Source organism: Ceratotherium simum, chromosome 5 (genome assembly GCF_057802395.1).
Source record: "Ceratotherium simum simum isolate JZ-2026a chromosome 5, ASM5780239v1, whole genome shotgun sequence".
Classification (NCBI taxonomy): domain Eukaryota; kingdom Metazoa; phylum Chordata; class Mammalia; order Perissodactyla; family Rhinocerotidae; genus Ceratotherium; species Ceratotherium simum.
Genome location: NC_141904.1, coordinates 4,262,725 through 4,334,562, shown reverse-complemented (window position 1 = coordinate 4,334,562; position 71,838 = coordinate 4,262,725). Strand labels below are relative to the sequence as shown.

General features: G+C 45.9%; 1 protein-coding gene across 1 annotated transcript; it reads right to left on the bottom strand.

Annotated features, from left to right (window-relative positions):
• Nucleotides 1–34,115: 34,115 nt before the first annotated feature.
• MINDY4B (MINDY family member 4B) lies at nt 34,116–68,544 on the bottom strand. Its single transcript, XM_087431706.1, has 12 exons — nt 68,438–68,544; nt 68,175–68,202; nt 66,368–66,535; nt 58,813–58,932; nt 58,013–58,104; nt 55,373–55,538; nt 54,760–54,825; nt 50,637–50,707; nt 48,996–49,068; nt 47,964–48,125; nt 37,286–37,466; nt 34,116–34,258 (listed from the first exon to the last, which is right to left on the bottom strand). Exons 1-12 carry the CDS (start codon nt 68,542–68,544, stop codon nt 34,116–34,118), a joined length of 1,377 nt encoding a protein of 458 aa, XP_087287832.1.
• Between the last annotated feature and the right edge of the window lie 3,294 nt (nt 68,545–71,838).

Genomic DNA, 71,838 nt, shown 5'->3' with positions numbered 1-71,838 from the left:
CTGGCGTTGCTAATTGATCCTGGCGCTCCTCCTTGCTGAGTGCGCATGTGGCCGCACGGTGTTCAACACCGCACTCCACGCAGCCACGACTGGTTGATTGGGGCTGGCATGGGGGACAGACCCGATTTGGCGTATTAGCGTAACTAGACATCGTCTTTTTTTTCTTTTTAAGTGGTTGCTTTGCCTTGTCAGTTTATATTGAGATAACAACCATTTACACCTCTCAGGCCTCCGTCGCTTGTCTGTCTCCATATTTCCCTAAGCCTGAGCTTGGCGCAGCCTGGAGGGAGCCAGCCAGAGGAACCAGGACCTAGCCTTTAGTGTGAAAACTTGAACCTCTGCTGCTCTGCCATTTTAGTTTGAAACATTCTTTAGGGCTCATTTCCCTACTCCTAGCCTCTTAAATACTTTATATTTTTGTGGTATCATTTACTTTTTATGAAAGGAATATAATGCCCTAGAATTCCAGATAGGAGGGGTGTGGCTCCCTTTGAGAAAAATTATCAGAACAGGAGACATGTGGCAGGTCCTGGGGGAGGGTAGTCACTTACCAGGCTCTGTGGCTTTTGGAAGAAGGCAGTGCGTGTGCAGTGTAGCTCGGAGGAGGAGGAAAGCGCAGAGCCCTTGGTGTTGGGGAACTACGTGCAGAAGGACTCTGGTGAAACTCCTACCAGCTGCTCAGAGGTGGCTCCTTGGCAATCGATGCCTCGAGAGGGCTTCTAGAGACTGGTCCTGCTGCCCTGTGCACTGTCACTCCCCATGTCTTGCCTCCTCCCCAGACCTGCAGCACTGCCTTCTATTTGCTTTCATCCCATCAGAGACCCACTTGGGTTTCTTCTGGATATGACCCCATACTATTCTGCCCTAAGGTCAGAACACACAGGCCCAATTTTATTCAGGTTACAGTTTATTTTATGGTGGTATCTTTTACATATTTGAGCCATCTTCTTCAATCTGTTTGTGCCTTAATAGTTGTGCTTCTCTTGAAGGGCAGCAGAATATGCCATCCCAGAATATGCCACTTTGGCGTAAGGATTATTTTGAGCTGAAGGCCATCGAGAAGAAGCAGTTACAAGAAAAGCTCTCTGCCCTCCCCTTATTTGCCTAAAAGCAGGACATAAATTTGTAAAGGTGTCCCCCCTTCCCTCTCTACCAGGAAGGACAGAAGTTAATCACCAGAGACAACTCCACACCCTGGTCAGCCCAGAGAAGGCACCAGAGGAATCCACATAACGAATCTTGCTAACTAGCCCTTATCTTCCATTAGTAAATGTACCCAGACGTTTAATTCCTTACCTTCCCACAATTTGCTGTCCTAGAAGCTCAAAGTCCCTTTCTTTGTCTTGTCACTTCTCTACAAATTTATCGTTCTTTTGTTAAGATGCTATATAAGTCCAAGTTCTAACCACTCTTTTGAGTTACTCATCACTGAGTGTGCCCCCATGTGTACGTGCAATGCACGTGTTCATCAACTTCTCTTTGTTTTTCTCTTCGTAATGTCTTTTGTCAGAGTTGTTGGCGGGGCCTAGCTAGAGAACCTAGGAAGATAGAGGAAAAAAGTTACGTTTTTCCTCCCCTGCACTCTTCGTATTTTATGCGACCTTCTTTTATCTCACTTTGACATTTTTCTTAGCTTGTATTTATTTCATCTCATTTTCTCTCATTACTTTTATTTTTGTTTTTCCCCTCCATTTTATTATAGTTTTTTCTCTTTTTATGATTTTAAATCATCTTTTAGATTTCTCTTATTTACCTCTTTTTTTATTGTCAAGTTCAACTCTCTTGGCTTACTCCGTGGCAAGCAGGAAGGGGTGGGACTGAGGCATCATGACCCTGAAGAATCCTTGAACTCCTCTTGTCAGTCTCAAGATTTTCTCCATCAGCCCCGTTTAAATTTTGATCTGAGGATTCAGGAAACTCACTAACTCCTTCCCAACCCCAGTGATGGAGATTGGTGTAAATGCATGTCAGATTCTGGACTGGAGTTTCCCTCTCAGATCCAGCCTTCTGCTGTCTCTTTTGGTGGAATTACCTGAGGTATTTGGAAGAAGGCTGCAGTCCCAGGTGGGAGCTCAAGTCGTAAATAAGGAAACAGAAGGAAGGAGTTGGAGCTGTGGAACTGCTGGCTCACTGGGGCAAGAAGTCAGCTGAGAGGTCACGTCTGGGCCCAGGGCACATTCCAGCCATGTCGGGCATGAGCTCTACGGCCCTATGAGCAGCTCCAGGTCCCACGAGACAGTGTACCCGGAGCTGCAGGCTGTGTCCTGCTCAGACATGGGTTGGCCCCTGACTGGGCCGGGGTTAGCCCGTGGGTGAAGGAGCCAACAGAGGGAGAGACCCTATCCCTCCCTGCTCAGAGGAGCGCATTTCCAGGGTCTGAGTCTGCTTGGCCTTTTCAGCCTTGTCACAGGCAGTGGCTATCTGATGCATGATAAGAAGGGAACATGGCTACTTGCAAGCTAGGAGAAATGCCTGGAGGTAAGAAGCTGATCTCTTGTAGGGACTTAACAAGACTACAAGTAGGGGAAAAAAATCCTTCCTTGGCAATGTGCTACTTTCATTGAAAAAATTTTGAAAAGGTTTTTTTTGCTCTCTGTGATCTTGACTGACATTTCCAACTTGGTCAGTCAGCAACGGCTCTCTCCTTTCCCACCATTGATGATAGACATTTTTGCTATCTTCTACTTTTTAATCTTGGCAAGAAGGAATGTTGGCCAAAAGACTAGCTTATTATTCAGCTTTTTATGCCAAATATTTATAAAAAATGATGTGCTCCAAATTAAATGCAAAACCTCACCGTGCTTCTTTGTCTCCATAAGGATGGCTAAATTTCAATTGCTCTGTGCTTAGAGCCACTAACAATAAAACTTGCAGGAACTCCCTTGGTCTTTGCCTTTAAGAGATTTGGAGTATATTGTAAATAACTTGGGCCACCGTAGACCAAAGAGAATGAAACTGGACCCACTTCTGGGCTGCTGGCTGTTTCCCACCACCAGCAGATTTCTCTCTCAGGGATTCACTTGGGCCTCACCTAAAGCCAGTTGGCCTCCATTTCTTCTGTCACTGCTGTCAGCTTATGGAGCTAGAAAGATGTATTTAAGGCAGTGGCTCTTGGTCATTTTTGGGGTAACACATTTCTTGAGGATTTGATGAAAGCTAGCCTTTCCTCAGAAAAGTTCACAAAATGTACGAACACTCCAAATGCTGCCTACAGTTTCAGGCTCTTCCCTGACTCTTGAAGCACATCCTGTGATCTTAGGTTAAGAATCATTAATAAAGGATGAGACTATGGGCATAATGTTAATTTTCTTTGGTATTTTATCAGTCGGGGTTAACCAGAGAGACAGAAGAAGAGCAGATATATATTCAGACGTTTATTGCACAGAGTTGGCTTATGTGATCGTGGGGGCTGGCTATGTGTGATCGTGTCCCTCCAAAATTCATATGTTGGAACCCCCAAGGTGATGGTGTTTGGAAGTGGGGCCTCTGGGAGGTGATTAGGTCACGATGGTGTAACCCTCATGAGTGGGGTTAGTGCCCTTAAAAAAGAGACCCCGGAGAGCTCCCTTATCTCTTCTACCATGTGAGGACCAGGGAGAAGACTGTCTATGAACCAGGAAGCAGGCTCTCACCAGACACCAAATCTATTGGCGCCTTGATCTTGGACTTCCCAGGCTACAGAACTGTGAGAAATAAATCTTTGTTAAGTCATCCTGTCTATGGCATTTGTTTAATAGCAGCTGAACTAAGACAGCGAGTCTGAAATCCACAGGGCAGGCTGTCAGGAAGGGCATGGGGTGAAGCTGACGTCTACAGTGGAATCTCTTCTTCGAGGAAGCCTGAGCTCTCTTCTTAAGGCCTTTCAACTGATTGAATTGAGCCCACCAGATTATCCAGAATGGTCTCCCTTACTTAAAATCAACTGACTATGGATTTTAATCATATCGACAAATTATTGTCACGGTAGCACCTGGATTACTGTTTGAATAACTGGGGACTGTAGCCCAGCCAACTGGACACATACTACTGCCCATCACGAGGATGAAGGTACTATGGTTATGTAGAAAACATCATTGTTCCTAGAAGACACATGTCGAAATATTTAAGGTGAAATATCATGATGTCTGCAACTTAAGCTCACTTAGTTTACAAAATATATGTATGGAGAGAGCAAATATGGCAAAAGGTTAATAATTGTGCACTGTAGATGGAGGGTATATGAGGGTTCACTGTATTATTCTTTCAATTTTTCTGTATGTTTGAAATTTTTATAGTAAAATTTGTGAACAACAGTAGCCCCGATCTGGCTGGCACAGTGTCCGCTGGCCCGTAGCGTACATTTGGTAAGTGATGCATGAACTAAATTGGATAAAGGGCAATATTTCACTCACATCCAAAGAAGTCAGCAGATAATGCCTGTGGCTGGGGCTGTAGTAATAAGAGACTTCCCCTGCTCGCCCTTGATCCTTGTCCAGATAATTCCATTGAGAAGTAACTAATAGCTAAGGCATTTCCTGAGGTGAGTGGACGTTGCATGACACAGCAGAAGAAATACTACAATAGGAGCCAGGAGTTCTGTGCTTGAGTTAAAACTGCAAGCTGTATAATTTGGGGCAAACTGCTTACCTACTCTGAACCTATTTCCTCATCTGAAAATAATTATCCCTGCTTTTTTCAGGATTGTTCTGAGGAAGAAATTCAATAATGACTGTAAAAATGCCCTGTAAACAGTGAGCTGCCGAGTGGTTCTACCATTCACTAATGTGTGTAGGATCTAGACCTACACCCGTTCACACTGAACATTTCTGACTTGGGAAGGGTCTTATGATAGATGGCGCATCATAGTTTAATTGGCAGCATTTTTTTCTTTCTTAGTGGTGTTTAAAATCATAGTGGCACTGGGGCCGGCCCCGTGGCTTGGTGGTTGGGTGCACACGCTCCAGATCCCGGGCGCGCACTGATGCACCACTTGTCCCGCCATACTGAGGCAGCATCCCACATACAGCAACGAGCAGGATGTGCAACTATGACATACAGCTGTCTACTGGGGCTTTGGGGAGAAAAAGGGAAAAAATGGAGGAGGATTGGCAATAAATGTTAGCTCAGGGCCGGTCTTCCTCACACACACAAAAAAAATCATAGTGGCACCTTAGGTTTGATGAAATACTGTGGCTGGTCTTAAGCAATGACTTAAACCCTTTACACCATGTCTTTTTCCTCTTTGTTTTGGGGATAAAAGTACTTTATATGGTTGTTATGAAGATTAAATAAGATCACATATGTGAAGCGCTTATTAAGTGTCCAGTCAACAGCAGTACAACATAGTGTGATTGTACAATTATAAATTATTGCTACTTAGTATAGCACTTATGCAGCCTCTAAAGGTCCCGCCCGTAGAGTCCCACTTTGCCACCCCATTATTGAAGAAGAGAAGAAATACAACCCTATCAAGTTTACTTTGGAAAGAATGACCCCAAATTAAATCTAGATGTTTGCTTTGTGTGTTAGGGCTGAAGAGATCCTAGATCTGAATGCAGGACGTCAGGGGAGCGAGCTCTGTTTTCACTTTTGGTTCCTGCTGTCTGGATGCTGGCATTGTTTTCACAGTCACTCTTCAGGGGAGTCTCTTAGACTCGGCCCTGGGTTGTGCAATCTCTGTGCACACAGGGTTTCTGAGCATGTTGGGATGGGCCCTCCCCTGGGCGAGCTGCACTGCAGGCTCACCTCAGTAGCCTCCAGGTTCCTCCGCACTGCTCGCTGCACTCTGAGACCTCTGGTGTCCAGGAGCCAGGGTTGGTAAACACAGTACCTGCAGGGTGAGGGTTTAATTTGCACGATCCCTCCTGCGGAGGGAAGCATGTGAATCCTGCCGGCCGTTGTGGCCTGTGTTAACTGCTTCCACCAAAAGGCACAAATCAAATTCCGCTGCAAAGGCTCCAGCCTTTCCTTCTCAACCCGTGCCCCTTACACAGTTCCAGGGCAGAGAGGGCAGGAAAAGCATCCAGCAGGAAAGCAAAGCCGGAAGGAGATGGTTGTCCCAGGGCGGCTGTCAAGAGCCACGGATCCACCTGTGGTAGTGGGGTCTTCTTTTCTCCGTAAAAGTCTGGGGACAGGTCAGTGGAACCCTAGAAAAGGGGTCTAGGATGCCAGCTTTTCTTCCTGATTAGTCCTTCCCCGGTGCTCTCAGTCACTTGGCTTTCTACTGTTTTGTGCCCCCCCCCCCCCCACCGGCTCCCTACCCTTCACCCCCACCCCCTCCTCTTTCCTATTTCCTCTCTCAGAAACTGAATGTTTCTTATTCAGGTTATTTTTTAGGTCTCTTACTCATCACCCTTCTAACACTATCTCTAAGATTTTAAAACTTTTCCTCTTGAAATAATTTCACCCACAAAAATGTTGCAAAAAATAGTACAAAAAAATCCCATATACCTTTCATACAGATCCTCCAATAGTAGCATCTTAATAACCAAATTTTTTAAAAAGTAAAAAATTTTGAGAGAATGCATTTATCTCGATCAAAATGAAAAGGGTCTAAGATCACAGACTGAGAGGCCTCATGCCTACCCGTCCTCACCCATTCTGCCTCACCGCCCCTCCACTTTGCAGGCAACTGTAAAAGGTGCTTTGGTAGTCTGTCAGTGTTTTTATTGGCAAATATTAGAAAATATGCATCTTTCTCCTTCCTTAAACAAATGGCAACGTTATGTACACTGTTCTACAACTGACTTTTCTCACCTAATGTTATGTCCCTGAGGTGTTGGCATATCATCCTCATTCCTTTTATCAGCCATGTAATTTTCCATTACGTGAATGTCTTAGTCCATTCGGGCTACTGTAACAAAATATCACAGACTGAATAGCTTATAAGCAACAGAAATTTATTTGTCTCAGTTCTGGAGGCTGGAAGTCTGAGGTCAGGGTGCTGGCATGGTCGGAGGAGGGCCGGTTTCTGGGTCACAGGCTTATATCCTCACATGGCGGAAGGGGAAGGGAGCTCTCTGGGCCTCTTGTATAAGGGCACCAATTCCATTCAGGAGGGCTCCACCCTCGTGACCTTAGCACCTCCCAAAGGCCCCACCTCCTAACACCATCACAGTGGGCATTAGGATTCCAACATGTGAATTTGGGGGAGCATGTTCAGACCATGGCAGTGGGTGCATCTCAATTTATTTAACCAGTTCCCTAATGATGGAAGCTACTGTTTGGCAGTTTTTATTACTTGCTGTCAAACACATCCTAAGTGATACCCCAGTCAGTAAAGGGCAGGGGTCAGGGGAAGCCCCGGGAAACCTTTCAGTGGGAGCAGGAGTTTCACCAAGCACATGCGTTGCGTAGCTTTGGGTCATTCTTGGTTCTAATTGCTGGATTTAATTGCTGTGGGCTGGACGTGAGGTGAAGCAAGGCACTGGAAGCACAAAAGGAAACCAGGCCTTATTGTCGACACTTTGGAACCTGATTACAAAGGCATGAATTAACAAGGTGCTCTGTAACAGGCACTTTGATATTTCCTCATGAAGAAGAGTCCTACCTTCCTATGAAGGGCTCCCAGGTATGGAGTGAGGGCAGTGGGATCCAACCCCGTGGAGCAATAGATTTCTGCTTCAGGATCAGAACCCCAAAGTCACAGACGCTGTGTGGGACTTTTCCTTGGCCTGGGAATTGGTGGCCAGGGCCAAAACTTAGACAAAGGAGCCTTGTATTCCCCCACATTCTATAAAGAAAGATGCTAAGGAGCCTCTGAAAATTGGAGCCAATCACCAGCCCACCCCAGCCATCGCCCCAGTGCTCCTCCCCATCTTTAGAGGCTGGCAAGGGTAGGAGAGAGGGCAGGAGGTGGGGGCTCATGGAGAAAGTGGAGTGTTGGAGTGTGAGCTATCAGTTTATGGGGCTAGGAGGGTGTGGTGGCCATTCCTACGCAACTCCAGAGTCAGGTGAAGGGATCCCAGGGGGTCACTTGTAAAGATGGGGGTCCTACAGGAAGAGTGGATGGTCATTGTATTCTTTTTCTGTTACTGCTATAACAAATTACTACAAATTTAGTAGCTTGAAACAACACAAGTTTACAAATGTACAGCTTTGGAAGTCTGAAATCAATCTCAGTGAGCTAAAGTCATGGTGCTGGCAGGGCCACGTTCCTTCTCTCACCCTGATTCTGTCATGTTATGGTCTTCTCCTAACTTCGACCATCCCTCCTTTCATTAGGACCCATGTGATGACATTGGGCCGAACTGGATAATCCAGGAGAATCTCCCTATCTCAAGATTCTTAATTTAACTACACCGGCAAAGTCTCTCTTACTGTGTAAGGTAATATATTCACAGGTTCCAAGGGTTAGGACATGGACGTCTTGGGAGGCCATTATTCAGCCAATCGCAGTCATAGTTCCTTGACTGGACATTGACTTTGGCACGACTTGAACTGCCCTCCACCTCCCTGAGCAGGGAAGAGAGAATTGGAGAAGGGTGGTAGAATTGAGGAGGGATGGCCATGGTGCCGACACCACTGACTGGTTAGACGTGAACATTCCTGGGGGTCTAGAGAGCTGCCCGCTAGCTCTGGGCAGGACTGCTGGGGCAGGAGCCGAGGGAATGGATGAAGTGGGCCCGGAGCTGGATCTCCCATCAGGGAACTCCACATGGGAGCAGGAGAGAGAGCAGACCACCACCTCTCACCCCTCAGCCTCTGCAGCCACAGCCTGGCTGGTTATTTGGAAGGGATGAGCTTTGCATCAAGCATGAGCTGGGAGGCATAAATGCGTGGACTTTTAATAACTGCTGATAACTAGGAAGCTAGATCTGCTCAAGATGTCAGGCTACCCAGCAGGGAGAGAGGAGTCAACATTTGACAGTTGGGCTCAGGGATGAACAAACGCCACAACTATTTCATGTTTGTGGTTTGAGCAAGGGCAGGCTCCTCAACAAACTGGTCGCATTTCTCCATGTCAGGGCGGGGCCTCCAAGAGGAGGATGAAGAGTCTTAAGAAGAGTAAGTCATCACAGCTCTCTTTCCTGATTGCCACTTGCAACGCGTAAGAATTAGGATTTTCCCTCTGGAGCCACACTGCCCCTAGTCACGTGTGGTTATCTGCGTAGTTGAATAGTGTGGAGCCACTTCTGACTAAGTTAGAGAAAAGTTTTCCCAGTCGAGCAGTGCTTGGCTAACACTTCCTAAACGTTTGCTTTTCTAGAGGGAACCTCAACGGAGCCTCAAACTTGTCTGGAAGGAGGCATTTGAAGATTCTCTATCCCCCAGCTTTCTTCCTGACCCCTTATTCCATTCCTGCAACCCTGAGTTCCCGCCTTCCGTGAATTCCATGGGGGGCTGTGGAGCAGGACGGTTGGGAAGCAGGTTTCAGGGGCAGACAGTCCTAGTTTATCACCACCAGGTGCGTGACCTTGAGCAGGTGTCTTAACCTTTTGTGCCGACATACCTCACGTGGGGGGCAAAGCACAAAGGGCTCTCGGCAGACGTGGGGCACTCTTCCATATTTGGGGTACCGGGGACCACATTCCGTGAACTGCTGCAACCTCGCTACTGAGTTTCAATGAAAAGAGGTCTCAGGCTGAATTCTGCATGTGGATGTTTCTAGCCAGTAGGTACAAACACGCGTGCTCCCTGTTCAGAAGCTTCCAGGAATCCAGCTCTTGAGGCCTGCTAGTGCTCCCTGCATACAGGTTGCCTCTGAGACAAAGGCAAGTATATTCTAGTGGCAAGATTCCGTGAACCATTTTGTTGGAGTCGGGCAACAAAGAACCCTCTGGAATCAGCAGTGGACACAGGACCTTTTACAAGGCTTAAATAGCCTTGGGGGTCATCAATAAAAGTTAAGTTTCTTACGTGCCTTTCATGTCAGTGTGTTCTTTAAATTGCTTTAGCCATCCATATATGTTGAGCAAACTGTTAATTTTACCAATGGAAACTCATTGTTAACCTCCCTTATGCTGATAAAAAACTTCAAGTGCTGGTTCGACATAAAAATAGCTGAGGAGATTACAGTGGCCGCCTCTGGCTTGGGGCCTTTGATTAAACGCCCGGCAAACCACCCCTGGAGTGTCTGTTGCTGATTAGGGCGGGCCTGTGGCGGGGTGTGGCCTCATCTAACTGATCCACGCGTTTAGAGACACTGTGTATGTTGAAACGTTGTAAACCAAACTGCAGATGACAGATACCTCTCATGCCTGTTTCCTCTCATGTACTTACCCACCTGATGGCTGTCACCAGACTATTGAATCATGAGACAGCCGAGTATAGTGTCGGCTCAGGAAGCGTTAGCTGATGTTGTTGTTATTTTTTGCTTAGATACACCCAAGGAAACTCTTTTGAAAAACTGTGTTCCCATTGAACACTTCGATGTTGACATCTAAAATTTTTCGTTACAGATTTATATAATAGCAAAGGATATAATTTCTGGCATGTGGTGATTATTATTTTTAATTAAAACCAATGTATTGATCTTTTAAATATATCCATTGGAATCAAAATACCACAATTTGATGCCCGCTATCCTTATTTTAAAAGCATGTGAACAAACTTTTCTTTCATGTAAAAGCTCTTCTGTAATATTTAAAGTAGGACATTTCTTTACTTTTTCTCCTTGAACTTGTATTTCCATTCCACTTACCCTACAAACTTTTATTCTAAGATAATATATTGTTATGCTTGAAAGTCTTTCATTGATTTCCCTATTGTATTTTCTGCAACACATATATATGTAAATAAAAGTTTTATAGTTCATTTTATTTCCTGTTACCTTAAGGCTCTAAATGTTAAAAACATTTAGATTACGTTATCATTATAGTTATTTTTTTGTGTACAGTTGATCAAAATAATATAAATGTGTTATAATTTTTGATAAACGTACTGAAGAAAAATTAAACTTGTATTAGAAATAAACTTAATACTATGGGTTTTTCAATTAATTCATGCATCTGGATAAATATTGTTTATTTTTAGAATGAGACAAGGCTTAGCATTGATTACTTACCCATTTTTATTTCTATTGGTATAAGAAATGGGAACATTTCTTCCTGTATAAGGAGATGGGAGTGCAGGGGTCTTGCTATGACAATGGCACTCAATTCTTGGAACTCTGCACATTTCAAGGGATATTATAGCAACCACTGAGAAATAGCTTGTAAGCTAGATTAGGAAAGCACCGATGTGACTGTTTAAATCATGTGGACCTGGTAGAATTGATTTAACTACCCCACCTGGCCAGGAACCATGACTAGCTGAGGTGTTTGCTGAGAGCAACGGGAATATGAAAGGTAAGAACTACAAGTACCTGCCCCATTGCAAAAATGTAATGCTTGTGGGTATTTCTTCCTTGTTTTGATGCACGTCAACCAGATATTTTTGTTTTTCCTCCCTTCTTATCCTTTCATCATCTAACATAGAATGTGTCAGTAGTATTTAACTTTATATCTTAGTATGTAAGTTACAGGGTAGCAGAGGGAGAGTGGATTAGCAAGAGAGAATGAACACCATCCAAAACCCCTCCTTGGTGGATTAGTGTGGGGCTTGTTGTTGTATCATCAGTATGACTTTTCTTTTGTCTTTATGTGGAGATTAAGTGTGGTTTAAGGATGTGTCCGGGTGCCAGGTTGACAAGGGGTAACTGCTGTGGCTTTGAAATGTGTCAAGTTGTTAGTGCCATCAAGTGGATTCCAACTCCTAGCGTACGGGAGGCATGGCATAGCTCCCAGCATCACAGCAACACGCAGCGCCACAGTACAACACCCGACAGATGGGTGGGGTGGTTCCCTGAGCAGCTGCAGCAGTGAGAGCGCTGCATATTAAGCCCTAGACCACCAGGGCTGGCTGTGTGCCAAGTTGACTAGGCTGAAACACATTGCCTAGAATTCCCTTTCCTATATGTTTCCGGTTAGGGCACACCACAGGGAGATTCCCGGGGCACCTGGAGGGTGGAAGTACAGCTGCCATTTTGTAGCTCAGGCGGATTGTCATTTGTCTGGGGGCTCATCCTGTTGGCAAGAGGCAGCAGCTGGGTCTCCTTTAGCATTTCTGACTCCTGGGCAGGGATGTGTGTTTAGTGACACGAGGAGAGGCTCTGGCAGAGCAGGACACCATTAAGGTCAGAGACAACAAGATCTGACGTCGGTTTCAGTCTGCCTTTGTGGGTTCCAGGATGTTCTCGCTCTCCCCGGCTTTACGGTCCAGCATCAGCCAGGAAGACAGCCTTGCTGTGATGGTTGATTTTATGTGTCACCCTAACTGGGCTAAGGGGTGCCCAGAGAGCTGGGAAAACGTTATATCCGGGTGTGTCTGTCAGGGTGTTTCTGGAAGAGATTAACGTTGGACTTGGTGAAGTGGATAAAGCAGATGGCCTTCCCCCGTGTGGGTGGGTATCATCCTGCCCGCTGAGGGCCTGAAGAGAACAGAAAGGTGGAGGAAGGGAGAATGCCCTTTCTCTGTTGAGCTGAGACATCTGTTGTTTGCCCTCAGAATGCGGCGCTCCTGGGTCTCGGACGTTAGGACTTAGGTGGGGACTGACACCACTAGCCCCTTCTAGGCCTTCGGACTCAGGCTGAGTTACACCAGTGGCTTTCCTGGCTTGCCAGCTTGCGGACGGCAGATCATGGGACTGACTTCTTGGCCTCCATAACTGCATGAGCCAATTCCTACAACAGATCTCCTCTCTCTCCATACATATTTTTTCCAATGTACCTTGAAAATCTGACAAATCTGGGAAGTATTCTTGTTACATTTAAAAGAATCAGCATCACTAACCTCCACTGTTTTGGCTACACAAAGGTGCTTTTCTTTCCAGCTAATGACAGGTTCTAGGCATGAGTATTGAGAACAGCAGAAAATATTTGCTTGTGTGTAAATACACGAAAAAAAGTTATTTTTAGCATTCAGAATTTCTAACTGATGTTCTCGTTGCTTTGCTGTGATGAAATTCTGCCTCGGATGATTCATCCTTTGAAAATAGACTGAAAAAAAAATGGACAAGAAATATGAACAAACAGTCCACAGAAAAAGAGTTGCAAATCACTTATAGTCAAAAGGAAAAATGTTTAGTTTCATCCAAAATAAGAGAAATGCAAGGTAAAACTACACTGAGAGAAGCAAAACTTGCGGAGAAGTGAGAGGGAGCCCGGGGTGTGAGATGGGCTAGCAGGCAATGGAGACAGATGTGTGAGATTTGGAGCTGGGGTTCAGGGAAGAGGGGGGAACACTGGCTTCAAGGTGGTGGTGATGAATGGAGAGACACCGGCTCATGAGTGAGTGATGTGGGAGAGTCAACAGCCCCCCTTGAGACGGCGAAAAACAAAACTGAAGACAAGAAAAAAATAATAATAAAAACCACTCTGCCAAGATGCAAAACTGACAGAAAAAAATCAAAAGTTTGACGATTCTGTTGACAAGACGGTAGGGAAACAGAAACTCTTTTACATCGCTGGTGGAAATGCAAAATGGTACCACCTCTGTGGAGGGGATTTGAGAAAATCTAGCAATATTACGTACCCATTTACCTCCTATCCCAGCAATCCTACTTCTAGAAATCCGTTTTAAAGATTCACTAACAAAATACAAAATGATGTATATATACAAAAACTCTTCTCATTGCAGCACTAAACTATAAGTGTAAATGGAAAGAATGCAAATGTGGATAAATAAGGACGAGTTGAATAACTATGGTGTCCACTCACAATGGAATACTATGCAGCTGTAAAAAGGAAGGGAATTCTGCGGGACAAATAGTCCTTCTTTTAATAAATAAGTGTCAGGAATAAAAAAGGAGAAATGAAAACTGTTATAGGTTTAAACAGGTTTAACACAGTCAAATACAATGCATGGACTTTGTTTGGATCCTAATTCCAACAAACCAACTGGAAAAAAGACATTTTTGAGATAATTAGGAAAATTTAAATAAATATTTTAATATGGAGTATTAGACGATACTAAGGAATCATTATTTTTAAGTGTGAAAATGACGTGGTTATATTTACAGAAAGGTATAGGAGATGTATCTGTTGAGATATGTACAGAAATAGTCCTAGGTAAGATCATACATAAGGTACGGTATTTGCTTCAAAATACTCCTTCCCCACTAACAGTAAAGTGTGTGTGTGTTTGTGTGTATGTGTGCGTATGTGTGTGTAGGGAAATAAATGAAACAAGGGTGGGACGAAGCTGATTATTGTTGAAGCTGGGTCATGGGTACTTGGTTTATTACACTATTCTATTTTTTATATGCTTGAAATTTCCATAATAGAAAGTTAAATGTTTTAAAATTAAAACAAAGAGATAGAGGCTTGTTAAATAAAAATTGTTATTCCCACCCTCACTCTACCATATGTTTTAATTCCCAACATCCCAACACAAGCCAAATACTCAGTTACATTTCAGAATTACAGTTGTGTGTAACAGACTCCCTACCCATCGGCTTTCCCTGTTCTGAATTTAGGGCACTAACACCAGCTGCCCATTCTAAGGTTGAGCATCTCCTGTGTAAGAGAAAGATGGGAGGAGTTATGGGCTCCTGATTAATTCATTAAAGAAGACACCTCTTTTATATCCATAGAGGTTTTTATATGCTGGGCCATACAACGGTAAGACCTGGGAGGGGTGAGGGGTAGTGTGGAGGGGGCTGTTGTGAATCAGCACCCTTCCCACGTGGATCGGTTTGGCAGGCACAGAAGCAAGCATATGGTCTGGAAGTCAGGGGCCTTAAACGACCCACGGCTGCTCTGGTGGCTCTGGGAGGATCTCTGTCTGTCTGCAGAGGTCCCCACACTCCCCGGGGGGCTGCTGACCTACGACTGGGCATCGGTTCTCCGCGTCTCCTCATGTCTTGCTTCTTGGCCGCTGGCAGGGTGGTCTCTGGCCAGGTCACAGCACAGCGTGGCAGTTTGTGCCCTGTCCGAAGGCGCCAGGGCGCGAGAGTCAGGAGGAAGTCCAGCCTGGGCTCCTCAGGCCTGCAGCCCACAAGGAAGGGGCCTTCATGTAACTCATCTGCCGGGGGTGGGGGTTTTCTGTAGTCTACACAGAGGCCCCATTTGCACTGGCCGAGGCCCGGGACCTGGTGTCCGTACCTGACGTTCTTCTTCCAATCCATCACCCTGCCAGTGTCAGGGCTCCAGGCCTCTGCTGGCAGGAGCCAGACTCATCTGCAGTTGGGGCTCTGGTGCCTTTGTGTTGACTGCGGAAGTGGCGGAGGGAGGGGGTCTTTCTCACACAGTCTACTCAGTCCTGGTCAGAGGCCATAAATCGAGGAAACCCAGAATGCAATCTAGTCTTCCTCCCATTCTCCCTTTTCTCCTTTAAACTCTTACACCCTCATGGCAAACTTAGATGCTTTCCGCATCTCAAAAATTACACATGGGTCCATTTCACGATTTAGATATACAAAGTTTGTTACAGAAATATTTTTAGAAATAGTATTTTGCTGATTATAAAAATAAGTGCATTGTAAAAAAAAAAAACCTACAAATTTTGTGAATAAAGACAATTCTACCATTCAGAATAAGTGTTTTTAATGCTTCGTGTTTTCTAACTATCTCCTTTTTATGCATAGACCTCTCTGTAGCTATATTTGACAATATTGGGAATAACCTGTATCGACAGTTTTAGAACTTGCTTTTGTCATTAAGTCTTTGAACACATTTTTGGTCTTGTTTTTAATACTTGAAGAGTGTAATAGTTAAGGCCCTGTGCTGGGCTGTGGGGTATACAATGTGTGTGTATATGTGTGTGTGAGTTTGTGTTTGCATGGTTATATTTTCCAGCTTGTTCCCAAAAGTAGAGAGACAATAGATGTTATCTCTGCCCTCTCAGACTTTCCAATCTAGTAGAAGAAATAATACATGTACATAATTAATTTTAGTTCATGGCAGCATATAATAAATCATGAATTCCTCAGAGATCCTTGACGATGGGATGAATCTACATAGGCATATTCTGGGCGTTTTCCTGGTCTAGTAGCTGACATTGAAGAACTATAACAACAATCTTGAAGCTTCCCCCAGCCTTCGAGTGAACAATTCCTGCTTTGCAAATGCAGAAATTATTGAGAGGTTTGGTAAGCTCATGACAAAGGGTGTTGGAATCAACCGGATTTGTCTCATTTTCATTGTTCCCTCCTCTGAGAGGTGACACTGCCGGTGCTCTGTTGTGTCAGAGGCAATGAGAGTCCTGGGTAGCTGGGCCTCTGTCTCCGGAATGTTTTGAGGGTAAGGAATAGATGAGATGTTCAAAGAGTGAGATAAGGTTTGCTCCTGTCTTCTTGGTGTGCCCTGGTAAAACACTAACTTAGAATAATTAGAGCTAAGGAAGGGAGAAGCCATAATGGGACGTTAGCCATGCATGTGGCACAGCAGGAGATTGCCCCTGCTAATGAGGAGACAAGACCCCATCTCCATTAATTCAGAGCCTTAACTGTGAATTCTCACATGAAAAGTTAGCCCTTCAGATAGGAGGAAACTGGGAAATCAGAAGTGAACCTAGAGGGGTGGATGTATCCTCTTCAGAGGCAGAGAATTCCCAGGTTGCATGTGTCTCCTGTAATTTTCTTTTTCTTGAATGCCTGATTACCTTTACCTTTAAAATATATAATCCGCAGACAAGGCGTCGCCTATGTCTTCATAGCTGAGGCTCTGCAGACCTGACTGGTCGCCCTTCCAGAAAATGGATGTGGTATTCTAGTGCTTTTTGTCTCTCCTGGGGAAGCTTTCAGGATTTTGGTGAATTTGTTTACACTCATTACCCACGGAGAAATCCCGTTAAATCTGAGTTCATGGTGGTTTTATTTTATTTGGGAAGAAAGCCCTCCCCCCACCTTCCAGCCAGGATTTGCTTACGTTATTATTCTCCCTTAGGGCAGACATGCACATATTTTACAGGAAAGTGTGCAACCTTATCTGGCATTCTTTATTTAAGGAAAGGAGTCCCAATTTTATTGGTAAGGAAGGAAAATCATCACATGATGGGCTGGGCCGTCCAGCACCAGGAGGAGATTTTCTGGAGAATCCCCCTCAGGCGTGCTCTGCTCCCGGCACTCAGTAACACACCTGGGTCTCCTGAAGGATGGACACAAACGGGCAAAGTCCTGGGGGTCATCCTGATATGGTTGCATGGAAAACAGACTAAGAGGAAAGTAGGTTTCATCTTGAGAAGAGGATCAGTGAATTTATCCCTGCCTATGAGGGACCCTCTGTAATGGCTTAAGCTCATTCAGGTGGAAAATGATATTGTTGGTCATCTGACTGTGGAAATTCTTCTTAGCTAGACAGGAAGTGGGAATTTAGAAAAGCTGTAGAATAATGATGGCAAAAGCAATAATAAACTCTCCTTTTAGACACAGGCAAGGCAGTGAGCCCGTCAGAAGGGGCTGTGGATTGTCCTTTCTTGCAAGGTGATCTGTTTATACGTCCGCCCATTTTCACCATCTGTAATTCACAGAAAATCTTTGTCTAGGAGGCGCAATGTGTGGAATAATGCTTTTTTCTGTGCAAAGCTGAGATTCATTTGGAAAGAAGGCCTGACCCCTTCTGACCCAGGTGTCGCTCTGCTGCCAGATTGAGTCTCGAAGGCAGAAATTTGTCTGATGTGTCAGCTTCCTGCTGAAAATCCCTTAGGCTTCAGGATGAAATCCAGACTTTTTGATGATCTGGTCACAGACTACCCCTCTGGCCTCATCTCTGATAACTCTTCACTTTCCCTTCTGGGTTCCGTTCATACCTAATGACTTTTTTCTTTATTATTTTTTAAGCTAATTTTTACCGAGCCTGTTCTGTACCTCGAGTCAAACACTGTGCTGAGGATTTTCACATGGCTTGTCTCGTTTAGTCCTAATGACAGCTCCAGGAGGTAGACACGCAGAGTTTAAGTAACTCACCCAAGGTCATACAGCTAATAGGTGGCAAACTGGGGTTTGAACCTGCAGAGTCTGACCACAGAGCCCATGTCCCAGACGCTTGGCTCCGCTGCCCGCTCACCTGGAAGCACCACGCTCTCTCTCGCCTCTCTGTCTCTGCATACGCTGTTCCTTCTCGCCCTTCCTGCCTCGCTAACTCCTTCACCTGGTTTAGAAATCAGTATGGACATCACCTCCTTCAAGAAGCCCTCCTGACATTCTGCCACATGCACTCCCTCTGCACCTGTAGTTAATTCTGTCACGTGTGTGTGTGTGTGTGTGTGTGTGAGGGTGTGTGAGAGAGTGTGTCTTTATGGTCTCTCCCCTGACTAGGCTAACACTTCTTTTAGGTAGGGATTACATCTTTTATCTCCATATCCCTACTCTGAGTTCCTAGAACTTAGGAAGTCCTGAGTATATCGTAAGATAGTCCATAAATCTTTTCTTTTAGGCATATGTACTGTTTCCCACCTAACATAGCAGCTGTTCAGGGCTGGGATACCAGCGCCAGGGGAAGGGCCCTAGCCTCCTTCTGTCTTCTTGTTCCACCACCCCGAAGGGGCCATTCTTGTCCATGTGGTCCTAGATGGGCCGTCACCACAATGCCTACCCTCATTCAAACCAGTGGGAAGGGAGAAAAGAATAAGGGGAGCAGCTGCTCTTGCCCTATAAGGACCCAACTTGGTATTTGCATTACTCCCTTCTGCCCCATACCTTTGCTCAGACTGAGTTCCACGGCTACACTTTGCTGCAAGGGAGCCTGGGAAATATATTCTGGGAGGCGATGCACCCAGATAAAAACTGTTAGTATTACTATAAAAAAAGGGAAGTGAATATTTGGGGATAACTATCAATTTCTGCCACGGTGAATAAGAATTTTAAAACCCCTATAAAGTCTACCTTGGGTATATATTTGTGCTGTGTTAAATCAACATGTAGAGTGTTGAGTTTTTAGTTTACTAAATAGTAATTTATTTTATCGAATCTAAAGTCTTTAAGTTAAGAATTTTTTGGCAGAATAATTTGTCAGTGTGTATTATTAAGTGAATCAGTATAGTGGAATGATGGAAGAGTGGCTTGTCAGAGAAGGTTTCCTGCAGCACGAGGTATCTGATCTGATTTTTGAAGCATGCGTAGGAGTTCGCCAGGTAAAGACGAGCCCATGTCTCCAGGTCCAGCGGCTGCAGTGTGACCAGCTATGCGTGGGCCACTGCCGACTTCATGCAGGTGCTGTCTATCAGCGCCCAGCTTCATGCCTGCGCCTCAGACCCTTCTGTTTGGGGCTTCCCCATTGACTCCAAAGCGTGGGAAGTTGTGGGCCCCGATGTGCCCACTCACACACAGTTGTGAGTAGGGGGCAGATAGCCCCCATCGGGGTGGACCTTCAGCCTGAGATGAGAGCTGATGGCTAAGTTTTTATCCCTCTCTGACCCCGGTGAGTGGTCCTGGGGTGCATTTTGAATAGCTTCTCAGGGGAGGGGCGTGGGGTCAAGCAGTCAGGTGCACCCCATGTTGCCCCTTGAGCGGCACTCCCTCCTTCCTTGCCCCAACCCCCCATCCCTCACCCCTGCTGCATGCAGTTGCCATCCCTAATACAGGAGAACTACAGAAACCTTCACCTCTTGTTCCTCGAATCCCCTTTCCCATTCCATCAGCAACGTAAACCAATCTCCTCTGTGCTAGCTCGGTGAAAACAGAGAGGGGCACAGTAGCCATCCGCGTGAGTGCTTTTGTCCCTGTTCCCTGAAGGAGATTCGAGCTTCTGCAAAGACTTAGAGGCTCAGGACATGTTCAGAAAGCCGCTCAACCGCACATTTCCATTTAGATCGCAGGACCCCGTGTTAGTGTGTAGAGAGGGAGTTATTAGAGTTTGCGCTCAAGTGGCTCCTGCCCTTCCGCTGTCACAAAGGAGCCTGTCACTGCCCTGGGGAGCAGACAGGCAGGTGGAGCGACAGCCTCAGGTCTTCCTCAGGCCTTCAGGAGCTGGAGGCCCATCTCTCTAGGATCAAGTTGTTGTTGGGAGAAAAGCCCCCTCCCCCGCCTCATACCTACCAAAAATTCTCCCTCAGAGACTCAACGAGAAAAAACAGCACAGGAGTCTAATCTTGACAGTGGACTAAATAACGCTCAGAGGAAGCCTTGTCTATTACCTGTGGACCAGTGTCATTTTTGACTTTTATTTTTTTAATTTTAAGAACGAAACGTTAAAGAAACTTAAGAAAAGGAGAGATCAGCCACAGTCCCACTCACCAACACGGTGCCGGCGACTTGCTGGGAGCAGCTGGGGTAGGAGGCCTTCACAGTGTTGCCTGCGTCTGGGACCCTGGCTGTGAGTGTGCTTCTCGTGCCTGTTCTGCTGAGGCTGGTGACAGCCCGTCACCCCCCTGAGCCCCGATGCTGCCGTTCTGCACTGTGCCTTGAGTGGAGTGGTCTGAACTGGAGGCTGCGGTCCACGTGGTTCCTCACGGGTCCTCAAGGGGCCACCCTCTGGGTCTGGGGGCAACTTCCTGCCAGCAGGAGGAACTCAGAGGTTTTGGGTACAATAGTGAGACACATGGGCTTAGGCCTTGCTTTTCTTAAGTAACTAGTAGAAAATATAGAGAAAATAATCTGCAATACTACCATCTTGGGACAAGCATTCTTAATACCTATGTTTCCTTCTATATACACATAAAATGTTCTCTGCTTGTCATGTGATGACTTGAGCACCCACACACTCTTGTTAGCGTGAAGCCCAGGGTCTCCCTCTTGAATTCTGTTCTATAGGATGCCCCTCCTCCCACCTTAGTTTTTGAAAACCTCCAGGAGCTTACTGGGGCCAGCATGGCTGATCCTGCTGTCAAATGCCAAGACTGAGGAGCACCAGACTCTGTGACCACTTCTCTGCCACTCACTGCATCCAAGCAGAGGACAGACTCTGTGCTACTAGACAGGGGACTTTGGTGCTCTTTGAGGTGTTACAGAGGTGCTTCATGTGTTAGCTTCTAGGTCACAGCCGTGGGTTCCCAGAGCATGAAACAGCTGAGAAATGACACAGCAGGGGAACATAAAGCCACCACCAGACCCTAAGGGTTGAGGGTTGGGCTAGATCTGGACCCTTTTCCTCAGGGTCATTTCATGTCGTAACCTCGCTGCCCTTTGCTACTAGTGGGTCTTGCTTGGGATCACACCAGGCTTCTAGCAAATCTCCCGACTTGAATTTTGGCAAGCAGGAGTAGGGGACTCGGCACCGTCTTACCCGGCAGGAGCTTGGGTGCTCTGTGCTAACAGATCTGCGTGTCCCCATAGTCCTCCGGTCCTGTTTCCCAGGGGAGGCACTGCTCCTGTTCAGCTCCACGAAAGACAGAGACCCGTTACACCCTTCTCTCCAGGGCCACGGAGGGCTACCACCCTACGCTTCTCTTATTAAAAGGACCCCTCAAGCAGTGGTGAGTTGGTAAATGTTTAATCACCAGGTCTCTGAAGAGTGAAACGCCCTGGTTTTTTGTTTGCCAGTTTCTGTGACGTAAATGCTCTGACCGTGGCCAATTTCCGGCTACCAGTGTGTTGCCACGGGACCTGGAGCCGGGAAGAGAGCGACACGATTGGCACTCTGCTCTTGGGGGTCCAGCCAGCTCCAGGCACCACTGCATCCAGTGAGCGGGATGACGGAGATCTGCTCCTAGTGACCTTTTGTCTCTCCCCCAGAGACCGGCTGGAAGTGTTTTCTAAGTAAGGAAATAAATGAAGTACACCCCATTATATCCTTAAAAACGGGGATCATACTGAACACTATATTCTCTAAACATTATTGAAATAAGGTTTCTGGTATCCAGATTTTTGTACTTATCAAATACCTTACAGAACCAAGTTGATTTTTTTGTGTTTAATTATTAGGTAAAAAAACGATGCCCATCACTTAAAGCACCTCCTTTCTAACCAACTCCATCTTGTCTGCCTTTTCTGGCCCTCTCTCGCCCTCCCCGCCCCCCCCCCCGACCTCCTTCCTTCGACCTCCTTCCTTTGTAACTGCTGGGGAAACGAGACTCAAAGAGACTCGAGATCGAGACTCGAGAAGCCGAATCCCCTGCAGGCAGCCCCGACTCCATTCCTGGGCCCCAAGACTGGGACTTGACTCGTTGTTTAAAGCTGTGATGTTTCCAGGAGGAGCCTTTTGTTGTTGCGTTTAGACCAGAGGTTGTAATCAATATCTTGTAGCATCAGTTTCCTTTAGGGATCTCAGTTGTAAATTATGATATGCATTTGCTTTAATATCAAAATTGACGGTTTTGTCTTAAAAGACTATCTAGGGAGTTTTTTCTAAAAAACAAAGAAATTCTAAGTTATACTATAATTACTATAATCAGCTCCCCCCCCAACTTCAGTGGCTATTTGGAGAGACGACAGTAGGTACGGAGCTACTGCCCCTGCCTGCACCCCTAATTAGTGTGGCCAGAGCACAGAGAGGCCCCTTCTGGGCTGCTCCCTCCCACCACGTGTCCCTGCCTTCTGGGGATTTTGCCCATGGGCTTCAACACCCCTGCTGTGAGATGTAATTCAGTCAAAACAGGGGAAGCTTATGGGATCTGTGTATTTATTCAACATATTTTTATTTGGAGCTTACAATGTACCAGGCACTGTGCTAAGTGCTGAGATTTACCAGCGAACAAAACAGGCAAAATGACTGTCCTCATGGAGCTTATGGCCCCGTGAGGAGGGGCAGTCAGTGAATGAATGAGTGAACACATGAATGAATGAGCGTGGTGCCAACCAGGACCAATGGCCTACTGGGGCAGCATTCACTTTTTGCTAGAGGGAACAGAGGAGCCCTGGAGTGTTTCAGCAAGACTCCAGAGCTCGGTTATCCTGCTGTGGCTCCTGCAGGGCTGGCTGGGGTCCGGGAGCCGGCAGACAGTGCTGTTTGAAGTTGCCTTTCCATCTCTGCTCAGAACTCAGACGCAGAGGTCTGGGGCACTGCCGGGCGCCCTGGTCTAAGGGCCACTGGAAAGGTGGGCTGGCCTCCCCTGCTCTCACTCTGTTGCCTGCCCCGGGAGCCGCGTAGCTTGCACCAACGCAGAACATACAGGAGGCGGTGGGTGGTGGTGGTTTCCGTCTTGGCCTTGCAATTTACTAGATGGAAGATTCAGGCAGCTTGCTTGCCCTCTCTGAATCTATTTCCTCACCTGGAAAACATTACTAAATCTAACTTCAAGATCGCTGTGAAGCTTACAATAGCTGATACGTGGGAAAGCATGTTGCAAACCTAGCACACAATTTAAATGCCATCTATTTAATATTGTTTTGATTATGAGCTAAAACATATAGTGACAGAGGCGAGTCAGTCTGGAAATGTGCCATGTGCTTTCCTTGTGATTCTTTCTCTCTCTTTCTGTGTAAACAGCATTTCCAATACAATATTAGATACTGAAGCTATTTTCAAGTGGGGATTTACATCAGAGATTGAAGAAGCATGTAAGGTAGCCGGCGGTCGTCCGAGCCTTCTGGTTAAGTGTGGACCTCCTCTGTCGCAGCAGAGGGCTCTTGGGATACAACCTAACAGGAAGTTCACAGTGGGTGCTCCCCTGTCCTGGTTGCTGAAAGGAAGGGATGAGAGGCGCCCAGGTGTGTGGGGCTCCTGTGCAGGTGGGGTGGCAGATGACAGGATATTCAGGTGCAGAAGCATTGGGGAAAGACCACCTCCATCAGTGTGGACGGTGGACTTTTTACAAGTCTAAACCTCTCTGCCATCTGGCTTTAAATTCCGTTCTGTGGCCTTTAAGGGAAAAGCCATTTCCTACAGTTCTGAATTGTACACACGAGGTGCCCCTTGTTGTAACTTAATAACAAACTTAAGTTTTGATCATTATTTGCCTGATACCACAATGCTACTATCATCTCATAGGCTGCCTTTTTTGGTCACGCTTCAAGTGTTTATTGATGCTCTAAAAACATCCAATTTATGTCAAGGCGTTTGCATGAATGAAATAATCACTTTTAAAATTTAGTGATTGAAAAGTCTTTACAGCAGGAGGGCGGGCGTGGAGAGGAGGAAGAGCAGTTGGCAGTCTGGGCCTCGGTCAGTGTTTGGAAACATCATCTGTGCTCTCTAATACCAGGTGTTTAAACTGTGAACACCTTGTGTTTACAAACATATGCCAAATTCTTAACTATATTAAACTTCAACTGAAGTTGGAATCATTTTTTTCTTTCCTTAACAGTTGTTTCACTGTTGTCTAACGGAGCCTGATGTACTTAACGTAATTGCTGTCGTCCTAATAGCTTTGGAAACAGATCATGGGCTGTAGTTATTTAAAAATGAGAAAAGTGAAGCTCAGGGAGGAAATACTATTTTCTTCTGATACAAAATGACAAGCCAGACTGACAAGAATTCGGCTTTCTGAGGGAACAGGTACCTGTTCTGGCTTTCTATGAAACCTGCGCTCCGTTACCACGCTGCACCCTTCTCTTTCTTCTCCGTCCACTGCTCTGCGCAGGTTGCAGCCTGTCTTGAGGTACTCGGGAGGTTCATCCTTTCTGTCTGTCTCTGTCTCTGTCTGTCTGTCTCTCTCACACATACACACCCATCAGCATCACCCCTGCTTCATTCCCTATTCTTTTCACCAAAAAAGTAACCGTTTGATTAGATCACTGAAAGACACCTTGCTATCAACACCAAAGGACCGATTAAATTTATTTCTCAGACCAACAGATGGCTCATAAGCAGTCTGTGAAAAGGAGGAGCAGAGAAAAATGGAAGGGACTGGATGGTTTTAAGAGTTATTTGCTTAGTAGCAGACTCCATGTAAACAAAACTATCAAACAGCTCTCTGAGGATTTCCCGGAGAAGAAGCTGGAAAAAGCAGCCCAGGTGTGGCTGTGGGTTGGAATGGCAGTCGTTCACGCAAATTCCTCGGGTTGCTCCTGGAAAGGGGTACCACGCTGAGGGCAGAACAGGAGAGCTGTCATGCCTTACGTGCTGGGATCTATTAAATTCTTGGATAACTATTTCATCTTTTCTCTCACGCAGCAGCCTCAACCTGAGTGTGCAGGGCAAAGGGACCCAGATCGTTGCCAGGAGCAAGGTATTTTCCATGGTGTTACCTTCCTTTTTTGAGATGGGCAATCTCATTCTAAGCAAGGGATTCCAAACTGGCTTTTCATTTTACATGCCAATAGCTGGGGTGCTACAAACAACTTTAAGCAGAGATTACAGCCACATGCTCGTAACAACTTTCTGTCTTTTTATTACCCTACAAAGTCACGCTCCTGAGTGTATCTGATGCTGTTCTGAACTGAGTTCGCAATTCGGAAATGACTCATAACGTGCATCTCGCACATACCTAGTCTGTGATCTGAGACCGTCCTGTGAGCCATCCAATAGGAAAGGGCTGTTTCATTTTCTACTGTGACAGTTGAGGTCACTGAACCAGCTCGTTTGCACACCTCCTTCCTCCCCTGTGCTTTAAATTGCTTCGTTAGGGAACCTGTCTTGCTTCTAAGCAGCAGTCAAGCAGGCTGCTCACCTGCCACTTTCGTTTTGCCCGTCAGGGCTCCCCTGCCTTTCTGCCCCGTCAAGTCTGATTAGTTCTTGCACAATGTGGCTTCCTGGGCTGCTACTGAGGGGTGACCTGTGTGCTCCCTGCAGCACGTCTCATGCCCATGGGGTCAGCTGGTCAAGCACTAGGGGAGGAAGGCGAGAGAGAGCCGTGAACTTGGGTGTCCTCTGGGAGGGGAAGGGCCCGCTGCATCCCTCCCGGGGGGGTGGGGTTAGCATCTCACGCAAAAGAAAAGCTAATTAGAGGTGAAGGGACTTGATCAAAGAGGGGAGGGTCTGATTTCAGGGTGTGAAAAAGCCAAATACCAGTTTCTTTTTAGGGAGCTGTGTTGGTTACATTTGGGAGGGGGATGGTGATGAAATTTTCCCCGCCCCCCCACCCATTGCCCCCACACACAGTTATGCCTCTCAAAAGACGCTGATTAGAGGAAGAGGCTTTTTGTCTCTGCAAATCAGATCCTTATTATTTTACTATGGCCCCTTACAAATAGTTATTTTTAAAAAACGACTTTATCGAGATATAATTTACATGCTATAAAGTTCACCTATTTAAATCTTTTTTTATTATATTTATAGAGTTGTGCAACCATTATCATAATCTAATTTTAGAACATTTTCATCATCCCATAAAGAAACTATGTACCCTTTACCAGCCACTTCCCATTCTCCCCTCCCACTCTCACCTCATCCCCCACAGCATACCCCCAGCCTGGGACAATCACTAATCTACTTTCTGCCTCTATAGATTTGCCTATTCTGGTCATTTTATGTAAATGGGATCATACAATATGTGGTCTTTTGTGGCTTCTTTCACTTAGCAAAATTTTTGAAGTTCATCTATGTTGTAGTCAACCATGATGTAGTCATTTATGTACGCCATTCCTTTTTATTGCTGAATAATATTCCACTGTATGGATATACCACATTTTGTTTATCCATTTATCAGTTGATGGACCTTTGGGTTGTTTCTGCTTTTTGGCTATTATAAATAATGCTGATATAAACATTTGTGTGCAAGTTTTTGTGTGGACGTATGTTTTTGTTTCTCTAGGGTGTACACCTAGGAGTGGAATTGCTGGCTAAAATGGTAACTTTATATTTAACATTTTGAGGAAGTGCCAAACTGTTTTCCAAAGTGTCTGCATTATTTTACATTTCCACTAGCAATGTGTGAGGGTTCCAATTTCTCAGTATCCTCACCACACTTGTCTTTCTGATTAGAGCCATCCTAGTGGGTATGAAGTGGTATCCCCTGTGGTGCTGATTTGCATTTCACTGATGGCTAATGACGTTGAAGATCTTTTTGTGGGTTTATTCAGCCATTTGTAGATCTTCTTTGGAGAAATGTGTATTCAAATCATTTGCCCATTTTAAAATTGAGCTGTCTTTTTATTATTGAGTTATATGATTTCTTTATATATTGTAGATACAAGTCTCTTATCAGATACGTGATTTGCAAATATTTTCTCCCAGTCTATGGGTCGTCTTTTCTTGATGATGTTCTTTGAAGTACAAAAGTTTTTAATTTTGATGTAGTTCAACTTATCAATCTTCTTTTTTATTTCTTGTGCTTTTGGTATTGTATCTAAGATATCATTGCCTAAACCCAAATCACAAAGATTTACTCCTATGTTTTCTTCTAAGAATTTATAATTTCAGCTTTTACATTGAAATCTATGATCCATTTTGAGTTAAATTTTGTGTGTGGTGTGAGGTAGGGGTCCAATTTCATTCTTTTTCATGTGGATATCTAGTTGTCCTACCACCATTTGTTGAAAAGACTATTCTTTCCCCCAATGAATTATCTTGGCCTCTGTCAAAAATCAAATGACCACAAGTTTTAGGGTTTATTTCTGGACTCATAATTCCATTCCATTGATCTATATGTCTATCCTCAAATGCCCTATTTCAGAAAAATATTTTTATTAACTATAATACACATATAGGAAAGAGGTAAATTTAAATATATAATTTTGATGAATTTTTGCAAGTGAACACAACTGCGTAGCCAGCACCTAGACTTAGAAGTAAAATGTCACTAACATCCCATAAACCCCTTGTACACTTTCTAGTCACTCCCCCTTTCAAAGGTAACTACTCTCCTGACCTTTATCACCACAGATTAGTTTTGTCTATTTCTGAACTATATCTAAATAACACCGTAGGGCACATACTATCTCCCGTCTGCCTTCTTTCCTTCAGTGTTATGTTTCTGACCACCAGCCATGTTGTTGCATGTAGCTGTTGGGGAAGAGGGAGAATCCTCCTCCTCCCTTTCCCTTAAGGTTCTTATGGCTGGCCAAATAATTAAAAGACAGGTTAGCAGGAGAAAGTCAAACAAAGTTTAATAACATGTATACATGAGAGAAACCAGGGAAACTGAGTTTCTCAACAAAATGGTGGAGGTTCTCATCTTAAATACTATCTTCAGCTAAAGACAAAGGAGGATGTTGGGGTAAAGGTAGTCAGTTATGGGAGATTACCAGAAAAGCACAGTAAACAAGAGTAAGATTATTATACAGATTTAAGGCTTCACCTTCCACACTGATAAGTTTCTAGAAATAAGGTCATCCTCCCTGTTCCCAGTACAGAGAGGGAGATACCTTTACAAATGGAGATTTCCCTTATAAATGTAAACGTTTGTCTGAAAACCCTTTACAGGGCCACCTAGAGAAGGTCACCTGGGAGAGACAGAATTTTTGATAAGATGGGCTTGTTAGTGCCTTTCCTATTGTAGCATCTATTTTACATTATATGACAGCCGTCATATGATAGTGGCTCCTTCCTGAAATAGGCCTTCTATGTTAAATTCTTTAGGCAGTTTTGGGGAGGTCAAATATCTGTCAGAGAAAATAATCAAGATAAAGAGACATATTTCGGCGTGGTCAATTTTGATCTCCCACATAGCAACAGTTCATTAGTAACTAATGTGATTTTTTATTATTATATTATATAATATGACCACATTTAATGGCCTTCATAATTCAATGAACCAATATTTTCCAAGTGATCAATGCATGGGAAAGATCCATTCAAAGTGCAAGATACACCAATGCATTTTAATGTAACAGTTTGAAAAGTTCATTGATATGGTTTCAGTTTCCATATTGCAATTAACCTTTGAGAAAATACTACTTGTAGAGTTTTGGTGTAGTATCAAAGAAGAACAGCCTCAAGGCTATTAAATTCCTCTTTCCTTTTCCAGCTAAATATCTATGAGGCTGATTTTCTTCATATATTTCAACCTAAAAAAATCATATCATAACAGATTGAATGCAGAGGTTGATATGAGAATATAGCTGTCTCATATTAAGCTGGCCATTAAACAGACTTATAGAAATGTGAAATAATATCACTCTCTTCAGTAATTTTTTTTCTTTGGGAAATATAGTTGTTTTTCATAAAGGAATATCTTCAGTTAATATATAATAGGTTTTATTATTGTTATTTTAATTGAATTAATAGATAAATATTTAAATAAGTTTTCAGTTTTAATTTCTAATAGGATAAATATTAATAGATATAACTCAGATAAACAAAAGCTCTTTGGGGTCACTGATAATTTTTAAGAGCATAAAGGAGTCCTGAGACCAAAAAGTTTGAGAATTGGTCTAGTGGGTAGTTAGGCATTTAACACATAAGCATACAAATAAGGATGTGATTGTAAACCATGGTGAGTGATATAAAGGAGAACAAGGTGCTAACAGAGATGACCCAGGGAGACCTGTTAGATGCCGACGATGGTGTCAGAGAAGTCCCCTCTGAAGAAGCAGAGATGGGAAGGGTGAGGTAGGGGCAGAGATCATTGTGGGCAGAGGTCACAGCACATGCAAAGGCCCTGAAGTGAGCGTGGGCTTGGCTTGGATGGAGCACAGTGATGAGGACAGTGGCCTGCAATGAGGCAGGAGCTGAATCCTACAGGATCTTGTAGATCATGTTATGGTTTCAGCATTTTGTCCTAGGTACCTAAAAATGACTCTATACTATAGTATCAGATTTGAATGTTATGAAAATAACTATAGCTGTGTTGAAAATGCAGGGGAAGAGGACAAGGGGGGAGCACCAGGATGGCTATCTGGATAGTCCAGCTGAGGGGTGGTGGTACCCGCACCAGGAACGTGGCCGTGCAGAGGGGGCTACTTTGGAGCTGACATTCACAGTTCTCGCTGTCCTGTGGGAGTGGAAGAGAGGAAGACTCCTAGGTTACAGCAAAGCTACCTGCCATGCAGTGACACCAAAGGTATCACAAAGATTCAACATCCACTACATCAGTTTTATGATTATTTACTGTTTTTTGTGTGTGACTAAATTGCCCACATTTACTTTGATGATTATGTTTGAGAAGGAGATTGAAAAAGTCACTCTCAGAGCACCACCTTGTGGATAGTATTGAGAAGTCTTTTTAATCGAGTTTAATAACGGAAAAAAAAAAGACACAAAGTTCTCCAGAAGGTTTACCATTTACCAGCCACACCAAGTCCTGCTTGGAAGGAGAGGGGATATGAATACATTCACCAGAATTAAAGCTAAACTGGCTATCCTGAAAATAACTGGCTGGATTTATTCAAACTTGATCTCTGGTTGATTTTAGCATAAGAATTGTTGACTGAAAACACCTCTTAGTTAGATATCACCTGACCGCCACCTCCTCTGTCTCTGTCTGCTCCTTTCTGGGCTCATCGTCGCTTACTTGACTTCTGACACTGGGATTCCTTAGGGCTCAGTTTTAGGCCCAACTCGCTTCTTGCCTCATACTCTCCCTAGGCAATTTTATTCCAGACCATCATGTTACTTACCATCCATGCCTCCCATCTGTCTGGTCCAAACCTCTCCTCTGAGTTCCCGATCATTATTTCTAATCTGCCATTGTACCTCTCCACCTGAATGTTTTGTGTCTGAGACTGAACCTGTGATTTCCTCCCTCCAAATCTGCTGTTCTTCCAGTGTTTCCAAATTCAGTGACGGCACAACCTTCAACACAGGCTTCAAACCAGACTCTTGGAAGTCACTCCTCCTCTCCTCATGCCCCTCGTCTGCAATCAGTCTCTTGCCCTTGTCTATTTTACCTGCCGAGTGGCGTCTCCCGAGTGGCCTGCCTTGGTCTACCTCTATTGCCACCACTCTGCTCTGGTCATCTTTGCCCAGACCACTGCTATAGCTTCTAACTAGTCTCTGTGTCCGCCTGGTGTCTCTCTAATCCACTCTCCACACAGAGGCCTTTTCTCAAAATGCCAGCCTCACCAGGCCACTTAAAAGCTTTCCAGGTTGCCCAGGCCTCCTCGGCTATGATGCCCTGTGGTGGTTCTGACCTGCCCTCCAGCTGTTTCCCAGCCTCTCCGCCTGCTCTCTGCACTGCGGCCTTCCAGCTTCCCGTGTCCTCATGCACAGTCTCCACAGGGTCCACCCCTGCTGTCCCTCGTGCTCCCCCAGTTATCTCCACTCAGCCCTCCTGCCTCCGCTGGACCGTCTGCCCCTCAGAGGCGCCTTCTCCCGATCTTCCAGGCCTTCAGTACGAGATACGACGCAGAAACCCCTTCCCTCTCCTCGCTTGTCTCGGTTTTCACGTTCACACTCATTAGAGTGGTTTTTGACTCCCGCATCTCCTCGGGAGAGCGGGTCCCTGAGAGAAGAGCGCGTGGCTACCTCCCTCCCTGCGCCTCCCCGGCCCCCAGCGCGGAGCCCAGCACACAGCACACGGGAGAGGTGCACAGGCCTGCCTGAAGGAAGGGTGAACAGCTGTGTCTCTGAGGCCCACACCAGGCGGATACACAGTCAACAGTTTACATCACTCGCGTGTAAATAAAGTCAGGTCCCGTGTGACTGAGGGTACCTGTGACCTGGACAGCGCGGTGCCAGACCCAGCTGGCCTGCGGGGGAGGGAATCTCAGACCCTGGCCACACCTGGTCTTGTGACGGTGGCGAGCAGATGCTTGAAAAAACAATGCACACATCTTCTCTAAGAACAAACAATAATTTTGAGGGACACACCAGTCCAAGTCGATATTTGAGAAAAATAAATGATTTGCCATCACTTCAAGGGCCTGGTCCCACTATTCAGAAAAATTATGAACTCCACCTTCAAGCAAATAGCTTTCTCCTGCCTTATGTCTGAGAAGCTGAAAGGACAATTAAAGTCGTTTTTCTAAAAATACAAAGTTCAAAGGTGAACTGATGGTCCTGGGAAGTTTCTAGCTACTTTTAAATAACTTGATTCTACCTTAAAAAAAAAATTCAAGTATTACTGGATGCCCTGTTTGTAAGACAAAACTCATTTTCACTGAACATTGACACACAAAGTGATTAATACCTTTATATATAAAAATTATTATACTTTTGTATATCCAACAGAGGTACTTAATCTTTCCTCTATTATTTTACTCATTTATAGATTTGTTCTAGGAATAATTTAAAACCGATTACAGCAACATATAAAATACGGCGAAATAAGAAATTATAAATAAATTAAATATTCAAAGGAAAAATAGAGTAGGGACAGAAAATAGATTCAGACATGAGGCCAATTAAAAAATGCCTTTTGTAAGGACTGATACACTCCCAGGCAGTGCTGCTGGCCATCTACACAGCAGTCATCCTGCCCTTCTTCCTTCTAAACACAGAGCCCAGTGCTGCTGGCTGCCTACACAGCGGTCATCCTGCCCTTCCTCCTTCTAAACTCAGAGTCCAGTGCTGCTGGCCGTCTACACTGAGGTCATCCTGCCCTTCTTCTTTCTACACACAGAGCCCAGTGCTGCTGGCCGTCTACACAGCATTCATCCTGCCCTTCTTCCTCCTGCACACAGAGCCCAGTGGTGCTGGCTGTCTACACTGTGGTCATCCTGCCCTTTCTTCTACACACAGAGCCCAGCACTGCTGGCCATCTACACCGCAGTCATCCTACCCTTCTTTCTTCTACACACAGAGCCTAGCGCTGCTGGCCGTCTACACCGCAGTCATCCTGCCCTTCTTCCTTGTACACACAGAACCCAGTGCTGCGGGCCGTCTACGCCGCAGTCATCCTGCCCTTCTTCCTTGTACACACAGAGCCCAGTGCTGCTGGCCGTCTACACCACAGTCATCCTGCCCTTCTTCCTTCCACACATAGAACCCAGTGCTGCTGGCAGCCTACACAGCAGTCATCCTGCCCTTCTTCCTTCTACACACAGAGCCCTGATTTTATCTGATATCAGGTGTCCTGTGCTCGGTCCTAGAGGATGAACCGCACTTGATCTGAGAGCGTCGTGCACCCGCAGCTGGACCGCTCTTGTTAGAAGGGCCTGTCCACACTGTGTGAGACACGTGTGGTGAGAGCTCTCACTTGTGGGTGAGAGCGTTCTCCCTGATGCACCTGCTGTGGTTTCTCCTTGGTCTCTAAGCTTTCCAGCAGTCCACTCCAGAAGGGATATTTAGTTAGAATAACTCAGTGTACAGAAGACAAAAGCAGGCCTGCACCTCACCTCAGAAAAGCACAGTCTGGCTAAGGCTAAGGCCAGCTGAGACGCGAGTCTGCGGGGATCCACTCTTTTGTCCGACGCATTTAAAATCCTGAATGAAAACAGCCAATGATAAAGATACTGCAGTCAGCAATGAAAGCCAAATTGGCTTTCTCTTTTGACGTAATTTATTATTCACCTTGAAGTTTCATTTTCTACATGCTCCTTAAGTTTAAACATTATTCTTTGAGCCAAATGAAAATGCATTTAACAAATTAATTTGGACAATGGGTGCAGAAAAGTTGTTCTTTGCAAACCAACCTTTGGCTTGTGAATGCAAAGCCCTAAGTCAATGAGTTGGCAGAGCAGTGGGGTCGATAGGAAAAAGGTCCAGATGGTTCCCATGTACTTCTATAGAATATGTGCCTACTCTGTATTTCTGCAGAAAAAATGTAGGCCTTCAACAGGACAGGGAAAGATCATATTCTGAAAAGAGTCATTTTTCCCTTCGAACAATGACATAAGAAGAGATTTTATTTTTATATATAATTTTATTTTGTCTAGGAATGAGACCTCTTTCTCAGCTTATCTATTTGTCCGTCTGTGTATTTATATTCAACTTATAAAGAAAAGAAACAAACCTGGCACTGAGAGAAGGAATGTTTCCTTCTACGTGCTCGCCTGGACGACTTGGACCCATGAGTCCACTACTGAAGCTGCCAGCCACCAGGAACAGCCCCCCTCAAGCTCAAAGAAGCCCATTGCCTATTTTAATGCCAAGAACTTGCTTACAGGGCACGTGGCATGTGATCTTGGGAAGGAATGCTCTCCACAGCAGGAGTCTTGGAGAGGACCCCGTTCTCACCATAACTGAAGGTCTGATGCACTACCTATGACCTCATCCCCGAAGGAAAGCCCACTGCCTGCTTTCATAATCCTTGGGAAGAATCTCACTAAGAAAAGACTAATGTGGAAATAACATGCCGGAAAGAGACTTCGTTTTCCCTTTTGAATAAAATGAAGGAACCAGTCTCTGTGAGTACAGAGGAGCCACCGTGCAGACCCTATTGGAAGGGCTTGTGTTTCTCCTACAGCACTGATAGCAGCTGCAGAGGGCTTAACAGACACAAAAAATGAAAAAAATTGCTAATGGGGTTTTTCAGTGGGGCTCGTGAATGGGGAATGTAGAAGTGAAACGGTCTCCCCTGAATCAGGCTTTGTGCCCCAGCAGTTCTACCCCCCGAATTCTGTGCACATCCTGGCTTTCTCTTCAGAAAAAGGGGACAGTTCCGTTCCAGTTGACGGTGGCCTCTCTCCACTTGGTTCTGATGGCCATCTCCACTGGAGAAAACCTTCTTCCTGTTCTGTGTTCATCTTCACGTTGGACCCTTTCCCAGTGATGGGAGTGAGTATCTGAGGGAGGAACAGCTGGCATTTAGACCCAGCCTTGGTACACCATTCCAGAGCAAGCCAGGAAGCGAGGGAAAAAGCATGAGTGGGGGCCGGCCTGGTGGTGCAGCGGTGAAGTTCACATGTTCTGCTTCTGCGGCCCAGAATTCACAGGTTCGGATCCCAGGCACCGACAAATGCACCACTTGTCAAACCATGCTGTGGCAGAGTCCCATATAAAGTAGAGGAAGATGGGCACGGTTGTTAGCCCAGGGCCAGTCTTCCTCAGCAAAAAGAGGAGGATTGGCAGATGTTAGCTCAGGGCTAGTATTCCTCACACACACACAAAAAAAAACCATGAGTAGGGGCCAGCCCAGTGGCGCAAGCGGTTAAGTGCTTGTGCTCCACTGTGGCGGCCCGAGGTTCGCCGGTTTGGATCCCGGGCATGCACGGATGCACTGCTTGGCAAGCCATGCTGTGGTGGCGTCCCATATAAACTGGAGGAAGATGGGCACAGATGTTAGCACAGGGCCAATCTTCCTCGGCAAAAAAGAGGAGGATTGGTACATGTTAGCACAGGGCTGATCTCCTCACACACACACACAAAAGAAAACCATGAGTGGGCAGGAGGTGGGCTCAGCAAACTGTGTTCCTACAACTGGTTAAGCAGAGGGGGAGTCCCATAGATGGAAATGCCACATACAAAACAAGTCTGTGGAAACCTGGGTTGTTACCACATGAATATTGGAACAGAATATTGATAAGTCACGTAATGCTCATTCCAGCATGACAATGTGACACAGAGTGTGACACATAGAGCCGGGTGTAGGTCACCAGATGTTATCAGGAAAAACAGAAAAAGGGAGACCTCACCACTTCTCAAGTCTTCTGAGAGTATATTTGCATTTTTGGGTGTCATAAATAAATGACAAGCAATAGGATATATTGGAGCATGTGAGGAAGCCATTTGGTGTAAAACTAACTCGGCCTGACCTTGTTTTTCCAAAAAGGGCCTGTGGCCTTCGAACATTCATTGTAGAACTGCTTTAAGCAATTAACATGTTCCAAAGAGAAGAACAAATGCCCTTGAGATAAGGATACAACTTCCCCCACATTAGCATTTCCTTAAGGATAACCATTTCTCCCTAGGCTAGGATTTGGTTGCTGCACTCCTCCTGTGACCACCCAACTTGAAACAACAGACCTGCTACCTGCCACGCCCATCGAGACAGCAGACCTACTACCCACTGTGTCCATCAATAGCTATGCTGACAGGGCAATCTGACAGGGTGCTCTTGTGACTATTGTCATTGTGACATTGCAGTCATCTGTGACACATGCTCTTTGATGATATACAACCGCTCTGTACACCCCACTTCTTTGGTGTCCTTCCTTCCTTGGGGAAGGAAGGCCCTGGGCTATATGGTCCTCAAAAGTTGGCTCATAATAAACTCACCCCAATTTTGATTTGTAGATTGATTATGGATTATTTGCGTTGACAGGGGGAAGGCGAGGCATTCTAGTGAGGTAGTCAAGAGCTGGGTTCAAGGTCCACGTTTGTCTCATACAAGCCAGGTGACATTTGAGAAAGTACTTACCATCTCTCAGCTTCATTTATTCAACTAGTAACTACAGATTGGCACCTGGACTTCCCCTCTATAAAAATGGATATCATAGTATCTACATCATATGATTGTGGGGAGAATCTAATGTGATAATGTAGGTAGAGCTTTCAACTCAGTGCCCGGAACAGAATGCTCATGATGCATGTGAGCTAATAAAAGAATGATGCTTTCCTCAAAGAGGAGAGTACAAGTGATAATATATTTTGAGGAACATATTGTTGGTGTCCCACTAAATTAAATGGGTTAATATATATTTCTCATAATTAAAGAAAAAGAATCCAGAGCTGCACAGATAAAACAGTAGCTAAGATACTTTTCCAAATTTAGTCATAATAATGAAAAGTTGCTTAAGGCTGTGATGCTAAATGCAAAGAATCAGACATCAAATCAACAATGCTCCATCAATGGAGCCGGAGACAGACTCCCAGTCTCATCACGTTTATTTCTTTGTTCAAAGGGCTAGTGTTTAAAGATATCTTAAGGTTAATCTTTTTTCCTCACGTGTCTAAAAAAACATGGTTGTGGGCTGTCCCTGTGGCTTAGCGGTTAAGTGCGCGCACTCCCCTACTGGCGGCCCGGGTTCAGATCCCGGGCGCGCACCGATGCACAGCTTCTCCGGCCATGCTGGGCCGCATCCCACATACAGCAACTAGAAGGATGTGCAACTATGACATACAACTATCTACTGGGGCTTTGGGGGGGAAAAAAGGGGAGGATTAGCTCAGAGCTGGTCTTCCTCAGCAAAAAGAGGAGGATTAGCATGAATGTTAGCTCAGGGCTGATCTTCCTCACAAAGAAAAACATGGTTGTACTGGAAATGAAGTGACCCGTGTGGTTGTCTGCTTCTCTCATGGACGGGGACCGCCTGAGGTTTGTGGGGGCTGTGCCTTCATTACTGGTGCCTTCCTAGCGTCTGCACAGTGTCTGGCACGGGGTAGCCCCTCAAAAATGCTGTCTGAACAAATCTGAACAGAAATGCACTATCAGTTTAGTTACTTATGTCACTGGATGATCGATCATTTGATGTTTGGTTTGTGGGACAGAATTGGCCAATTGGATTCCCCCATCCCTTTGTTTTTCCAGTTCTTTCCTCAGGCATTAAACACCTCAAGCTCCAAGATAAAAGACCCTGGGGGAGGCTTTTGGCAATCTGATCTTCAGCGTTTGTTTTTTCTCTCACCTAACAGCTGTTTGTTCCTCTGCACCACTTCTAACCCCCCTGCTCCTGTTTAACGCAGGTTCAGAATTCCTCCATTACAGTGCCCGGGTTACACCCATAGGATTCATGCCTGGGTTTCCTTTCAGAAACCAAGCCTAAGCATTTTCCTGCAGAGCCAGCATGAACGTCTACACGGCTGTTAAACACCAGCAGCCCTGTCTCTCTGAGCACATTAAGGCACACAGCGTGGGAGTCTGACGTGCTCACCTATGGTCAGACGTGCAGGCTTCTTCTGCCAGGGCTGGCCACTGTAGAAGTGCAGATCAAAGAGACGCTCCATTTTCCAGTCTGATAAGAGCTGCCTGTTTGTGCTAAAAAGGATGCTGCAATTTTCATTGATGTTGCACAGCCAAATAGGTAATTTGGGAGTCTTCAGCATGCTGCCCACCTGGAAGGGGACAGAGGGATGCACATGAATATATAGATTTTGCCACATTGCAACAGATGCCAACACATCTTCGTGGTCAGAAAGCATCTCTGAGGCTTCTCGTTGGCTTGTAGCTGCTCAGGGCACCGTGCATGGAGGAAGATTTGAAACGAAGTCTTCGTCGTGAATGAACTTATGCTTGTGAATGGTGTGGTGTGGGGGCGATACTGCAGTTTTTCTCTTAATGGATTTTATTTAAAAAAATTGGGGGCGTGGTTTCATGGAGGAAGTGGAATCACCTTCATTTGGTTTTGAAATGAGGTCAAGAATAAAGAGAGAAAGTGAAATACAGTGTAGGGGCGGAATAAGAACTTCCCTCTGTTTTTCTCATCGACTCGTGTATTTACTCCTGTTCCCAAGATAGGACAATATTTCCTTCAGCAGGTGGTCAGACTTCTGGCAACTCTAACCATTTAGAATATAGGAAAAAAAGAATATTTAGAATACAGAAAGAATATTTTGAATATAGAAAAAAGCTTCTGGGAAATGAGGGTAACAGACACACACACACATATATATGCATATGTACATGTTAACATGTAGATCAATTGTGAAAATGTACCTAAAGCTGAGTGTATCAGTTTAATATTACATATAACATTAGGTTTACAGTTTTAACCAGCTTGATATGTGTTTTTTCCAGGCAACTGTCAATTCGGCCTTGAATTCTTGTAGCTAGTGAATTAGATTCACAGACGCACCCGTCTGGGAGGCCCTGCAGGTCCTGTGTGCAGGTTCTGCACACTTCAGTCGCCCCTGAGGGTGTTCCTGTATTACAACACATTTCTATTAGTGATACCCACCACTTTGTTTAAGGAGTCAGGGAAGTGCATATTTTTTAAAAGGATTGCCATCAAAACTCATGAACGTTAAAAACAATTTTTTTCTACCTAAAGAGATAAATATGGGCTACATGGAAAAACCCACTATTCCCACGTGCCGGGGACAGCCACTGGACCCCCAGCCTCTGCATGTCTTCCCATAACTGAAGGATCCAGTTCTGTTTTTTTCCTTCACAGTCTTCAGAGTTGTACTATGTGTTCAGGAACAAAATCTGTTTTATGGAAAATCCAGCTTTGAAAAATTATCATGTGTTTCATAAACCCAAGTACTAAAGGCTAATAACTTGACATTTTGATTTCTCAATAGTTCTATTCAAATCTCTCCATTTTTCTGTAGTTTAAATTCTTCAGTTGTGGGTGGGTGAGTGAATCAGAGATACTTTTGTCTAAGCTTTTCACTTTTAGCTACCACAGAAAAATTACATTACTGTGTTTTAAAAAATGACCTCAGGGGCCGGCTCTGTGGCGTAGCAGTTAAGTGCGCGTGCTCCTCTGCTGGCAGCCTGGGTTCGGATCCCAGGCAAGCACCGATGCACCGCTTGTCAGGCCATGTTGTGGCGGCGTCCCACATAAAGTGGAGGAAGATGGGCACGGATGTTAGCTCAGGGCCAGTCTTCCTCAGTAAAAAGAGGAGGATTGGCATGGATGTTAGCTCGGGGCTGATCTTCCTCACCAAAAAAAAAAAAAATGACCTCAGTTTTAGCTGATCATTAATAAAGGGTGTAAGCCTCACTTCCCAATCTGGACATGCTTGTAATGGGGCAGGATTTGCTCATCTGCTCACACGAGAATCAGCTCCTCTGCGCTGAGTATGACATGAACATCTCACATATCAGACACGGGGCACCTGCCCACTGGCTACATCGGAAATGAAACACAGAGGACGTGCCACTGAAGTAGCCCTGTTTTCTACCCTTCAGAACCCACCTCCAAGTTCCAAATAACATTGTAGCCGTTCTTTTGTTATAAAATAAGCGCTTTCTTTCTTCTTGCAATGGCACCTTCTGGTCTGAGGTTATGTGCATCAAAACATAATTGGCAGGACATGGAATTGTTAAGGTGGAAAATTTGGATAAACTAGGAAATTGAGGGCTGTTTGTGATAAAATGCCACTCCATTTGTACTTCAGGTAGATATCCTGGCTGATTTTAAACCAACGAAAGTTCCTGTAAGTTAGGTCTGAGTGGATGTAATAGAATATAGACATTTATGATACTGTTGCACAGAGTCCTTGTAATGTAGGCGGAATGCGACTGGCACTCAGATGAACATACTCTGCAAGGTGCTGGCACCACACCTTTGTTATTTTATGTAACAATGCAGCAGTTTTCTTTCCTGAAGTCAGCTACTCAAGATTTTGTTAGAGCAGGAGGAAAGTGAAGTAGCCATAAATGCCACAATCTCCAACCCCAAAGGGACCATGCAGAGACCCTGCCCCAAGCAGGCAGAGCCCCGCCCGCCTTGAGAGATTCTGGCAAAAAGGAAAACACCATGCGCGACTGTCACAGCATTTGGGGCTTACTCTGAGAGGTGAGAACACACCTGGTTTAAAGTGAGTCCCACAGAAACCAGGCAAAGCCTCTCCCCAATCGAATCCAGCCAAAGATTACGCCCCTGTCTTTTCATGGCACGCCACAGAATCTGTGTGCCTGAAATTTTCAGTTAAGAATTTGCTTTTGAGTAGACAGTTTATCAGCTAACCCCCCAAAGCAGGATTCTAAATATGTGTTATTGGTGAGATTCCACCCATGCAGAATTTGTGCATGTTGCCTCGTGTTGCCATGGTAAAAAGGAAATTAAATTGTGATACAGTGGTGCTATAAATAACATACATTTCTCCTTAAGTTCACCTCTTGTGTAATGAGCCCAGTGGTTTCAGCTTTACATGCAGCCATCAAGCCTTTCATGACATGTGTCATTTAAGCCAATGTAAAATTGTAAGGACAGGAAGAAGGATAGACAGACTCTAAACACTAGAGGGCAAGGACTGAGTCCATGTAATTCTTTTTTACACCATTTAGAACAATGGCACTTAGAATGTGCCTCTGCGTAATGAGCTTGATATCGCAAATCCCAAGGCCCCAGTCTGGTAATCTGAATGGGAGAAAGGTATTGGAAATGGTGTGCCTTCTTCGCTGATTCCTGGGGACAATTTGAGTGCATAACTGTTAATGGTCTGGCTCTTGTCTCTGCCACCTGGAACCCAGAGCTGCTGTAACTTCTCTCGGTGAGTTTGCAGGTATGTTGTGTCTGCGGGGCGCTATCTCAGCGACTCGTGGTGGAGGGAAGCGGGTGGAGCTTCACGTGGGACTTTCCTGGTTGGATTTCTTCCCATCAGAGTCTTCAAAGGGAAATGTAAAGGGGGAGGGGGTACGGCTGGGTGCCATACAGAGCACACCACCCGCACAGAGTGGTGTGCTCTGCTGGGGCTGCCAGAAGAGTAATTCCAGCAAGACCTGAATGGCTTCAGTCCTTTCTAAAAAGCAGAGTTGATTTTCCTTCTCGGTGGCAGGTGCGAAGATAATGTGAACCTCCCAAGGCTTTCCAGATGGTGTTAGACTCAAACTGCTTTATGTTCTCACTTAGGTATTGGAACCTCACACTCAAACCTGTACCTTCAAATAGAAAAGTGATGGGAGGCTTCACAACAGAGCCCCAGCTTGTGCGGAGCCGGCTGAGTTCCGCCGGAACCGTCAGTCTGGCAGGCTCTGGGGGGCTTGCCATGTCATCTAATGAGAGTGCCATCTTTTATTTTTTTAAATCTCACCCACTGGGCTGTGACATTGGGACTGAAAGACATGTGTTTTTGCAATCTCTGCAGTTTTATCGCAGAGTAAGAAGAGATTACCTCGGGAAGACAGATGCGGCGTTACCAGATGGGTTTCACCTCGACAGCAGAGTCTAACTGTCAGGCAGCGTGTTGGTTTTCTTGTGAACTCAGAAACCTTTCTTATATTAGGTTTTTATTGTCAGTGCATATATATATGCTCCCGATTTATAGCACCCACTCTGGGCAGGAGGCACTAAATACCCTTAAAGTGCTTATAATATACCCATATACATGGGTCCTTTATGGAGTCTCCACGCTTCAGAGCAGAAAGGAAGGGGAGTGACTGTGGGGCCTTCAACCCAGTGAGACTTAGAGCACTGTTCTAGAATCATATGTGGTTCTCTCTTGAGCAAACCTGCTCTGCAGGGTGTTTCAGTTCTAGAATAGAATATTGCAAGATAGTAGACTTTCAGATACACCACGGTCAGACGGATGTTCTGGTTAGCACGTCTCTAAGTACTGTGAGCCCATCCTCCCAGCATACGCCTGACAGAGGCGGTCTGCCAAACCAGCAGGTGAAGGGGGTGGACACTTCAGAGAGTGTGCCCCAAGAACCTGCAGTTCACAGTCACCTCAGCTCACAACTGCTATCACCCGGATGTCAGTGGGGAAAGTTCTAGCTTGTTGAGCACGACTGTCACGCATTCTAAAACCTAGCTGTGATTTTGCCACCACCTAAGTGTTATAGTCCAACAGCAGTGTCCCTGTAATAGATATTATAGATTATATAATACCAATCTTCATCTATACGTACGTATAGAGATACGATCAACTGTAAAAGCACTTACAATAGAGTATTTCTGAGACCTGGCGTTTGGTATTTACCACTTTATCAGCAAACAAGCAGAGATGATAAAGACAGGCCGCGGCAGAGGGGGCACAAGGCTTTGAATGTAGACACATCTGGGGTCATAACTCTGGGTCTGACGCTGACCTAGCTGGTGGCCGTGGGCAGGTTCCTACACCTCTCTCCATCTGGATTTTCTCATCTCTGAAATGAAGGACCAAACAACAGACACAGGACTTAAACAAACACCAATTATACCTTGGAGTGGAAGTGAGGATTAAATGAAATAAGACATCATTGCAAGTGGCTCAGAGAGAGCCTGGCACACAGTAGGTGCTCTATACGTGTGGCTGTTAGCACTACAGTGAATAAATAAGCTTCGTCTATACTTTCTTTAATTACCATCTTCAGGGATGGAGAAAAAAGTATATAATTATTTCAGTAATATATACGAGTTATGGGTTGCTTTTATCCCAGAATAATGAGCTGATATAGAAACAATAAAAAAGCGCCTTCAGATAAACTTTACATGTATACGTGTATAGGTCTAACATATTCCTGTATCTCAGCAGTTCAAGTAAGAAAGCTATCTGCCAGCCTATATTTGCTCTTTTTTTTTTTATTTTTTTAATTTTTTAATTTTTATTTTTTCCCCCAAAGCCCCAGCAGATAGTTGTATGTCATAGCTGCACATCCTTCTAGTTGCTGTATGTGGGACGCGGCCTCAGCATGGCCAGAGAAGCAGTGCGTCAGTGCACACCCGGGATCTGAACCCGGGCCGCCAGCAGCGGAGCACGCGCACTTAACCGCTAAGCCACGGGGCCGGCCCTGTATTTGCTCTTTAACACATTTATTCTGAAACCAAACTCCAAGTGCATGATGGAGACGACATAGTAAACATCTTCAGGGTTTCGAGCCATTAGTGTACAATTTCAGGCAATTTTCACTGAGGGCAGGATTCATACGAATCTCCCTGGGGAGAGAACAGAGTCCAAGAAGGAAGGATAAGAAGCCACATTAGTCACTTTTCCAAAGATGGAGCATTGTTGACTTGATGCCTCTGTAGATGTTAGAGCTAACCCAAGCAGTCTCCATCCTTTGCCCTCCTTCCGATTTGTGAGCGAGTATTTGCATGGCAGTCCTGTTGTCTGGTGCATTTTGCCCTCTTCCCAGCAGGAAAGCTCTTATTTTTTATCTTAGGACTCGGCCTCTTGACTGACTTTACGGTCCCAGCAAACATTCGCATTATTGCTGGAGGATATTGTAGGTAATTTTCTTTAGAGAGTGATTTAGCGGCTCTGTTGGTCTGAGCCGACTTGTGTAGAAATAGATGTGATCCAGAGAAAATCGCGCTGGCTGCCTGTGAATTCTTGGCTCTTTGAGGCTCTCCCTCTCTCTTTTTTGGTGGCATATCCTTTGATAAAGTCCCTTTTCTCAGAGCAACTTAGTGGCTATTTAGCAAACACCTGTTTAATTTTAATTTAAGATAAGGTCTGAAACTTGTCCCCAAAGCCTTGCAAATGTTAAAAAGGAACAGAAAGCTGTCAACCTTTCTGATAGAGCGAAAGAAGATACTCTCTCTTGTAATTTCAGTTGAAATAGCTAGTTTTCCAATTCTACACAAAGAGTTTAATCAGGTAAGCCTAACGAGATTTTTTCCCTTCCTTCAGAGCAGTGGTTCAATCAGGAGCAATTCTGTCCCCCAGGGGACATTAGGCAATGTCTGGAGACATGTTTGGTTGTCATACTGGGGGGCAGTGCTACAGGCACCTGGTGAGTAGAGGCCAGGGATGCTGCTAACCATCCCACAATGCACAGGACAGCCCCCGGCACAAGGAGTTGTCCGCTCCACTACGTCAGCAGTGATGAGGTCGAGCAGCCCTGCTCTGGAACAGAGGTTTCCAACCCTGGCTGCACATTAGAATCACCCGTGGGCTTCAAAAAATTCTATGCCCAGGTGCTCCCCAGACCAAATAAAACAGAGTCATTGGGTAGGACCAGCTATACAATTTGTAGGGCTCAGTGCAAATTGAAAAGGCAGAGGCCTTATTCAAAAATTACTAAGAATTTTAAGATGGTGACTGCAGAGCATCAAACCAAATGCAGGGCTTTCTAAGTATGGGGCCCTGTGTGACAACACAGGTCCTACATACGTGAAGCTGACACTGTTCTGGGGGATGACCTGGGCATTGATAGTTTTAAAAGCTCTCCAAGTGGGCCAAAGACTTTAATAACAGACATCTCACCAAAGAAGATATACAGATGGCAAATAAGCGTACACAAAGATGCTCCCCATCATATATTATCAGGGAAATGCAAATTAAAACGACAATGAGATACCACTCCACACCTACGAGAATGGCCAGAATCCAGAACACTGACAACACCAAATGCTGGTGATGACGTGGAACACAGGAACTCTCATTGCTGATGGGAATGTAAAATGGTACAGCCATTTTGGAAGACAGTTTGGCAGTTTCTTGCAAAACTAAACATACTCTTACCATACTATCCAGCAATCATGCTCCTTGGTATTTACCCAAAGGAGTTGAAAACTTATGTCCACACAGAACCCTGCACACAGATGCTTATAGCAGCTGTACTAATAATTGCCAAAACTTGGAAGCAACCAAGATGTCTTTTGTAGATGAATGGATAAATAAAGCATGGTACATCAGTGGAATATTATTTATTCAATGGAATATTATTCAGTGCTATAAAGAAATGAGCTATCAAGTCATGAAAAGACATGGAGGAACCTTAAATGCATATTACTGAGTGAAAGAAGCCAATCTGAAAAGCCTATATACTACGTGATTCCAACTGTACAACATTCTGGAAAAGGCAAAACTGTGGAGACAGTAAAAAGATCAGTGGTTGCCAGGGGTTGGGGGGAGACGGGGTTAACAGGTGGAGCACAGAGGATTTTTAGGGCCGTGAAACTATTCTGTATGATGCTATAATGATGGATACATGTCCATCATTTGTCCAAACCCAAAGAATGTACACCACCAGGAGTGGACCCTAATGTCAACTCTGGGTCTTGGGTGATTATGATGTGTCTGTGTAGGTTTCTCAGTTGTAACAAATGTACCACTCTGCAGAGGATGTGGATAATGGAGGAGGCTGTGCGTGTGTGGGGGCAGGGGTATATGGAAAATCTCTGTATCTTCCCCTCAATTTTGTTGTGAACCTAAAACTGCTCTAAAAAATAAAATCAGCTAAAAAAACAAAACCCTCCAGGTGATTTCAACGTGCAACCGGTGTCGGGAGGCTGTCCTCCAGTGCTTCTTGCTGTACCGTTCCTGTAAGAACCAGTGCAGGTATGTGTATGGCCCACGCATGACTCGTGTAGTATCCGGACACGGAGACTCACAGTTGGTAGACGCTGAGTGCACTGGGCAGCATGAAGCCCTGGGCTGTTGTTCTTCATCTACCGTGAATTCTCATCTGTGTGCGGGTCATTTTGGCTTCCCAGCTGGTTTTGGCATTCGTGATTGTGTTTGCTCTTTACACAAGCCCTGTGGCTACAGGGCAGGTGTTCAGACACTAGTGTGGAGACGAAGAAAGAGGCTCAGAGAGGGTGAGTGACTGGCCCAAGTCACCCCTGGGAGTGGCAGGGCAAGGCCACCAGCAGATTCTCCTGGGGTCCAGGCCACGGTGTTTCCCACATGCCACAGGAACGACCTCACTCTCATACTGGGTTTCCAAAGTGTGGTGCCAGCACTCGTCGGTGGCATGTGGCATGAAAGTCAGGGGCACAAGGGGTGAACTTTAAAACAAAACATGTTTATTTATTTATGTATTAGAAAAAAATAGCACGTCAAGTCTGGGGCTTGTGTTACTGCTGCAGAAAAGGTTAGATTCAAATTTTAGAAGTGAGTTGACTTTGGGGCTGGCCCAGTGGCGTAGCAGTTAAGTGCTCACGCTCCGCTGCGGCGGCCTGGGGTTCGGATCCTGGGTATGCACTGTCACACTGCTTGTCAAGCCATGCTGTGGCGGCGTCCCATATAAAGTGGAGGGAGATGGGCACGGATGTTAGCCCAGGGCCAGTCTTCCTCGGCAAAAAGAGGAGGATTGGCGACAGATGTTAGCTCAGGGCTAATCTTCCTCACACACACACAAAAAAGTAAGTTGACTTAAAGAAAAATATTAAGGAAATAATAGCAGAGGTGGTGTGGAGATATGACAAAGCTTGTGGATTACCACTGCAAACGACTAAAATGTGAGAAACACTGTCTTAAATCTTTGTAGTTTATAGTGAGGATATAGTCAATAATATTGCAGCAGAGCTTTGTAATAATAGACAAAGCACTAAAATTATTGTTGTGGTTTTTGTGCCCCCACACCCTGCAACTTGCCCCCAGGGTGTCCAGCCATTTTTCTGCACAGTGAGTCTTGCGTGTTACTGGGCTCTGAAAGACACCACTGCTAGACTGTGGCCATCAAGTGACCGTGCATGGCTGAAGGAAAGGAAAATATGCAAAATGGAATCTGTAAGTCTGCTATTTCTGGCTCAGTTCTCCTTGTTATTACATATATCAAATTATAAGAGATTCCCAAATTATCTGGGACAAGCAGTTAGGAACTTTATGGTAATAACAAATCCATTCTCTGTCCCGGGAATATTCAAAGCATAGTCTTTCACATTCAGACAGTGGATCTCTGCATCCATTAAATATGATGAAGGACATATATTCATTGACATATAAAGATATGTTAAATGAGAAAAGCAGGTTTCAAAAGAGTGGAATAGAACATACTTACATGAGAAAGAAAAAGAGAAGGCAGCATTTCTGAAAGGATTGACCCCTGGGTGATGGGATTCGGTTCATTTCTTTTAGCCTATCTGTCTCTTCTCATTTCTCTATGGTGGACCTATATTTCAAACCCGAGGAATTATAAGCAAACATTTAAAACACACTTGTGCACAACATTATACTAATTCTGCTATCGTCACACACTTCTTTTCTGATGCCATCAGACACATGATTGGTGTGTTATGAGTGCGGATTTCATGAATAACACATTGTCGCTGGAGCCGATAGTAGCGGGAAAAACGGACGAAGCCCTGGATGTGAAAGGACCGTGTAAAGTGTGACGCCCTGTACACACGAGCCAGGAGAGTGAAGGGCAGGACAGTGCTGAGCAGTGGGGGCCTCACTGGGGGCTGGTGGTTGGGAGAGGCTGGGGACGGTGAGGCCTGGGGTATTCTGTCACCATCATATTGGATCACATCCCAGCTAGTTTCAAGGCCACTCCAGAGAAGAGTTGCTTTCACAGAATCTGCCTTGCCTTCCCTGCATTTTAGGATGAAAATTTTTGTGAAAGTATCACGGAAGCATCTTTGATTTGTGGTTTGGGGGGGTATACTGGCTTTCTCACTCTCTCTCCAGTTTGTTTTTGCAGAATCACATCTTACTTAATTCCTTGGTTGTGCTTTTCACAGCACCTTCTACTTCCTGGTTGTCAGAGGTTGTAAACCCCCTGAGCTGGGAAGCCTTCTGGGAGGAGTTTCGTTAAGTGGAGCCTCTTTTTTTTCAGTAGTTTTTTTTTTTCAAGATTTGAGCAATAGATAGAATATATGCATGAATTTGCATAAATAAAGAGTTGGGAAGATACCCATCAGCTGCTGACAGCATTGACTTCTGAGAAAGGGGCCTGTAGCTGGGTGGAGTTGTGAGGGGACTTTCCCTCTATCTGTATATTTCATATTGTTTCTTTAAAAAATTATTTGCTTATTACTCATATTATCTATACTCTATATACATAAAAACACATAAAATAAAATATGAAACAAATAGACTTGGATATTTCCATTTAGACCCAGAAAGTCTACGTGCATGTGTGTGTGCGTGTGTGTGTGGTGGGTGGGAGGTGTGCCAGCACATAGTGAAGGAAGAAGTGAGCTCAGCTGTGAATCACCTTAATATAGGGGCTTAAAAAGGTGTCAGATATTGACCCTCGAGCTGTGTGCTTGAGAATCGGAGCGCGCTCACCTGTGAAAGCCTGTCATCCTCCGCAGTGTCCCGACCCCACTGCAGATAGCCGACGTCACCGCGGGTCAGGACGCCGTGCAGTGTATCCTGAGACTTTCCTTCCTGACAGCTGTTAAAGACGTTTGGACTGGCTCTTCCGGTTAAAATCATGTTCAAAACTGCCTAGATGACATATTTGGCAAATATTTACATTTTAGGTGGCAATAACACAAGGACTTAATTTCTTTTTTCTTTTAATAACTATTTAAAAATCACCATTTTTACTGAAAAGAATGAAATCACATAATATATAATTCTAGAAAAACGTTATGTCATAAACATTTGGTAGGGTTAAACAATAGTTGATGGACTTTTTTCTTTAGCTGAACCCCAAAACTCCCCGTATGCCCCCCTCCGATCTTAGGGCCTCCCTCCCTTTACATTTCTTTTAAACTTGGGTTTCTATGGGTGTGATTTAAGAAGCACGAAGCTATTTTCATAGTACTTTTCTTTCAGTTATTAGGGATTCCTGATGGGTCTTCTCAAGGTATTTTCTAACGTTGGGGCTGGCCCGGTGGTGCAAGCAGTTGGGTGTGCGTGCTCCGCTGCGGTGGCCGGGGGTTCGCTGGTTCGGATCCCGGGCACGCACCCATGCACGGCTTGGCAAGCCATGCTGTGGCGGCGTCCCATGTAAAGTGGAGGAAGATGGGCGCGGATGTTGGCCCAGGGCCAGTCTTCCTCAGCAAAAAGAGGAGGATTGGCGGATGTTGGCTCAGGGCCCATCTTCCTCACACACACACACACACACACACACAAAGATATTTTCTAATGTTTCTAGAATCTCAGGGATGTAGGGTTCTCAGAGATAAACTAGAAAGCACTGTACTGGAAATTGGACAATGGAATCTGATGACAAACTCAGGGTAGCATCTTCTTAGTATTTCAAAGATAACTTAATCACTCTTCACTTAAGGAGAGAATATGCTTAATTGAAAAAAAAAAAAAAAACCTACTTCAGATTCTGCAATAGAAAGGCAAAGTCTTCCAACCCACCTGCCTGCACAGGAAGCCTCCAGCATTTAGTTTTAGCAGATGAGGCGTGGAAACGTCTAGGTCCTTCTGCAGCCTGCAGAACGCAGAAGCCATCAGCGTTCGGTCAGAGATGATGACTACACCAGCCTCTCTTTCCTCTACCCCCCAACACACAGCAGCAGTAACATGGGCTCACCTAGCCACATCCCTGCCACGGGCCTTACACATTTCCGTCTCTCCCCAGCAAAGCTTCTGGACTGGGGCTGCAGGGGTGATCGGGGAAGCCATGATGCAGCTGGCGAAGCCAGGGACGAGGTGAGGGAGAAGAGAGAAGCTACAGACCTCGCACATTAGAATCCCTGTGTGTGTGCTCTGTGTGCATGCTGGGCTCAGGAGAGAAACTGTTTGCTCTCAGTGACAAGGGACACTTGGCTTAGGGTGGTGACACATGACCACTCCAGAGAGTGCTGGCCCAAGGCAGATTTGAACAGACTGTTCAAGTGGAAAACGCCAGCTTGAGGGTTAAGACCATTCCTGCAGAAGGGCAGCCTCTACTGTTTCGTCGGGCCCCAGGGCCTGGGGTCCTACCCTGGACACTGTAGAGTCAAGGTGGAATGAGGCCCCTGCTGTCACCCAGAGGGAGGTGCTAAGTACTGGAATGTGAGCTGCATGTGTTCCTGAAAGAACCTATTCGCAGGACCAGGGGTCATGCCCTTCTGTGAATAAGACCTAAAGACTCGGGTCTAGCACAGTAAGTGCCTCGGTGGCAGCACCAGGTAACTCAGGGCAGTGTTTCCCAAGTGTGGCATGATTTTAGGTGGTATAGATATGAGCATTTTCAAAAGTTTATAGTGATTGTGTTTAATACATTTTTTTCTTTGCACAGCAAATACATGATTTAAAGGATGTTTAGGAAGAGGTTGATATTTAAGTGTGTGTTGATTTAAAGAAATCTGTTAAGCAAATAATAAAATGTGATGGTGATATGCAAAAGACAAGTTTCAGGAACACTGCTTCAGGGCTTGTAAGTCTTCCCTTCTGGGAGCTCTCTCTCTCTCTCTGACTCTCAAAAGCTTACTTTTCTTTCAGAACCCACACGAAAGTTTACTTCTTCCAAGAAGCCTTCCTTGACTGCCCTGTATGCTGGGGACCCTTCCTCCTCTGGATCCACTGAGCCTCACTGTCCTTACACCTCATTTGGAGCATCAGGTACTGCTGGGCCTTGCCCGTTATCTCCACGTACACCTCTTGTCTTGCCCAGACTGGAACCGACAGGAGGTCAGGGCCATATCTTCTTTTATTTGTATTTCCCACAGTGCCAAGCAAAGGGCTTTGCATATCATAGAGACAAAATAAATATTTGTGGACATATTTTACTGTGCATGTAAATAATAAACTATCTTTATTTACGGACATTCTACAAATAAGCTTGGTGTTGTCCGCGAATGTTTATAACCACAAGAAGAAGGCACCTACGACTGTCCTAGAAAAGCAGATTCCAACTTTCCTGGCGACATCCACCGGCCCCTTCGCACGTCCACTAGAACAAAAATTGCCCTCCTGTTTCCAACAGGGCATGAAACTATTTTCAACATGCGAGCACATTGTTTATGTGACCCCAGAGCTATAGGAAATATCTACACAAATATTTGCAGAATTTACCTTTCAAATGTTCTGGAGAAGATGAGGCTGTAAAGAAACAGGATGACCCCCTGGTTTCCTTCCCCTTTGAACTGTTTGGAAAACAAAAGAGAAGCACATTCGCCTAAGGGCAGTGCAGCTCCACGTACAGGGGCCTAAAGCCCCTCGAGAATTTTTTCTAGCTGCTTGAAGGACAGCTCCGACAGCTGGAGCTCTCTGCTTCCCGAGAACATCCTTGCTCTCATATGCATTCTCCCTCCTCTCTGCAGGCCTGCCAGCAGCTCCATGGCTCGCTTGGTTTCCACCCTACTGTCTTTCCTCCTCTTCTATCTTGTGATTCTCTTCAAATCATGGCTAAGATGTGGTGTTTCTTTCCTCTCCATTTTTCCAGCATCCATCCTAGCCCAGGCCCGCAGTGCTGCCTGGCCCCCGTCCAGTCTCCCCTCAGCCAGGTCTCCCCCCTCACTGCCCCGTTAAATGCGGGGGGAGCAGAGAGGCCTTACAGAAACAGCTTTGGAGTTGTGCAGACCTCGGTTCAAAACCAGTTCTGCTACTTGCTAACTCCTACTTGCTAACTCCTTTGAGTTTCCATCTCCTCATTTGCAATTGCAGATAAAATCCCTTTTGCTTTGTTTGTTGCAGAAGTTAAATGGAGTAATGCACAGTACCTACCTTAGTTCTTGGAACATGCTGGAACCACAGCAAAATGAGTATCTGTCTCTCTCTGAGGCACTTCTTTCCTGTCTCCTTTCTTGGCCACGTTGCTTTTCTGCTCAGAACTTGCCGGAGGACCCCTGTGATCTCCAGGATCAAACCCAAGTTGCCCAGTCAACATTCAGGACCTCTTGTTAATTGGCCTTATCTCAGCTTTACATCAACACTCTACCTGCTGAGAAGAAGCTCCTTGGCTGGCTTTCAAGGTGCCCAGGGTTAAAGTCTTTCCTTTAAAGGCATTGAATCAGGAAGACTTCTGTTAAATGCATGTGCTTTTCCTTCTAAGTTTTAATTTGTCCCCTTCGCTATCTGTGACCTGGCAGGGGCAGGACCCTCAGGCAGCAGAACAAATTCCAGTGCCATAGGATCCAGACAGGAACATGAATGGCTGTACTGTGGGGTGTGAGAGAATGGGGAGGGGGAGCCCAGGGCAAGCTGGAGAACACTTGTATGTTAGTTTCCTATCGCTGCCACAACAAGTTACCACAAACTTGGTGGCTTAAAACAACACAAGTTTATTATCTTTCAGTTCTAGAGGTTAGACGTGCAACAGTGGTGTGACAGGGATCGATTTAACTGCTGGAAAGCATGCGTTCCTTCTGGAGGCCCTACAGGAGATTCTGTTTCCTTGCCTTTTCCAGCCTCTAGAAGCCATTCTTCGTCCTTGGCTCATGACCCCACATCACGTAGCCTCTTCTTCCTCTGCTTCCATCGTCACATCTCTTTCCCTCACTCTCCTGCCATCTTCCTTCCCTTATAAGACCCCTATTATTAATTGGCCCACCAGGAAAATTTGGGGTAACCTCCTGTCTCAAGTTCTTTAACTTAATCACATCTGCAAAGTCATTTTCACGAGATCGGTGACATCCTTCAGCCCATCATGACCTGTCCCATGGGAGTCGCTGCCTCCTATGCCAGCGAATTGAGGCTGAGTATAGATCTAGTGCAGTCTGATTTTCTGATTTGTTGAGAAAAGCTAAAAATCCTAGTATTTCTGTGGAATTTCCTCATTGTTTTTGATGTTCACTGAGCCAAATTTTTAAAAATACAACACTGTGTGGGCTAATGCTGCAGATCATCTGTGAGAGGTGTATTAGTTTCTTAGGGCTGCTGTAACAAATGACCAGAAATCTGAATGGCTTAAAACACTAAGAATCTATTCTCTCCCTGTTATGGAAGCTAGAAGTCTGAAATCAAGGTGTCAGAACAGGGCTATGCTCTCTCTGAAGGCCACAGGGGAGGACCCTTCCTTGCATCTTCTAGCTTCTACTGGCTGCTGGCAATTCTTGGAGTTTCTTGGCTTGTGAGCAGCATCACTCCAGTCTCTGCCTTCATTATCACATGGTGTTCTCCCTGCCTACCTGCATCTATGTCCAAATTTCCCTCTCTTATAAAGATACCAGCCACTGGATTAAGGCCCGCCCTATCTAGCATGACCTCGTCTTAACTCGATTACATCTGCAAAGACCCTATTTCCAAATAAGGGCACATTCAGAGGTACTGGGGCTTAGGATTCAAACATAGCTTTTTGGGGGCATGTGATTCAACCCATAAAAATAGGTCTACTGCCCACATGTAGCCCTCAGACCTCTAGCTTGCAATCTCAGCCTCAAGATGGGACACAGGAATGGGACACAGGACTGGTGCATTTTGATAGTGAATGGGGTTTGGTAAAGATCTGGATGGGGGCTGATCACAACTCCCCTGGCCGGGGGGTGCCCTTGAAGGAAGATGCCATCAAGTTCCCCCCTCACTGAGGAAATAAATGGTGGCAACCCTTCCCCAGCGTGGCCACATGATGGTCAGCTTAGGTCTGCTTGTCATGAGTAGCTCCTGTGTCAAGCCCACCTGCACTGAGTGGTCTGCTTCTGCTTAGGGCCTTTATTACTTATTCCAGCTTGACTCCTAGTCTTTGACAGGAAAATTCTGTGTATGGCTTCAGCTCTGATCCTCTGATTCTCAGCTCTGGCTACATTTAAGAATCCCTTGCAGATGTGGGGCTCCTTCCTATTGAATCAGACTCTCCCAGATCTGAGTTGAGATGGAAGACAGGGAGGGAGGGTTTGCATCTTTTTGCTGGAAGGGTCATTTCTTACATGGTGCTGTCTGTCTGTGTAACCCCTTTAAACATCTCCTGCCACAACATAGTCCCTAAGCAGGCTTCTAGTTGAACACTTCATGTCAGTATTTAAAAATCTATCATACAGGTTTTATTAGTTTCATATTGCTGCTATAACAAATTACCATCAGTTTAGTAACTTAAATAATACAAATTTATTATCTTATAGTTCTGGAGGTCAGAAGGTTGGAATGGGTCTTCTTGGGCCAAAGTCAAGATGTCAGCAGACCTGCATTCCTTCTAGTGGCCCCATTCACATCCCTTGGTTCATGCCCCCCACTTTCATCTTCAAAGCCAGCAGTGGTGTGACACTCTTCTCGTATCGCCTCCCTCTGACCTCCTCTTCCACATCTAAGGACCCTCGCGATTGCACTGGGCCCACCTGGGTAATCCAAGATAGTCTCCCCATTTTAAAGTCAGCTGATTAGCTACCTTAATTCCCCTTTGCCATGTAAGGTAGCATTCACAGTTTTCAGGTGGTAGCATTTGGACATTTTTGGGGGGACCATTCTTCTGCCTACCACGCAGACCTATGAGCCGTGGGGTAACTAGTTTAACAAAGATCACAGAGCGAGTGTGTGGCTGGGAACTCACACCCGTTTTCTGCCGCTATAGACTTTGAAAGGATGGAGCGGAGGGTTGCATGGATCACGTTTCCCCTTCCATACCAGCCACAGGTGTACGGCTCCACGATTACCCTGCTACTTGTCCTCCGCTGTCACATCGTAGAGTTAATTCTTCAGAAAGTTAACTTTCATTTCGTTTCTTTCTCCGCAGAGGAATCTTGAAAAAGCCCTTTCCATTTTCCGCCATCACTGTCCCCTACTTTGTCCCCTCCCCCTGGGGGTGGGGGAGACCCCCTGCAGGGAGCACATGGTGTGGAAGGTCCCGAAGAATGGGTGAAATGGGCCACCGTTTTCAGACCAGAAGTCACTTCCTTGGAGCCACGTGAATGGTCATGTTGGCCGTTTAGACCAGGGCCTTAGTTGTCCGCTGTTTTTGTGCTTAATCCATCAGATGAGGCAAGACTGCTTTAACAAAGAACTCCCGGCACATGCCCTCCGCCGCATTATTCTCTGGTTTGATTAGCCAAGGAGAAGGCGGCGTTTGTGAGGGGCCTCTGTGTAGTCTGGCTTCTCTAGGTTGTGGGGAGGGAGAGGCGGGCTCCTCTTTCTCTGTTCCGCCCTTTCTTAGCCTCAAAATGACCTGGTTTTCTTAACAAGCATCATTAGAAATACACTTTATAAAAGAAAGAAGCTTCCTGTAAGATCAGTTCAACATAAAGGATAGTCTCAACACTTAAACACTTACCCATTGTAAATGATCATAGATGAATCTCTCAGTGGCTTCTTGCTCTAAAAGCTCAAACAGCTGGAGCTATAAATCACGGGCAGAAGAAAAAAATGAAAAGGAAGACGGAAGTTACATCTAGAAGATGTCAACTCACTGTTATGACCTCAAGGGGGTTTTTTGTTTCATTGCAAAAGCACATTGCTAAAAACTGACATATTATCTTACCCAAGGCCATATAAAACACACAGGGTACTACTGGCCCCACTTTTACATTCCTCAGTTTTAAACCAATGAGATCTGGAGCAATAAAACCATAAACAGATTTTTTTTTCCTATTAGGTAGAATTTAACTATGTTTAAATGGTGGATATGGAAATGCAGGTTATGGTGGTTTCAGGTATGGGATATTCTTGATCATGGTGAGTTCTGGAAGGAGAAATTCACAGCAGGATTCTCCACTTTGGCTGCCTGGATCGCCTACAACCGTTGGTCCTCGCCTGTTTGGAAGGTGCCTGTGGCCACATCAGACCCTTACAAGAGCATGGATGGGGCTCCACCTTCATTTCCGAGTCTGGCACATGCTCAGGCTACATCGGTCCCTTATCTGGCAGGACAGGCAGGAGGGACTCACCCGCTCGGTGAAATCGTCCCTAGAGTAGTCAGGAGTCGAGCCGACATAGGTGTCCTCAGTGACAAGACAGATGGTGGCCTTCTGAGCCGCTCCTGCAGCCCAAAGGATGCCAGCGAGCGCAGCAGCCAGGGCCCGCTCCTGCTCCTGCCGGCTTATGGTGCATAAGCTACAAGGCAGGAGGCAGGGTTAGGAAGCCCTGGGGTGAACCGTCACCTGGCCGAGTGCTGGGTCTCCCCTTCTGTGTCCCTTCTGAATGCAGGGTGGGTCTATTCAGTTCCTGCATCAACCCACACCGTGAGGGCGTAGCAGAGGGCCTTGTCCCCTCTGGTGCCCCTGAACTGGCATCCCTCCAGGGGCATGTTCTTCGTCTTGGTGCCCTCAGCCCACACAACCTGGGCCTTATCGCCCCCCTCGAGTCCAACACTGTCCTCTCCCCCGGACTCCTGCAGGGACTGGTCCCAGCTCTTGAACCTAGTGACACAGGCCTTCCCAAGCACAGCTCCAAACAAGCCTCCCTTGTCCCTCTCCCGGGTTTCCATTTGCAGGCCCTCTGCCACAGATGGACCCGTCCCTCAACATGTTTCCCCATTCCTCCTCCTGCCTCTTCTCACATGCTCGTCTGCCCTTCAAGTACACGTCACGTCTGTCCTCTCTGCCTGATCACGTCCTATCCATCACTTGAGGCGACTTCAGGTGGCCCCGACTAACCCATAGCTGACACTCACCTGGCACTCACTGTGCCAGCATTTTCTAAGCACTTCACACGTGTCACCTCATACAGTGTGAGGTAGAGAGTATTGTCACTCCCACCGTAGAGGGGAGGAGGGTAAGACAGAGAGCTCGAGTACCCTGCCCCTGGTCCTTCACAGTTAAAGCAGAGGAGCAGTGATCTGAACACAGGCCATCTGGCTCCTGACCCCCGCCCCTGGCCCTTATACCCCGCTGGGTGACCCCAGTCCATCAGACTTCCCCAGGTTGTCTTTACTGTGCTCGTTTTCTCCACAGGTGACAATGACAACTGTTGTCCTGATGCAGAAACACATGATAGAGATTTATTGATGAACTCAGCACGATTTATAGACTCCATCTGGCTCTGAGTAACAAGGAGCCTCGTACTCTGAAACCCTAGCCCAGGCAGAAGGAGAATACTGCAGAGAAGGAGCCAGAGCTGTGCCGGGGCTCGAGGAGGCTTCACGGAGCCATCTGTGACGGCAGTGACTCAGCACCCTTTGTTCAACACTGGCGGCTCACCAGGTACTGTGCTAGATGCTATGCATCCACGCAGCAAATGCCTGTGTGCTCCGTCCACACTCCCTGGGATCACTGTACTCAGTCGGTGGCCACGTCCCCTGGCTGCTTCGGGTACTGCTGTGAGTGGCTCCTACTTTTCAACTCTCTCTGAAGAATTGGAGCCCCCTTTCCCAGAAGTGACCAGGAGTTATGCCCCATCCCAAAGGACGGCCCCTAGCCAAGGCCTGACGGTGGGGGGGGGCGGTGTGGGGGGAATGGGGGGTACAAAGGCCCTGCTCCCCTCTCTGAAGGTGGGCGATTGGTGCTCCAGAGCTCCCACGGACCAGGCTAGATGTCACAGGAAACGACACTCTTCCTTAGCGTCTCCTTCCCTCGTCGGCCTCCTTACTCTTCTACAGGTTTCTCCTGGGGGCATCCCCGTAATAAACCAATTGCACAAAGAAATCCCATCTCTGGCTCTACTTCTAAGGAACCCGGCAATTCATGATCTTAGAATATATTATAGGGGGCTGGCCCTGTGATTTGGTGGTTAAGTGCGCGCGCCCCGCTACTGGTGGCCGGGGTTCGGAGCCCGGGCGTGCACCGACGCACCGCTTCTCCAGCCATGCTGAGGCGGCGTCCCACATACAGCAACTAGAAGGATGTGCAACTATGACGTACAACTATCTACTGGGGGGCTTTGGGGGAAAAAAAGGAGGAGGATTAGGCAATGGATGTTAGCTCAGAGCTGGTCTTCCTCAGCAAAAAGAGGAGGATTAGCACAGATGTTAGCTCAGGGCTGATCTTCCTCACAAAAAAAAAAAAAAAGAATATATTATACATTTACTTTCTGTTTTGAGTGATAGCTTATCCTCCCTCAAGGTAGATAGATGTCTTCTAATTATTTCTATTTCCTCCAGTATCAACCATAGAGCTTTGCACATGATAGGCGTTCATTAGCCTCTACGAATAAAGTAATTGGAACTGACTTGTTAAGTAGGCAACTACCAAGCTCTGTTCAGTCTTCCAGCCTGTTCAGTGGGAGGGGATCCTTCTCTTATCAGGTCTTTCATTCCCTCACTTGTTCCTCCTGGATCGCTAGGTTGGGGCTTCCCATCAAACATTGTCAAGTAAGCCCAACTGAGACCCGGTTCATTGTACCTGAGAGTGTGGCCTGCAGTGGGGCATAAAACTGTCAACGGTATTCCTGCTACTGGGCATTGAGAATGACTCCAGGAGAGCCCTCCCCAGTAGGGAAATCCAGTCCTTCTGGGAGAACCAGAGCCATTTCTGTCTCCTGAAGAGTCCCCTTCCTGATGTGACCCGTGGGATTTTCCACCGTGATTATTTAGCATGTAAAGTTCTCCTGAAATGGGCAACTCTTTCAAGTGCTTCTCATGGGCCTCTTACCTGAGGAGGTTACAGTCTTTTCCCTTCCTTGCAAACAACAAGTATTTGATGATGAATCCTTGTACAGCCATCTGAATGCTCCGGGCACCTCCCTGAAAGGGGGCAGATGAATAATGAGGGTGTGAAGGCTGAGAGCAGGGCTTTACAATTGTAGTGGCACCCCTCAGGGCCCACATTACAAAAGAGAACCCTTGGAAATGGATGTCATTATCTATTCTTCTCTGCAGCCTTGTCCCTCCTGGTGTAAGGCATCCTCTAGACCTAGTGAAGGGACACTGTACCATACGGGCTACCCCTCCCTGTGGGCTGTGGCCAGAGCCATGGCAGGGCTGGGATTTGCAATGAACAGATTCTTTGTGGAGCCCCGTGGGCTGGCTCTGGAGTTGTATGTCCGCACCTACCCACCTCCACTAGGCCCCTGCTCCACAGCAGACATGGACTTGGGGGCGGGTAAGGAAGTAGCTGGCCAGCCCTTGAAATTCCATGTGCTCGGTGATTGAGGCATGAATTATTGACGTTTTAAACAAGCCAGAAAGAAGTTCCTAAATCCTCAGGGATGCTTAGAACTTGGAAAGAAGACCAGGAAAATTAGAATTGGAAGGGGACGGGGGATGAGTTTGAGACTTGGTTACAGCCCAAACAGGATACTAGAATTTTAAACAGTCTGTTATCATTTAAGGTTAAACTTTCAATTATAAATATGTTCTATATATGATTATAATGAAAACATGCTCTCATACGGACAAAGATGGATAGGGAACAGAGGATTAGGATTTTAAAAAATTGTCAATTTCTGTTACCTTTCCCACTTGCAAAGCAAAAGCCAGGTCAGAGAAAGGATCGTGGAACCTGAAACAGGCCTCTTTCCAGTCGTGGCTGAAGACGCCAACTGTGTCTCCAAAGAGACTCTGACGCAGCTTCTGAAAAGAAGGGGAATGAGTGTTCACACAAAACCATTCTTCCTGGATGCTTGCCTCACCAAACAGCCAGAAGTAAAGTGGTGGCATCTCGGAAGAAGGTCCGTCCCCTTCCTGCATCAGGCTTGCACGTTACTCCATCCCCTACGTTACTTATAAAGTCCTCTGCCAAATGTTCACGCAGGTTCCCTCAGGATGTGCTATCCTGAAGCCTCAGTGTGTCAACCCCGCACCTCGCCTCCATCCGATTTTTGTTCCTGTGTATGTCTCACCTTCTATTGCCAGCCACCTCTCCTTTACCCCGTGGTCCACCACGAATGGCTGCTCTGGCCTTACGCCTCTGTCCCCAGATCCGTGACTCTGTAATCCCTGCCTCTCACATCTTTGGGTCTTTCTCTCTTGCTCCAGAAAAAAGGAATAGACAGGCCCCTGTGTTTCTAGCCTGAGAACAACAGTGGTTTAAATGATACTAAACAAGCATCCTCTGTTCTCCTGCTCCGGAATCTTTAAGGTTTTCCTGGATGTTCTACAGCATGTTGGCATTAGGGTCTTCTGGAGCTTCCCAGAAAGATGGGAACCAGCCTTTATAGACCAATCACACGAAAAAAGGAATCCATTCATAATCAGATGTGTTAATCATTTGGCATGTGCAGGATCCCGTGTGGGATACAGATATGTAGGAAGTCTGATACCCCACAACTCTGTACGAGACAGAACGCGTTTCATAAGTCAAGTTCCAAAGTACATGAGAGAACAGAGGAAGGAGACAGAAGTGCTGACTGGAGCACTCAGGGAGGCTTCACGGAAGAGGTAGCATTTGGATGAGGCTGGCAAGTGGCGTCCAGCACGCCCTGAGTGTTTCCATGCATCAGGCACTGGGCTAAGTGCTCTACGTTCACTATGCGAAGTGCATTCTTTGAGGTAAGGGGCCATTCTTAACCTCCTTCTACAGAGAAGCGTTTGCCTACGATCCCCCAGCTGGTAGAAACAGCTGGCGTCTGCGCCCATTCTAACCCCTCCCTGCTCCCCAGTGTCAATCCTCTACGTGCATCCTTACAATGGCTGTCATGTTGTGTCCCCGTCATTATTTAATTAACATTTTCATTAGCTTGGGCCACTCTTGATAACTTAGGAAACATTTATCTAAAAATGGCACTTTATGTCACCTCCTTAAATGGGAATGTAAATCACTCGCTGCACATGATAAAAAATATAATCGAAATAAAACAGTGTTATTGAATTAACTAGAAACTGTTGCCTGTGAAAGCTCTGACTGAGGCCCACGCTCTTTTAATCACAAGGGACGTAAGAAGTGTTAGAGGTGCAGGCGTGTGCTGCCCCTGACCGGTCTCTCTCCCTGCCTGCTGGGGGGGAGAGGGGCTAACTTTCCCACGAGGTGACCAGGTCATTTAATACGTCACTTACTGCCGTATCCCCAAAAGCACCCATGCTCCAGCAGAGGCGCGCAGCCCGCTCTCTGGGGCAGACCACACGAGGGCCTAGGGCCTGGAACAGAGGAGACAGATCTGCAGACACTCACACGGTGCCCAGGGGGTGTGTGCAGCGGGACAGGAACACTGTGTGTGTGTTTTGGGGCCGCCGAGCAGGAAGCAAGCAGAAGCTGAGCCTGGAAGCTACCTTGAGGCTGATCCTGGGGGGCTTTGAATATCACATTCAGGCGTCAGAGCCAGCTGCCCAGAGTTGAGAGAGGGACGTGGAGCCCAACTGGCCCAGAGCCATGGTGCCTCTCCCCAGCTGTGCACCGAGCAGGCCATCATGGTTCTAAGGAGGACAGATGCAGGAGAGGCATTCATCTGGAACACTCTTCCCCTTGTTGGACCAGGGTCTGGTTTCGTGGCCGCAGTTGATTTCCTGGCCATCTCTCACCAACCAAAAGAAGATTGTCTCTACAGAGAAATACAGGCAGGAGCATTTCAGTGTGAGCAAGGGCCCAGAACTGCACTTGAGGAAAAATGATCTGTCCGGGGTCTCACGGCTACCACAAGTCAAGGAGAGGCAGCAGACGGGCACAGAGGCTGCACTTGGAAGACACAGACCCGGTGTGCACCAAAGCCAAAGAGGCCACCAACCCGGGGCGCCCCCAGCAGAGGATTGAAAGCAAACAGGAAGTGTTTCCTTGACATCAAGGCAGCACAGCACAGATGAAAGACTGACCACAGCACAGATGAAACGACTCCAGCGTTGAGAAGCCCAGATCTGCTCCTTACTGACCCCGTGAACTTGGACAGATGGCCCAACCTCTCTCAGACTCCATTCCCTTATCCCGACACGGGGATAACCCCTACTCCGGCCACACCGCGGCTCTCATCAAGAGAGAAGTGTGGACAGGGCTTCGTGAGCCTAAGTGCTGTAAATGGAGAGTGTTACTACCTTTGTGAGAACACAGCCTGTCTGCGCTGGAACACCTTGTCCTGTAGGGAAGAAAGTCCCAACACAGATGGAAAAGACCAGAGACCGGCAGGAACAAGAGAGGAGAAGCATGTAGAAATTTGAGAGATTAGGACCGTTCAGACTAAGAAGGTTTAGGACTCAAATTCAAATTAGAGAAATTCTGCAGGCCAAACCATCCCATCTCCTGTTTCTGTTGCCGGCTGCCGCCTCCGGCTTAGGGAGCGTCACCATCCCGATGTACCTGGGGGAGAGGAGGCCTAGAGCAGAGGGGCTGTGGGCCTCACACCAGGCCCCACTGGCCAGCTCGACAACAAAGGTGACTCGTCTTACCTGTGTGACATTTACTTTCTTATCCAATATAATTTATAACAAGATTAGCCCCACGCATACTCAGTGATATGCATATGTTGTCGGGCTGCCTGGTAAGTAGACACAAATGGTAAACTGGCCTAATAAATGACTGTAATGATCATTATTATTTAACACAATCAAGCACGGTTTATAGTTTTTCTCTTTTCGCTCTGTTAGTTTTCCAGGATCGGTAATGAATATCTCTCTTTCCTGATTGCTGTGATGATGATAATGATGATGGTGATTATCGCACATACACACACACACACACACACACACACACACACGAAGACGGAGGTCCTGGAACATTCTTCCCAACAAGTTTAATTTCCTTCCTCTGACTGCCTTGTCCCTTGTCCCCGGGCTTAGAGTTTCCCTGTGACCGCCTGGCCCTGTCCAGTCCTCTCCCCCCACCCCCCAACTGAAGGTAGGTAGAATAATTCTCTTGGAAGCTCCTTCCCTAAAGCTTTTTTTGCCTTAAAAATTACCGGACCATCATGGAATCAGAGATTTTAGACTTAGTGAGTCCTAAGGAGACATTTCTCTCCTAGCCCGTCAAATAGAGTGGCAGACTCTTGTTCACCAAGGATTTCTCAGCATCTGGCGTAGTGCCTGGTACACAGTAGGCTGCAGTAAGTATTTGTTGAATAATAAAAAAAATCTATTTCGGCCTTTTGATTTTGCAGTTAAAGGAATTGAGGCCCAGAGCAGTTAAGTGTGTGCCCAAGGTAACAGATTTGGTAAATGGCAGTGCCAGGGTCCAAATGCAAGCCTTTCGTCTCGTACCCGTCAGGGTCCCAGCAGGAAACAGACAGCACTCTCAAGTCAGGCTAATCAACTGGAGGAAAGTTGAATACCGGGACTATTTACAAAGATGTGGGCCTCATGTAGGGGAATCTTGCTGCTTAACGCAGGGTCCCAGGGCTGGCAACAGTCAGAGGTCATTGTGTCCCCTGGACCTGAAGGTGGGGAGGAGTGGTTACCTGAACAAGGAAGGAGAGAATCCTGGGGATGAGGACTGCCAGAGGGGTAGAGATTCAGCCAGCTCTGCACAACCTGACTTCATCCCCTCCCTTCCCTCCAGGCTCCCTTCAGGGCTCCCATTGGTCAAACTCAACAGGAGGCCCCAGAAAGAGGGAGCCCTGTGGATGGAGTCCCTACATGTCAGTCTCCTGGGCAGAAAGCAGGGTGGAGAGGAGTAGAGAGGGCATCTGAAGGGGCCCACGAGTGATATCCCCTACCCCATCCTGGGATGCCTCTCTAGGGGATTGTCAGAGCAGGGAATTAATTAAGCAAACACCCACCGAGGCCCATCGATTACCTGGGCCTTATGCTGGGGGCACCAGGCTGTGCTTCCTGCTCCCCAAAAGCCACTCATGGCCTGTCATCCTCTATTACAGCTTCCTTCATCTGAGTCTCCCCAGAATATTTTGATCTCCCGGTATTATGTTTTTAGTATGAGCCTGTTGGGTGGTGCTGCAAATACACCAGGGTGTTTCTTTATTGGCTGCTGATAAAAGAGGCTACTGGAGTGTGTTCCAGGCTGGGTCCTGGAGAAGGGCCTGGAGGTGGAGGAGGATGGGGAACTGCCACTGGGGGGCAGGAAGGCAGCTGGGTGGGGCTGGTGGAGGAGCCCAAGGTGGGTGCCCACCTTCGCCATGATCTCACCAGGGCCAGCAGCCTTGACTGGAGTTCACTACACCACACACACTCTAAGATGCTAGGCTGGGGGAGGAAGGAGGCTGTTGTACTGGAAACAACAAAGGTGAGAAACAGGAGAGCTGGGGAAAGCGACGGTGTGGAGGGGGCTCCCATCCCTCCTTTCCCAGCAGGTTCCCAGCAAAGATTGTGTGCCAGCATCATGAGACCATGCATCCCGCTCCAAACAGGGGGAGAACAGCAGAAGACAAGAAAGGCCTTCCTGGTGAGTGCTGGGGTTCAGTGGCTCTGATAATCTGCCAGGCGGCTGCTCTGCAGCATCGTCGATGGCAACTGGTCAGGCTTCCAAACCGCCTCCCTGGGATACAAGAACTCAGGATCCCCAGCCTCGTCACTGTGAAATCCCAGGGTGTGTTTAATTAATGCTGCTGCTATTTCTAGAACACACTATCATCTGGCCCACAGCATGGGACTAAGTCCAAATTCACCTTTTTAAAGAAAAATCAATTATCTCTACTTCTGGGACTTCCTTAGCTCTCCATCAACTCCGTGTCAGGCGACGGTGGTCTGATTCTTTTGTCTCCCAGGCCTTTCCAGAGGGAGGCAGTTACCTTGGCAAAGTCATTGCGGGGGAGGGGGGGCGGTCTCCAGTTGCATCAGGTTTGTGTTTGCAGATAAGTGGGGGAATTCAGACCCGGACTCTCCTCCTCCACAACACAGAGACTAGAAGACTCGGGAAACATCTGTGAGGGCTTTTCTCTATTTTTAAAATTTGTACGTGTGTTTTTAAAAATAGACTGTGCATTCACATGGTTCAGAAAGGTAGGATGAGCAAAGACTCTCTCCCACCACGCCTCCCTGCCCCCTCCGCCCCCATCTTAACGTTACATCTTACCACGTCTTCTGGAATTTCTGTACTCATCTAAAGGCAAATACCAATACAGAATCATGGCTTTCTCTCTTTTTTCACACAAAAGGTAGCCTATTTCCAGACACATATAAATTTTAAAATGACATTCTCCATATAAATTCATTACAGAGGCCAATAACGGATGTTTACTAAAGATTGTTAACTAACAATGTTATCTTCCCAAGTGAAATACAGGTAGTTGCCCTAACCTCTGGTTCTGTAGCACAGTGTGGGCAGAATAACCCCCGAGGCCTGCAGACCCTGACAGGATAACACGTAACCTGTCTTCGTGACCCAAAAGGAGGGCCATGAACTAGACACAGAAGTTAAGGCGCCATCAGGGCCCGTGAGGCTGACGAGAGAACCGCAGCATCTTGCGAGGCCCCACTGACCCACCTTCCTGTGACATCTGCATTTGAGCAAGAGAGGGAGGTGGATTGCGGTGGGAAGATTTGTGACAACAAGAGCAAGCGGGCCTCAGGTACCTTTGTACCTGTACACACACACTGCGGTGTGACAGTGGAGGGAGTTGCTCTCTGAAGCTTGAAGATGTGCGAGATAAAACGAATTGGGGATGGGGCGGGGGCAGCCTGGCAGCATAGCGGTTAAGTGCGCACGCTTCCCTTCGGCAGCCCAGGGGTTCACAGGTTCATATCCTGGTGCGGCCCAACGCGATGCGTGTCAAGCCATGCTCTGGCGGTGTCCCATATAAAGTAGAGGCAGATGGGCATGGATGTTGGCTCAGGGCCAGTCTTCCTCAGCAAAAAAGAGGAGGATTGGCAATGGATGTTAGCTCAGAGCTAATCTTCCTCACCAAAAAAAAAAAAGAAAAAAAAGAATTTGGGGGCTGCAGTCCCTCCGTGTGGTGTGTGATGATGTGATGTTGTCCCCGCTGGGAGCTTAAGGAAATGCTATCTTGAGGGTTGGAAATACTGCAGTCAGGCCTGGCCTTTGTGCTCTGAAAGCAGACGGAGACTGCAGTTTCCCAGGAAGGGTTCTAGTCGCCGCTGGTCCCTCCCAGCAGGGACCCTGTGTACAGTGCACAGACCATGGAGCTGTATGTGCATGGCCGGCCTGGCTGCAGGGCAAGTGCTGCTCATCTTTGCCTGGATGACCTCGCTGGTCTGTCGGTTTCTGCAAGCATGCCTGGGTGTGGGGCAGCATGTCCTCAGGAAGGACATGCTCTTCTTCCAGCTCTCGTTCTGGGGCCCTGAGGAGAGGTCTCTGCCTGAGGTTCTAGAATGCAGTGTGGAGGATGGGGGATGGGGTGAATGTGGGGAAATTGCCCTGAGAAGCCCTGAGTTTTGTTACAGTTGAAAGGGCCATATCAGAGGGCAATGAAGTTGGAGGTGTCCCTCCCCCTGTCTGGTACTTTCCCTGGCCTGACCGCTGGCTTAGCTTCCTCCATTTCCAGTCACACCTCTTTGACCATGACAGCTGGCCCTTTGGACATTTGCAGAGGCCCTGCCTCCAGCCCGGGCCACTTTGATCCACTGAGATGCTGCTAGTTCTGCCTCCTGGCTGGGTCTCTGCCTCAGTCCTCACCTCGACCCTGGTCAGGAGTTGAATTGAGCAAAGGGTCCCTGGGATCAGTAGCTTCCAGATTCACTTGGATCCTCAAATATGGGTTCTTTTCAAATCTGCGTACAAGTCAGCAGGCCCAGAAAGCGTTTCTTTCCTGAGACGAGCTCCTTGTCTCAGGATTGGGCCTGGCCCAGGTCCCCACCCTGCCCACCCACAGACAGGGGCCCGTCTGGCTCTTCCACAGCAGTGTACACGTTTGCAGCGCCCTGCGTCTGCCCTATCCTACTGTACGCAGTGAGTTACTCTAATTTAACTCCCCCGCTCCCTCAAATTGAACTGCCAAATTGAGGAAGTGAACAAAGGGAGACTCACAGTTTGGGAGGAAAAGACTGCAACGTCACGTGTGTCCTTGAAAAATACGATAAATAAATCATTTTAATTATATTCCCCTTTTACCAATAACCACCGTCTGTAGTCTTATCTTCAGTAATGCTCTCACATGACAGCAGATAAGATTCCCCAGCTTTGTTGTTTGGTGAAGATTACGTTGCATTTCATGTTTAATTGACATGCTATACTTACCGCGGCCATGGCTCGGGAGACGGGAGAGCCGCCCGATCTGGAAATGATGATAGAAGGTTTGGGAACAGAACAAAGGTGACCCGATGGCAGACATCCTTGTCCTCTGGGCTGAGGCTCTCCTGCTCTGTCTTCAGTTTCATCAGCAGATGCACGGCTGCCTGCAGGCTCCTGTGTAAAAGGCCACCAACCAGAAAACAAAGCAAAGAGAGGTGGAGATGACCTTTTTTTTCCTTTTCTCTCTGAAATATCAGTGTTCAGGAAATGTTGTCTCCCTTTTAAAGATGTCTGAAAACTGTGATAAAGAGCAATAAAAGAGGCAGAAAAATCCCAGCCTCTGTGTCAAAGTGGCTTCTTATAAGTTTTATGTGACTCGGAGAGGTTAAATGTAACTATGGAAACACAATTAATGCTATCAAGACCTTGACTGGAAATTATGTTTAGAGAAGAATGTAAATGTCACCGTCTCTTGTTTTGAGAAGAAAACATTTTATAAACAATGAATGAATCTCTCCAGTCTATATGAGGTATTTCTCAATATGTTGTTAACTGGCCGATAAACGAAGCCAGGTTACCTCCTTTTAATTCTCTCGGATTCCTGTTCCCCAGGAAGTGAATATAATCATTGTCTTCTTTAAAAAATCCATCCCCCACCTTTAAGAAAAAAATTAATTTTTACTTTTCTTGACTGATTCTTATGGCATTTAAATACAAGTTAGCATCAACCCTTCTTCCAATTTACCTTTTATACTAATGTCATGAAAGAAATCTGCCGTTGGTAGCTGAAACATGGAGGAAACTGCCTTCTTAGTTTTCCGGAATTCCTAGAGGCGAAGATGCTTCCTTATCTCAGAAACACAGCACCCCAGTCCCAGACTACTGATGGGATAAGATGCAGTTTGTACATCAAATGGAAAAATCTCACACTTGTGCAGCAGGTTCCCCCACCTTGTGTAAAGCGTAAGTAGACACTTATGTTTTTTTTTCCTTTCAAGGACTGTTTTATCTTTTGAATATTCTATTCCCCCAAATGGTAGCTATCTCCATTTAATACTTCCAGGACGACAACAGAAGCATTATCTCCCCGATTCTAATTTAGACTATGGTTAAGAGAGTTTTAGCATAAATATGGCTTTTGATCACAGGTTACTGGGAGCCAGAGGCTTTAGTGTTATAGTTCAAATATTAATAATTCGATTGTTTGATCGTATCGTATACTAGTGCCAGGAAAGTCACCTTAATATTTCGTACTGTGTTTGTTCAGTGATTAAATTAATATCTGAATTACAAAGTCCATTTCCTTCTAACTTTTTAGGTTACATGAGGTAAAAACATCTTTAATCTTATATTGTACAACAGATTGTAAAATACCTTTTTAAAACCCGAATTCAGTCATCTTTCCCTTATTTGAAAATGGTGAAGGAAAACAATTTCTCAGAAACTGAATAAAGTTGATAACTAATTTCCAAACTACTTTTCTTCAGGGACACTGACACTCTTGGTTGTCAGAATCGAGTGTTATGTCACAAGTAGGAACTCTAGATTCGAATATTACTTTTTTCTAAAATAATAACTGTATGGTGCTCTTAATGATGAAAAGTAGGTCTTAAAAGTAGGAAGAGATTTTTATGAAAAAAGGAAGCACAAGAAAAGACCTTCAACAGGCTTTCAAGTTCTAGGTTTTCAAATGTTAAATGCTGGGGTCCTGAGGGATGTCGTGTGTGTAGAATAAATGCACATTGTGCTGTTAATGTGATTATTTGGAGAAGCAACTAGAAGAAAACACATTGGCTTTGGGAAAAGTAATTACCTGAGGAGCTGTATTATTGGTTCCCAGCCTATAAATGAAAGAGAAAACATCAAGTAAATTAGTTACTCCATTCAACCTCCCCACCCTTAAACCTCCTCAAACCCAACCTTGCCAGGGAAGTCTCTCTCTGCAAATATTTATACCTGAACATTGTAAATGTAAATCTAGAAGGGAAATATCTCAAGTAGCGAGCGTAAACGCTGATTACTTAAACACCTAAAATCCCCTAGTTCTAGAGAAATGAGAAAACAAGAAAATCTTACCTGTGGAAACTAAAGATTTCCCTCCATTTGTCAAGAAATGAAATTTTCCTAGTTATCGCCTCTAAATCCAGCTCTTGGGAGCTTTGTTCCTGATCGGAGACCTCCATATCCCTTTGGATAATGTGAGGAACTGGGAGAAGATGGGAGAGAGCGGTCTGGCAGCAGAGAAGCGAGGTGGCTGGCACAGACACCAAATGACGAGTGCCACCCTGCCTTTGACCAGCAAGGAGATGACGTCGCACGACTGCTGCTCTGTGCTCACCGTGCGCCCATGCTATCAGATTATGATTAAACTTTCATTAGAGGGAGAATACTTGGTGCATTTTTGCTCACTGTATAGATGCCATGAATGTTTAACCCGAGACACAGGTTGATGAACAAAAGGATTGCAATTACTTATCTGTATCAAAGCATCTGGGGTGATTTAATTGATGAGAGATGCCATGCTGGTGGAATGCGATAGTACTTTATGCTGTGGTGCTTCTGTGGAAGTGTTTGTGGAGCAGAAATACGCAGCCGAAGGGGTAAACGCCATCCTATTGATATTGAAAAGCTCTATCAACTACTGTTGGGTAGTATATAGGCCAAGGAGGAAACTGACCAGCAGGTGTTTGATGTAGAGTGTAGGAGACAGAAATCTTGCACACAGTTTGAAGAAGGACTGGTTTGATTTGTTTCAGGGAGAAGTCTAACAGTACGTCTCTTCCTATTGGCTGAATGAAATGGAGCTGTGATAACTGGCATAATAAAGGATATTCATCGTTGTGATGGTTAATTTTATGTGTTACCTTGCTAGGCTCTAGTACCCAGTTTTTGGTCAAACACCAGTCAAGGTGTTGCTGTGAAGGTATTTTTTTTAGTTGTGTTTAACATTTAAGTAGCAGATTTTGAGTAAAGTGGATCATCCTCCAAAATGTGGGTGGGCCTCATCCAAGCAGTTGAAGGCCTTAAGAAAAAAGACTGAGGTCCCCCGAGGAAGAAGGAATTCTGCCTCCGAATAGTCTTCAGACTCGAGACTGCAACATCAACTCTTCCCTGGGTCGCCAGCCTGCCAGCCTGCCCTGCACATTTCAGAATTTCAGCCCCCACAATCATGTGAGCCAATTCATTAAAAAAAAGTGTCTCTCTCTCTCTCTATATTCATGTATCCTATTAATTCTACTTCTCTGGAGAACCCTGAGTAATACAATGGTGTTTATCAAAAACAAATTACCAGTTAAAGTTATCAGTAAAAATTTTCTTGCCTCCTCTGACTTGGCTGAATGCCAAAATTGAACCTCTTTAGCAGAAGGTCGTTTTCTCTGTGAACATTTCTGCTCATGAGTTATGTAAAATCCTGTGGATGCTAAGAGGTCAAGGTAAAGAGGCTCTTTGGGTTTATTATGACCAGAGTGGTCAGGGCTGAGGGACTGGTTGTATATCATATTGCAAAGACCTTGAAACACCACAGGGCACTAAATAAACCAGAGGTGGCTTTAGGCGTCTATAGTTTTGCTGGGGAATGTCCCCCCTTCAGTCTCTAAACTAGATTTTGGTGGTTGTTTAACCATTTCATATTCACCAGCTTCCAGCAGATTTAGTATTTTTATTGTAAACATAAGAGGCATAAATAATTCCTTTCTTATTTCCCTCCTCTAACCATATATCCTCCTTAAAAAAAAAAGCTTTACTGTTTTCCTCTTTATAATTTTATAGTTTTAATGGTGGCATCAGTATTTAATATTTATTGGGCACTCTAACGCAGAAAATAATAGGACATTCCACGACCCTTGCTCTCAAATAATATAATGGTGAGAAATGTCATGGAATTTCCTATTTAGAAAGTCGTATTAAAAAATAAACTCTGGATCTACCATTTAAATTATTTAAAGGAGAAAGGAGAGTAAGCTAAGAAAACTATTTTTCTTAAGAATCATTATTAAATCTGTGTATTTTTGTCCATGTCTGTGTCCTAATTTACCAAGAATTCTGTAAAGGTAGAATCATAAATCCCAATGATTAGACAACTTACCAATAAATCGTCCTTTGGGTTCAATAAACGTATTTTAAGTATTTTCTGTGTGCCAGGCCACGCCAAGGGGAATCAGATGTGGTTCCTGCTCTTTCTGGAGGAGGAGACAGACACTGGAGAGGGGAAAATGCTATGAGAACAGTGGCTCTGGGGCTGTGGGGGTGCAGGAGAGGGCAGGAAAGTAGTGGAGCTCAGAGCGTGGCCTGGCCTCACTCAGAGGCCATGCTCTGGGCCCACACTGCTTAGTTTTGAATCATGGCTTCACCTCTTAGCTGCATAGCCTTGGACAAGTTATTGAACGTCTCTGTGCCTCAGTTTATTCATCTGTGGAATGGGGATAATTTCATATCTTTACCATATCAAGACTTTTAGTCTATGAATACTCCACTTTTTAGACCTTATTTATTTTCCCATTGTTTAGTCCCCAGAAGTGGAATGCCTGGATCAAACGATAAGGTCATTTTAAAGACTTGAGATACACGTTACCAAGGTTCGTCACTGTTCATGAGTGTGTCTTGCTCAGCTCCTCTTAGTCCTTTTATCCTCAAGTTGGAATTCATGATCCAGCTCTTTTCAATAAAGAAAGTGCTGTCTTCACTTCCCTACCTTTCCCTCCCTTTTCAGTTGGATGTTGACAAGGGCTCTACAGATGGAAAGGGCCGGTCTCTGTAACACCCCAAGAGTTAGGAATGTGACTCAGCCACATCCGGAGGAATCCAGCACTCTCTTGGGCATTTTGTCAAAAGACTTAGAGCAGGAGGCTGGGGTGTAAAAAGTGGGGTGGAAAGAAAAGGTGGGGCTGGGGGGATCCTGGGTCAGGTTGCAGGGACAGGCAGGGGAGGGTGCAGAAATATGCGGAATCTGGGATTGTCCTCCGTGCTTTTTATGCCCTTGCCCCCACCCCACGGCATAAGAAGTTACCTAAAGCTCCTGTCCCAAGTCTGCCACTGATGCAGCAAAGGATTGGGGCTGAATATGGCGTCTCATGCAGCAATGGGTCTGCAGCAGCAAAAGAAATGAGCAAGCACAAAGCAGGGGCAGTGGGGAGGAGGAAGGTTTGCAGCCATGTAGTGGGCAGTGGGGAGGGTGGACGGCCCAGATGGTTCACCTGTAGAGGAATGCACTCTGTAAGTGCAGAAACCTGAATCCATGTGCCTGAATCCATTTGCTTTCTTTGTTGATAATTTTGAAAAATAATACCAACGATTTCATGAAAAAAGCTAAAGTATATTCCAAACTTGGGAATTAGTATGTAAAAATTTAATGTTATTAACATTTGCTATAGGTTCCCATAAAGCTGTGACTGATCTTTACAATCATTTACTCAATTCAGCCTTACAGTCAAATTTGAAAGCCTTGGGCTTGCAAGCATCTTGACTAGCTTGCAAAA

What these genes read in the sequence shown, in the direction of transcription:
- MINDY4B (XM_087431706.1), bottom strand. Translation starts at nt 68,544, where the DNA reads ATGGAGGTCTCCGATCAGGAACAAAGCTCCCAAGAGCTGGATTTAGAG. An exon ending in GAAATCTTTAGTTTCCACAG is followed by an intron (nt 68,203 to 68,437) that starts GTAAGATTTTCT and finishes TTTCATTTATAG; the next exon opens with GCTGGGAACCAATAATACAG. An exon ending in TTGCTTTGCAAGTGGGAAAG is followed by an intron (nt 58,105 to 58,812) that starts GTAACAGAAATT and finishes GCCCCCTTTCAG; the next exon opens with GGAGGTGCCCGGAGCATTCA.